The sequence below is a fragment of the Vipera ursinii genome, assembly GCF_947247035.1.
Source record: "Vipera ursinii genome assembly, chromosome: 2".
Taxonomy (NCBI): domain Eukaryota; kingdom Metazoa; phylum Chordata; class Lepidosauria; order Squamata; family Viperidae; genus Vipera; species Vipera ursinii.
In genome coordinates, this window is record NC_139513.1 from 187,039,221 (window position 1) to 187,111,309 (window position 72,089).

Here is a 72,089-nt window from a genome sequence, read left to right on the forward strand (position 1 = left end):
GATTTTATTGTGGAGTTACCAGAGAGCGCAGGGAACACAGTTATTTGGGTGGTGACTGACCTGTTCTCCAAACAGGTGCATTTCATTCCATGCATCAAGATTCCCACGGCCAAGACTCTAGCAAAGATGTTTGTGCAACATATGTTTGTGCAACGTATCTACTGATTATATGGGGCTCCACAACACATAATTTTAGACAGAGGAGTGCAATTCACATCAGAGTTCTGGAGAGTGGTTTTGGACCCCCTGGGGACCTCAATCCATGTGACAGATGATCTCACCAACAGCTTCATAACATAATATCTTCATGTAGATCCTTAACAGAATAACAGAGTTGGAAGGGAAACGCACCATTGCCCTTATCCTAGGCCTTCAGCTGGGTTTTATAAAACCTTTTCACTTTAGGCCTCTGCCGCCATGTGCAAAAAAAGAGAAGTTTTCAATCAATCAATCAATTTCAACTTCTTGTGGAAAAAAGAAGATCTTGCAAAGTTGGAATTGATTGATTGAACTTTTTAGTCCCACCCAGTCTGCCGTTACCATTGCAGCCACGCCCACCCAATGGGCTATGCCCATTCGGCACCCGATGATACATAAGTGAGTTTTGGGCTGCAGTTTGGGCACTCGGTCTCCAAAAGGTTCACCACCACTGCCCTATACCATTTCAGACAAGTGGCTCTCCAGTCTCTTTTTCAAAGCCTCCATAACTTCTGAAGGCAAAACATTTCACGAGTTTATTGTTCTGTAAAAAATTTCTCCTTAGTTCTAGGTTGCTTCCCTCTTGAATTAGTTTCTATCCATTGCTTCTTGTCTTGCCTTCTGGTGCTGTACAAAATAGGTTGACCCCCACTTCTTTGTGGCAGCCCTTCAAATATTGGAACATTGCTACATATCGACCCTACTCCTTTTCACTAGACTACACATACCTCATTCCTGCAATCATTCTTCATGTTTTAGCCTCCAGCCCCCTAATCATCTTGGTTACTCTTCTCTGCACTCTTTTCAGTCTCAACATCTTTTTTGTATTATGACCAAAATTGGATGCAGTATTGTGGTCTTACCAAAGCCTTATAAAACGATATTAACACTTCACATGATTTTCATTCTATTCCTGTTACTGCAGCCTAGGATTTTACTGGCTTTTTTGGCTGCTGTAGCACACTACTGGCTTATATTTAGGTGACTGTCCAGTAGGGCTCCCTCACAGTTACTGCTATTGAGGCAAGTTTCACCTAATCTGTACTTGTACATTTGGTTTTTCCTACCTCAGTGTAAAACCTTACTTTTCTCTGCATTGAATTTCATTTTGTTAGATAGGACACAGTGTTCAAGTCTGTTGAGATCCATTTGGATCCTGAGTCTATCATCTAGGGCAGACATGTCAAACTCGCGACATCAAGTGACGTCGCCAGACGTATCAGGACTGTTTTGCCATTTGCCGGCAATGGGGTGGGTGCGGCTTCCAGATGACACATCCTGCCCGTGGGCTGGCAGTTTGACACCCCTGATCCAGGGTGTTGGCTATTTCTGTCAGCTTGTTGTTGTCTGCAAATTTGATAAGTTCCCCCACCTAAATCAATTATGAAGATGTTGAAGAGTACTGGGCCTAAAACGGAACCTTGGGGTACAGTGCATACTTCCCTCCATATAGATGTAGTTCCATGAAGAACTACACATTAAGTATGGTTTGTCAACCAACTATGAATCCATCTGGTGGTGGTCCTGTCTATCCTATCCTACTTTTCTAGATTACCAAGAAGGAGGTTGTGGTCTACTTTGTTAAATGCCTTACTGAAATCCAAGTATATTTATGTCCACAGCATTTCACTGGTCCACTAATTTTATTTGTTAAAGAGGGATAAAATACTGAGTCCTGCGGCACCCAACAAAATAATTGCCTGCTTCTCCCACAGTGGTGATATCTTATCACTAATTGGCACTGAGATGAATGTAGCTGAAGCAGAAACAAGTGCTGTGGAGGGGCTCTTCCACAGCACAAAGCAGTGCTGACTCTTCATTATGTTGGCCTACACTTCTCCATACTGAGAGCCTTAGTAAATATGAGGAGGGCTCATCTCCCTTCTGAATTCAGATATTTGATTCAATCATCTTTGTTGTTGTTGTTAGCTGCGAAGTCATGTCTGACCCATCGCGATCCCATGGATGTTCCTCCAGGCCTTCCTGTCCTCTACCATCTTCTGGAGTCCATTTAAGCTCACGCCTACTGCTTCAGTGACTCCATCCAGCCACCTCATTCTCTGTTGTCCCGTTCTTCTATTGCCCTCAATCTTTTCCAGCATTAGGCTCTTCTCCAGTGAGTCCTTCCTTCTCTTTAGGTGGCCAAAGTATTTGAGTTTCAACTTCAGGATCTGGCCTTCTAAAGAGCAGTCAGGGTTGATCTCCTCTAGGACTGACTGGTTTGATCGCCTTGCAATCCAAAGGACTCGCAGGAGTCTTTTCCAGTACCATAGTTCAAAGGCCTCAATTCTTTGGCGCTCAGCCTTTCTTATGGTCCAACTTTCACTGCCATACATTGCTATTGGGAAGACCATAGCCTTGACTATACACACTTTTGTTGACAGGTTGATGTCTCTGCTTTTTAGTGTGCTATCTAGATTTGCCATGGCTTTCCTTCCCAGGAGCAAGCATCTTTTAATTTCTTGGCTACACTCCCCATCTGCAGCGATCTTGGAGCCCAGGAAAATAAAATCTGTCATTTCTTCCCCATCTATTTGCCAGGAATTGAGAGGGCCGGATGCCATGATCTTGGTTTTCTTAATGTTGAGTTTCAACCCAACTTTTGCACTCTCCTTCTTCACCCGCAACAAGAGGCTCTTTAGTTCCTCTTCACTTTCTGCCATTAGAGTGGTATCATCTGCATATCTTAGGTTGTTAATATTTCTCCTGGCAATCTTAATTCCAACTTTTGATTCATCTAGCCCTGCCTTTCTCATGATGTACTCTGCATATAAGTTAAATAGGCAGGGCGACAGTATACAGCCTTACCGGACTCCTTTCCCAATTTTGAACCAATTAGTGGTTCCGTGTCCAGTTCTCACTGTTGCTTCTTGACCCGCATATAGGTTTCTCAAGAGACAAATAAGATGGTCTGGTACTCCCATCTCTTTAAGAACTTGCCACAGTTTTTTGTGATCCACACAATCAAAGGCTTTGGCATAGTCAATGAAGCAGAAGTAGATGTTTTTCTGGAACTCCCTAGCTTTCTCCATGATCCAGCGTATGTTGGCAATTTGATCTCTAGTTCCTCAGCCTCTTCAAAATCCTGCCTGTACTTCTGGTAGTTCTCCATCCACATACTGCTGGAATCTAGCTTGTAGGATTTTAAGCATAACTTTACTAGCATGTGAAATGAATGCAATGGTGCAATAGTTTGAACATTATTTGGCACTGCCTTTCTTTGGAATTGGAATGTAAACTGATCTTTTCCAATCCTGTGGACACTGTTGAGTTTTCCAAATTTGCTGGCAAATTGAGTGTAGCACTTTTACTGCACTGTCTTTTAAGATTTTGAATAGTTCAGCTGGAATACTGTCACCTCCACTAGCTTTGTTGTTGCTGAGCTTTTCTACGGCCCACTTCACTTCACATTCTAGGATGTCTGGATCAAGGTAAGTGACCACCTCACTGTGGTTTTCAGGGACATTAAGCTCATTCTTGTATAGTTCTTCTGTGTAATTTTGCCACCTCTTCTTAATCTCTTCTGCCTCTGTTAGGTCCCTGCTATTCTGGTCCTTTATCATACCCATTTTTGCATGAAACGTTCCCTTCATCTCTCCAATTGTTTTCTTCTATTTCTTTGCACTGTTCATTTAAGAAGGCATTCTTATCTCTTCTAGCTATTCTCTAGAATTCTGCATTCAATTGGGTGTATCTTTCTTTTTCTCCCTTGCCTTTCGCTTCCCTCCTTTCCTCAGCTATTTGCAAAGCTTCCTCAGACAGCCATTTTGCTTTCTTGCATTACTTTTTATTTGGGATGGTTTTAGTTGCTACCTCTTGTACAATGTTGTGAACCTCTGTCCATAGTTCTTCAGGCACTCTGTCTATCAGATCTAATTCCTTAAATCTATTTGTCACCTCTACTGTATATTCAACAGGGATATGATTTAATTCATACCTGACTGGCCTAGTGCTTTTCCCTACTTTCTTCAGTTTAAGCCTAAACTTTGCAATGAGAAGCTCATGGTCTGAGCCACAGTCAGCTCCTGGTCTTGTTTTTACTGACTTTATAGAGCTTCTCCATCTTTGGCTGCAGAGCACATAGTCAATCTGATTTCTGTGTTGACTGTCTGGTGATGTCCATGTGTAGAGCCATCTCTTGGGTTGTTGAAAAAGTGTTTGCTATGACCATCGTATTCTCTTGACAAAATTCTGTCAGTCTGTGTCCTGCTTCATTTTGTACTCCAAGGCCAAACTTGCCTGTTATTCCGCTTATCTTTTGGCTTCCTACTTTAGCATTCCAATCCCCCATGATGATAAGGACATCATTCTTTGGTGTTAATTCTATAAGGAGCTGTAGGGCTTCATAAAATCGGTCAATTTCATCCTCTTCAGCACTGGTGGTTGGGGCATAGACTTGGACTACTGTGATATTGGTTTGCCTTGGATTCAAACTGAGATCATTCTGTCATTTTGGGGATTGTATCCCAGAATTGCTTTTCCTACTCTTTTATTGACTATGAAAGCTACTCCATTTCTTCTGAAGGATTCTTGCCCGCAGTAGTATACCTAATGGTCATCTGAATTAAATTCACCCATTCCTGTCCATTTTAGTTCGCTGATTCCTAAGACGTTGATGTTCAATCTTGTCATCTCGTTTGACCACATCCAGCTTGCCTTGATTCATGGATCTTACATTCCAGATTCCTATGGAGAATATATCTTTACAGCATCGGACTTTCCTTTCACCACCAGATACATCCACACTGACTGTCCTTTTGGCTTTGGCCCAGTCGCTTCATTCTTTCTGGCGCTACTAGCACTAGCCCTCTGCTCTTCCCCAGTAGCATATTGGACGCCTTCCGACCTGAGGGGCTCATCTTCCAGTGTCATATCGTTTTGCCTTTTGGTACTGTCCATAGGGTTTTCATGGCAAAGATACTGGAGTGGTTTGCCATTTCCTTCTCCAGTGGATCACGTTTTGTCAGAACTCTCTGCTATGACCTTTCCGTCTTGGGTGGCCCTGCACGACATAGCTCATAGCTTCATTGAATTACGCAAACCCCTTCGCCACGACAAGGCAGTAATCCATGATGGGGTCAATCACCTTAACAAGAACTAAATCTGTAAATTGGAATTAAATGCCTGAACTCTTGTCTCCAAATAGTACGAATCTAACAATGGGCTAGTTTGAATGCTACTCCCACATAATGAAGTATGGCTGCATTTATGCAATCACTTTAATTGGGTGGAAGAAACTTGTACAACTGTCAGGAGAGGAATCTGAATTCTTTCTCCGGGCCTCAGTGCCCTGCCTGATTAGCCGTGTTCCACGGTTTCACGGGCCTCTAGGTCGGCTTTATTTGCTTAGTTTTCAAAGCACTTCGCATCCTGAACCTTATTTCTCACAGAAAGAAGGTGCAGTTTTAAGAAGAATCTGAACTTTGGTGTCTAACAGAAGGAGCGGAGACGAGCGACCTCTAACGCCCAAATGCAGCTGCACCTTCGCAAATGAACACCTTACCCGGCAGGACAAGGCGAAGTCTGACATAACCCGGAAATCTCTTACCCAGCTGAATGGTTTTCCGAGAGCGGAAGTCGGAATTCCTTTCTGCGCATGTGTGCTCTCTGCTTCTCGGATGCGGATTCTGTCAACGCTGCTTCGCTTGGCTCCGGAAAAGAGAATTCTGGGGAAGGGGGATGCGCGACCCGAGAGGAGGAGGAAGGCCGCCACCTCGCGTGTCTCGCCATGGAAGTGGAAGAGGCCTTCTCTCTGGTGGGCCAGATGGGCCCCTTCCAGGTGTGGCTTTGCGTCTTGCTGGCCGCGCTGCTCCAGGTGAGAGAGACTCCTGTGGGGAGCATCTCTTGTCGCGAGGAGCGGGGTGCTCGCATGACCCAGGGAAGAGCTGCTTTAGTCCTGGGCAGGTCGCGGTTCTCAGCGCAGCGCGATTTAGGCCGGGAAAGAGGGTTTTGTGATATCCTGGTTGGTGTAAGGTTCCCGCCCTCTTGTGTCGGCTGAACGTATGCAGGGAGTTTTAAGGGGCGATTAAGAGAGCAAGATGGTGGTTAAAAGGTGTGCTGTCTATTTTAAGTGAGATGCCTAGCTAGCCCTGTTATCTATAAACTGCGAGAATACTTCAGGCTACACGAGTTTACAAATTGGGGCGAAATGTAGTTTTTATGTCTAAGGCGTTCAGCATATCTCAGGTGATCAGCTTTTCTATTTTGAAGCAGGCAAATTTGTTGGCAACTGCCAGGCTCATTACAAAGTCCACTTACCTTTTGGATTTTCAGTTCAGAGCTGAGGATGGGAGCCAAGGGTTTTCATTAAGATGGTTCTAGCTATGATTTTAGTTTGGGTTTGGTTTGGCCTCTTGGCCCAAGCAAATGGCATGGGATTCCAGAAGTATATATGTTACTATTTTTTTTTTTAATTTATCAGACCTAATTTGTTAGGGAAGATGTCCTAGGAGGATTGTTTGGTCTGAGTATGAGGTATAGATGTAATAGTCAGAAACATCTGTTTGGACTGCATCTGTCTAATGGCAAAGTACATGTGAGAATATTCATATTCATATTTTGTGTGCAAATCAGTTGAAGTTTGAGATGTAAATGGTTTAAAATATATGAATAATTTATTTGTTAACATAGTGTCTTTCAACTATACATTGCATCTATAATTCACTGTATATTTTTTACAGTTCAAAGTAGATGAGAAGTTTGAATTATCAGATTTTTCTATTTCACTCAAGCTGAGAAGCTATGATTAAAGAGAGGCTTCCTTCTTTGGTCAGATTTTATAACAATTTTATGGACAGGCAAAGACTCAGTCATATCTTAGTGTGGACAAGTTGTAACTGAAGTATCCAAAGAATTCAATTTGCTAGTATTTGAAATCTAGTATAATCCGAAAGGTAAAAAAAAGGTTACCGTTTTGGCTTTTAAGCAATTTGTTATGTGGAATTTATTTATTTATTAAGTTAGTTAGTTAGTATCCTGCCTTTATTAAAACTCACTTTTTACAAACCTGCAATCTCTTAATTTCGGGGAGAGTCAGGATAACTGGATGGAGCTGAGCGTTTACTTGCTGGATGCCCTTTCTGACACCATGTGAAGTTTGTAGCAGATATTTTTTCTTTGCATCCTAAGCAAGAAACATCTGCTGCTACCTAGGCTTGAACTCAACCTTCCAAGTGGGAGATGAGCATCTTTACCACTAGGCCATCATGCTGCTTGTATCCTGCCTTTATTATGTTTACAGATAACTAAAGGTAGTGAACATATCCAGCACACCATACTCCTCCTATTTCCCACAACAACAACCCTGTGAGGTGGGGTTGGGCTGAGAGAGAGTGATTGGCCCAAAGTCACCCAGCTGGCTTTCATAGTCTTCCCCTTTCAAGCGGGGTGCATTAACCACTAGACCAAACTGGGTCTCTAATATATGAATACTTTGAATGTTGTCTGTTTATCTGGCACTGATTTTGATGCTGTTTTTTCTTGTTTCAGCTCTATGTAGCCAGTGAAGCGGTCCTCATTGCACTAGTAGGAGCAGTACCACCTTATCACTGGGATCTTGAAGGAATACTAGCTAATCATAGCCATAGTAATGACACAACTATTGAAGAAAACAACTTTAGAAAGTGGCTTCTAACAGCCAATTGGAGTGACTTTCATAAATATATACATTTTAACAGCAATTTTACTTCAATAGCTTCTGAGGTATGAAGCATAATAATTTCTGTGGAAAGGCTGAATATTATAGCTTTAGTATTAGAACCTGGAAGTCATAAGCAGCAGTGTTAAGCTTTTGGACAAAATAAAAAAAACAATAATATGAACCTTGTTTCAGAGGAAACTAAAATGTCCCAGAGTAGTAACTGAGCTGTTAATAGACAGAAACTTAGTGAAGGATGAAAGAAAGGACCATCTGAAAAAGCCTTTATTTTCCAGTAATCATCATCAGTGAGGAGAGGAAAATCCTTAGCCATACATTGTCTCAGCCAAAAATAACTTTTCCTATTATCTTCACTGTCCCTTCTGGAGAGTTTCAGTTGTGATGTTCAGGAACCTCATGCCTTCCTTGATGCATTTCAGTGTAGCAATTGTTTTCTCAAATCCCTACATTTTCTCCTCCAATAAAAAATAAACATCCATTTGCACCAAATGCTGTTTGCATGTTTCTCAGGCAGGAAGACCAATGTCATACACATTTTGAAGGTCATGATGTTTTCCTAATTCATGTTACTTGGACCCTTCCTTGCTGTCTTCTGTAAGCACGCTTCCATGCAGATCTTTTCTGTTTGCATTCTATAGGTATGAGCTCCCAGAAGTTGCCTCTCTGGGTGAGTAATAGTCTGAGTCAAAAAAAAAATAGGAAAGAAAGAAAATTAAGAAAAGAGATATGAAAAAAATGCCTCCCCCTCGATCTCCAGTGCCAGATTCCAATTCGTTCTTTCTGCTTGATCACTTGCCAACTCTCGTTGGAGGTGTGACTCCAAAGACACTGACTTAGCACTGATGATTTGACCACAGTGGAGCAGCAAGATAAACATTTTTAAAAATTTATTCTGTGCCTCCTCTTTGTTTACAACTCTGCCTGTTCTGCCTATCTAGATGATGCTAATTTCAAATAATTTCCTTCTGCCTTTGTACCCGCCCAACACAAAATGCTCTTAGACACTCCTTATGATAGGATGTTGCTAGGTACTAGATTTTGCCTATCCCTGTAATGCATTTCCAATAAATATATATTGCTTCTGTTATAGTTATAACATCTGTTTCACTAATTATTGTTCAAGCCAAATAACAGCTGTCAGGAACGTTCTCTTGCAAATGTAGAACCTCCAATATATCCTATGTCTGCTGCTAGTGTGAAAATGGGATGCCCCCGGCTACCGCCTCCCCACAGCCTGCTCTGCCCACCACTGCCGTCCTCAGCCTCTGGCCTGGAGCTCAGTGCAGCAGCAGCAGGAGGAGATGTGAAAGTAGGATGCCCCCAACCACCAGTCTGCGCTCTCTTGCTCACTCACCCACCCAGCTCTCCCTCCAGCCATCCACAGCAAGTTGTCTCCATGGCAAGTTAGCTGTGTGGAGTTGTTTTGCGGTGACTTGGCAGCAATCTGGTGGTGAGCTGGTCGCAGTGAGTTGTCCTAGATTCACTCTAAAAGTCAGTCATTAAGTTGGATGTCAGTCTCTTGGTATCAGAGCAGAAATAGTGTTCCCTCCTCATCGATATAAGAATCTTAGTACTCCAAGATTTCTACTGAACAGCTTTGATCAGCAAGGTTGAATTGTTATTTTGCAGAAGTACATAAAAGTAGTTCGATAGCAATTGAGTAGTTTTTGATGAATGAATTTAGCTTAAAAAGGCCTTGACGAATAGAAAGTATAGGAAAGCATAAATAAATGCAGCTGTAAACATTGTTCACTGAAAAACATCAGCTCCTATTCTCTTTTATGGAGAGTTTGTCCATTTAACTTGATGGTTTCCTGGATTATCTGGTTATTTATAGTCAATTCTAGAAAATTGAAAAGACTGCCCTAAAATCTAGGAAAGTTAATCCCCAATCTAAAAGGCTTTTTTGTCAGTCTCTTTCTGGAAAGAATGAAAGAGTTAAGTTATTTCAGTGATTACTTGTCATGGCTGCCTCTCTCCTATCCAAGCTTGATGAGCTGACAACCTGACCTTAGCAAAAGGGGGGAGGGAGAGAGACAGTTTGAGTGGAATGGTTGACATTACTGTTCTTATCAGTCTCCAACTCTACTCAGATCTCTTTGGAAATCAATTTGTGTTAGGTATTGTGTAGCCATATTCTAGATAGCCCTGCCTGCAATTTCAACAATTGTAGTAATGGCAGTGGTTAGTTTATTTTCCAGGGGATCTGATAGCCAATACAGTTCTAAACATGTATTAAGCATTCTTCCTGAAACCTTAAAAAGGACCTTTAGGATTTTTCCCAGCCCTGGAGCTTTATTTGAATCTGACTCTAGAGTTGAAAGTCAGTGTTTAAAAGGATATTTGCTGTCTTAACGGCTCTGTGATTGAGCATAAGAATGCGAGTGAGGATGAAACGATGTGATAAACCAGGGGTCTTCAAACATGACCCTTTTATGACTTGTGGACTTCAACTCCCAGAATTCCTCAGCCAGCTTTGCTGGGAATTGAAGTCCACAAGTCATAAAAGGGCCAAGTTTGAAGACCCCTGTGATAAACAATTCAGATCCTTTTCAGTTTGCATCAGGAATGTCAACCTGCTCTTTTCTATTGTTTTTAGATACTCATCTGCCAAATAGAATATCTGAAAAAGGAAAGATGGAAGATTAGTTTTGAATATGGTTTAGTTTTCCTCTTGTTGAAAGATATAGTACTTCTGATAAGTTCCATTAGATTCTGACTTAACATTCTCTTTTCTGTCCATAGTGGTTTTTAATTGGCAATACTTCATATAAGATCAGTGTTGCCAGTTCATGTTTCTTTGGTGGTGTGTTTGTTGGAGTAATTACTTTTGGACAACTATCAGATCATTTTGGGAGGAAAAAAGTCTTTCTCATAGGTAAGTTGTGTTAGAGTTTAGCAGAAAATGTTAGTCTTCTCTGTTTAATATTTGGAAAATATGACCAAGAAAGCTGAGTAAATCCTCAGGTAGCCAAATTTAATCTACTATTTTCAAAGGAGATCCCCTTGTTGAGGGATTTACTATTCTTTATTCCAGTCCTTAAGGTACCTTCCTGCAGATGGAAGGGAAGGGACTTTTCTCTGATATGTGTGTTTGTGGAAGAAGCAATGTGTAGCAATTGAGAGTTCCTTTGGTTGACTATTCCCTCCAATGGATGATAACTAATTTCTTGAGCCATCACAGAAAAACAGTTGCTGCCTCAGAACTAGAAAGCCACATGGGAATGTCCTACTGAGTAATGTACCTAATAATACCTACACCTAGAAATGAGGTATCCTAATGGACCATACTTTAGTATGAACCAGCAGTGTTCTATGGCTACCAAAAAGCAAATGCAGTCCCAGGCTGCATCAACAGAGGAATAGCATGAAGACCACGAGACATGATAGTATTTCTAGTATAGCCACACATGGAATACTATGTCCAGTTCTGGTCACCATACTATAAAAAAGATGCTGAGACCCTAAAAAGAATGCAGAGAAGAGCAACTATGATAATAGGGGATCTGCAAGATAAATTGTACAAGGAATGGTTAAGACAATTAGGTATGTCCAGTCTAGTGAAGAGAAGAATTAGGGGTGACATGACAGCTATTTTCCTGTACATGAGGGGTGTCACAGAGAAGTGGGGGTCAACTTATTCTCCAAAGTACCTGAGGGCAGAACAAGAAGCAATGGATGGAAGCTTGTTAAAGATCCAGTCTGGGACTAAGGGAAAACATCCTCACAGTGAGAACAATTAACCAGTGGAACATCTTGTCTCCCAGAGTGGTTGTACCATCCCTGGAAGTCCTCAAGAAAAGATTGAACAGCCATTTGTTTAGGATGATATAAGATTTCCTGCAATGGGTTGAAGTTGAAGACCTCCAACATCCCTTCCAGCCCTATGATTCTATAAATATCGTTACTCAAGAGTACCCAGATCAGATCAAATGAGGTGATTTCCAATGCGTAGAAATGGAAATCACTATAGGTAATCCTTGGTTTATGCCCATTCAAAAGTATGGTGACTCTGAACAAAGATTTATGACTGGTCCCTGAAACTATGATTTTGCAGCACACCATTGTTCAGATGATCAACATTCAGCCACTTGGCAGCCTGTCCACACTTATAACCGCAGAAGTGCTACAACTTTGCCCACCTGCTTATCTTCACATCTATACCATTTTGGCCACCTTGCACAGTGGCACTCCTTGGCATCAGTGGTCGGGTTGGGGCTGAGGTTGGGTCCTTTATCAGTCGTGTCTAGCTGCCACTGCCCCCAAACCTCTATTACAATCCCATTGCCACCACTGCCAGAGAAATGCTGCCTCAAGCCCCACACTGTAAGCCATCTCAAATCCACCAGCTTGGTTCTGCAGCTGTTGTTATCCTGCAAAGCAGGGTGCAGAGCATCCAAAAGGACAGAGATGGGGGGAACAGACAGTTGGAGAGTGTTGAAGGGGAATCAGTCTCTTACCTTAGAAAAACCAAGGTTTTTGTCTGGGAGTAACCTAGCCCTAGATGGCTTTGATTGGGCTGGGTCCTCGCCTAATAACTAGTAGAATTTGTTTAACAGCAACAAAGAGTGCTGGGATTGCTGTTGCTATGTGGTGTGGTCATGTGATTTCACATTTTACAACTGCATTAGCAACAGATATTACGATCCCAATTGTGGTAAATCAAGGATTACCTCTGTAAGACAGGCGATAAATATTGATTGTATAATTATATTTGGCTTCATAGTTCAGTCAAAAGGTACTTAAAGGGCATCCAAACATCAAACATTTTTAATCAAATGTGGTCTTTTTCCACAAAATGTGTCTTGTGAATTTTCTTAAAAGTTAATCTGAAACTATGCTTTCATTCAGAACTGAGATTAGTACATAGTGCCTACTATTTTTGAGTAACTCAATACATTTTAATGAAATACCAAAGAATTTTGTTTTATAACTGTGCTTGATTTTGGGGGGGGGGAACCCAATAAAGCCAGCATTAAACATTATCAAATAATTCTAAAGGATTTTTTTTCTTTCTCTTCTAGGTTTTGGCCTTGACATTCTATTTGCTGTTGCTAATGGATTTTCTCCTACGTATGAGTTTTTTGCAGTCTCTCGTTTCTTGGTGGGAATAATGAATGGTGGAATGTCACTGGTTGCTTTTGTCCTGTTGAATGAGTGTTTGGGAACTGCTTTTTGGGCATTGGCAGGTACAGATTTAATGGTTAGATCTTTCAGATTTACTCTTGTAGCAAATATTCAAGATAATTCAGTAGTACTTAAAAGCTACTTCACATATTAAGAAATTAGCAAGTAGTTTGTCTGTGCATGTATAATGTTAATTTCATGATGTTTAATCATGATGTTTGATTCTGTGTTGATGAATATCCTCAGCCAGAACCTTCATATAAATGTCAAATAAGAGCTGGGACAAAGTTTGAGCCTGTGATACTCTCCAAAGCAGAGGCCTATGACTGGAACTTTGTCCTCCTCCTACACTGACTGGAATCCACCTCCAAAAAAAGAGAACCACTGGAGAACCATGATCCCGTGCTCCCAACCCCCTGAATTGATCCGACTACCATGGTCAATGCTATTGAAAGCCACTGAGCTATCAAGATGACCAGAATGGTTACACTGCCCCATTCAGGGTCTTCCAGCAGTTATCTGTGAAGGTGTCCCATGCCATCTTAGTTCTTATCTTGATGTGATATCTGACTGCAGTGATTCCCAATACCCTTTCTCCAGAAACATTAGAGCTGCAAATATACCACTTTCTTGGCAACCTTCCCCAGAAAGGGAATTTGGAAACTGAATGAAATTGTTTGGTATGTATTGCTGGGCCCAGGAATGACCTGAGTGAGACATAATTAGCTTTGGCTTCTCTCGGTCCACAAATAGTTTGTGATTTTTTAAAAAAATCCCTGCAAATATAACATGCATGTAGTTTAGTCGGGTGCCTTCGAGTCAAACTCAGTTCCTGATAACAATACAGATAATGCTTCATATCATCCTATTTTGAGTGATAATCTGCAGCTCATTCATCAGTGATATTTTTGATCCTATCTATCTACCTGAACCACCATTGTCCCTATCTTCTAATTCAAATTTACCAAACATAATCTTTTCTAGTACACCATCTGTTTACATGACATACTCAAAAGTGAGTTTATGCTTGCTAATCATTGCCTTCAGAATAGTATCTTTTCAGAACAGATTAGTTGGGCTCCATATTTGTTGAACTTGAGCAGTTAGCACTTTAATTGCCTTCTTTCTTGCAGTTTTAAACAGTTCAATGGGCATTTAATTCATACCTGGCACTTCCCTTTTTGACAGCTGATTTATCCCCTTACTATCTAGTGGAGTTTGTTTCTGAATATATTTTCTCTTCAGATGGTCCTGTTATTCTTTAATCATGCTTGTAAAAGATTTCAATATAGTCTTTCTATTTTCCTTTGTTATAGATGTGTGATCTTATATTCATACTTTAGTTGTAAGTTTTTTCGTTGATTTTTATGATCTTAAAAATGTATTTCATTTTCCATATTTTACTCTATTTCTTGAATTTCTTGATTGAGAGCTCTTTCCATTTCCTTTCCTGCTAAACACTCTGTGTCTAGAGTCTTGCTGTATTTTTCTTATTGCCCAATACTTTATCCTCTTGCCAATGAGGGTGATCCTTCTACAAGCTTATATTTCTGTCACCATTATTTTCATTAGAGCACTCCTTCACTATGTCAAGGTGGTAATGCCTTCTGAGATGTATATTGTCCACCTAATTGTGCCATTTAGTAACAGCCATTTTGGCAGCTCTGGTTGTGGTCATTAATTGAGGTGCATGTGGGTCATTAAGCAAGGATTTCATGTGACCCCAGCTTCCCTATTGGCTTTGCTTGTGGTAAGCCAGTAGGGAAGATCGCAAATTGCAATCACATAATTGTGGCGTGCTGTGTTTGCCAAAACTTTGAGGGCTATCTCTTATTTAGTGCTGTCATAAATTTGAACAATTGCTGAACCTGTAGTTATTAAACAAGAACCACATGTAACATTTGCATGTAATAAATACGATTCCACCCATCTCTATAGCAGATTTGCCAAAGTGATATTTGGGAATGGCAACTAAATGTAGTAAAGTTCTGTGATTGTGGACCTTTCTGTTTTTATTTTTCTGAATGTGCACATTGCTTCCCATCTCTTGGACTTGTTTCTGCTTCTGTCTTAAGTTGTATCCACTGCTGTTCTTATTGCATTTTTCACACCTGTCTTTATTCTCTTTTTGATCTTAATCTTTAATCTTGGCTTTAAGCTATCTGTGCCAGTTCTTTTCTTAATTGTCTTGCATTTTCTTTCTTCCTCCTGTCTCCTAGTATTTTAATTCTAGGAGCCTGAGCTCTGCTTTTTTGAAGGATCCCATATGAGCTCAGTTCATAATAAATGTTTACGGCAATGTATTTGGAAGAATCAGATAGGGGTTCGCACCTCCGCCCGAACACCCGTTTGGAGACCTGCTGGTGTTCGGGCGGAGGTGCGGTTTGGAGACCTGCTGGTGCCGGTTTAGAAAGCTGCCGCGGCCCGCAGCAGTTTTCTAAACCGGCACCAGCAGGTCTCCAAACCGCTGTTCGGGCGGAGGTGCGCGCGCACCTCTCCAAAGGTTTGGACAGCTGCACACGCACCTCTGCCCAAACGGACAATGGTGCCGCGTTTGGAAAGCTGCCAGATCCCCCGCAACCTCCAGGTGAAAATCCTTCATTTTCCCTCTCACAGCCCTCCCTTAAAAATTCCGTTCCCGGCGAGGCCCCGGGCTTTTAAAAGCCTCCGGGGCCTGGCCGCTGTAGGCGAGGACCAGCTTCCTGGCTCGCTCCCTCTCTTTTCCGCAGGCATTATTTGCTCGAAAGTGTTTAAGTTTATTGCTCAAATGATGTTTCTAATTAGCGCTTCGGACCAGGTCCCTCTATTTTTGAGGGAGGGGAGAGGGAGGAGAAACTTATTGTAAAAAAAAATAGAGGGAAAAGACTCCGCTGGAAGCAATTCCTGCTTTACAAAAGCCACTAGTGCCGAGAACTCCGTTCGGGCGGAGGTGCACGCGCACCTCTCCAAAGGGGAGTCCTGTCGCCGCGCAGGTGCCTCCCATGTTTTTTGCGCATGCGCAAAATGTTTTTTGCACATGCGCATGTGTGGACGCACGCACATGCACTTTTTGCAGCTCCCACTTTTTTGTTTGTGTGATGGAACCAGTTCTGAGTGGCTCTTTTCCTTTTTCCGGTTGCCGACCCCTGACAAGCATTTTGAATGTTGGAATATGCCTATAACAGCCTTTCTGAATGGCATCCACCACTTTTCAGAGTTTTGAATGTTCTTTATCTCTGTATATTTGTTCTGCTTGTGTATTAAATCATCACTTTAGAAGTCTCTACAAAATCGTCAATAACACTTTTTCCCTATCTGCATTATAATAGGATCACTCGGTTGCCTGTTCTTTGCTGTGGGAATTGCACAATATGCTTTGTTAGGATATCTCATTCGCTCCTGGAGATTATTAGCAGTGGTGGTTAACCTGGAGGGATCTCTAGTCTTTCTCCTTTGTCTGTAAGTTATATACCTACATTATTTTGCTAAAATATGGATAGCATTTGTCACTGAATAAAAAAAATGTTGGCTCTTCTCTTGGTATTTATCTTCTAAATTTCTTTGACTTAATAATTCTCCTTTTAAGTAGTTTCCATTGTTATACCTAAAGTGTACTGTCTTGAATCTAGAAGCAAGAGTCAAGAGGTGATTATCTGTACCATTTGCAACACTGCTACTTTTGACACTGACTAGGGTGAGCCTATCTCCACAGCTTCTTGTTTTGAACCTACTCTTTTTTTGGGGGGAGGGTTATATCAAGTCTGGTTCATGCAAGTTAGTTTCTGTCTCCAGATTTCATAAGATATCAGCTGTAGATAACCTGTAGTAGGACTCTGAAGCCTTGAGATACAATGGAGAATGGAGGTCACTTAACTACCATTCAAAGTTACAACAGACTCCCCACAAGCTACATAACCCATTTCAAAGTTGTGGAAGCTGAAGCACCCGCACAGTCATTTGCCCTTATGACCCACCACAGGGTTTCTGCAATGCCTCCTTTCCCCTCTCCCCTCTATCCCCCACAGGCCTCATGCCTGCTTACAACTCATCTCTGCTACTGATCATGCTACCCACCCCCTAGTATCCCTGGGCCACTTGGCATTATCCCAGAAGCAGGTGCCATTTTCTGAGCAACCACAATTAAACAGCAACCTCATCTCCCAGCAAGTGGCTTTCCTACTGTGGCAGTGCTTGTCCCAGCCTTTGCCTGTCCCCCACTCCACTGCCTGGGTCCAGGTCTTATCTATCTGCAGTTGCCTGGAATTTCAAAAGAAAGATAAAAATTCTCCCAAAATCTAAGTGGAGGGATGACTTTAAAGAAAGGGAGGAGAAAGGCTTTCTTTGGAAGCATGTGCGTGCACACAAATACATCTCAAACACTTCTTTCAATAACTGAAGGAAGGCGTGTGTGTTAGTCTCTGTGTGTTGCCTCCCCCCAAAGATTCTAAACAGGTTCAAGCCTGTTTAGTACTTGGATGGGAGACTGGAAATATCTGAATCTAAGACAGCTTTGGAAGTTGAAGGAAAATAACTTCCCAGAAAAAGGCTGTAGTGAACTGCTTGTATATTGCTGCCAAGAAAATTTCATGGATGCGTCAATGAAGTCACCAAAGGCTGAGTTTAGCTTTTTCTCACTGTGCTAAATTACTCTGAAAACCTTAAAGTATTTGTTCTGTTTGTTTGTTTTTCAAAGCTCAGTCCAAAGAAAAACTTATGCTTGCTTGAAAGCATCAGCCCACATCCTTCTTTCATGCTTAAAATAATGAAAGGATAAAATATAAACATTTGAATTAAAACTAGTAGTTTACTTAAGCAATTTGCATTCAGAAGAAAGAAATTAATTTCTTCTTATTCCAAGTTTAAATTTATAAAAGCCCCTGGTATCAGAATGGAAACTTTATTGGGAGAATATTTCAAAAAAAGAAAATTGTATTCCATATACTTGCTGTTTAATCTTTAATCTGACTGAACTTCAAATTGCTTAGATACGGGAATGAAATAAAGAAAAAGGGACAGTTCTGATTAAGAATAGTTAAATTTATGAATGACCATTTCTATATTGTTGAAATATGTTTTTTGAACTGAGCATCAACATTTGTATGCCGCCCTTTCTCACAATTATAGATGGCTTACAGTGAACAAAATATTCATAAAATCAAACTAAAATTTACAAATACTATTATTAGAGCTACTAATAAAACTGATATCCCATCAGGCAGATCTGAATAATCCCCTAAAGATTAATTGTGCTACATCCATGGTTTTGATTATATTAGAGCAAGCTGTGACAATATTCAATGTTTCTGTCTTCTTGCTTTCATACTGCCTGGAATTTTCCAAATTTGGTTCTGCATGTTATATGTTAAAATGTCAAAACTTTTGCATGTTGGAGTTCAAGTGCTACATATTTGCAAATTTGTTCTCATTTATTCATAAGATCATGCTTATTTTTAGCTTAATATATGTGCATTGTCAACTTTGCAACAAACTGAACTAAAGCCATTTTTCCATTTTGTCTTGTTGCCACAATTTAGTTTAGAGATGTTAGATGAAGGGGGAGGGTGTTAAGAGTTAGCCATAACAATACTTCTGTGTGAGAATCAAGATCAATCCTGATAAGAGTTTTGGCAGGCTGAAAAGCTGGGAGGAGAGCCCTGTTTTGAAATAATTGGTGAATGTGATTTATGACAGCAATTTGGGGTGGGAAGTGCAACCTGTTACTTTGTAGCCTGAGGGAGGGGATTTCAGTCTTGGGTTTACCTATGTAAGTGCCAATACTTTGTTTCCTAAATAAAATGTTCTTAAAGGAAGAAATCTTTGCCTTGAAGTTCTTTTAAATGGTTTCATCTATCGGAACCATGACATACATAATATGTGCACCAGCATGAAGTTTTCAGTAGTAAAATATCCCTAATGCTCTCAATGAATGGTTATTTTCTTCTAGATTCATTCCTGAATCACCTCGTTGGTTATATTCACAAGGTCGACTCCATGATGCTGAAGATTCTCTCTACCTCATTGCAAAGAGAAACTACAAGCCCAAGTGCACTTTTTCACTTAAACTTCCAACTGCATGGATCTGTAAGCAGTCTTATAGTATTATGGATCTGTTCCGATATAAGATTCTTTTGGGACGTACTCTGGTCATGCTATTCATCTGGTATATATGCTACTTTTTGAAAATTATCTTGGAAGTACTGCTTTCTGTTATTGAAATATGTCATAAAATAGTCATGTAATGCTGTGGGGGCTGTTGTAATTTATTGGGTTTTTTATTGTCTCTGAAGTTCTTAGTTTGAAATCATTTACTTAAGAAAAGGGTTGTGGCAAAACTGAGTGGATTTGGAATATAATGTAGACAATACTAAAGATGATAATTTATTGTGAACATTTTTTTAGCCATATTGCTATGGAAAACATTGAAGTGTAAGAATGCTAATTAAATTGTAATTCATCTTTATTTGCTATTTCTTGTTACATATAAGATTGGTAAACTTTTCAAACATATCAGTCCTTTTCAATTCTTAATTACAATACCTCCTCCCCTTCCAATCAGCTGGAAATTACTACTAAATTTGATCATTTTTTGTTACTGAATTTCATCAGTATGATTTCGGGGTCATGTTATGCTTTGAGTGGAGATGGAGATGAGGATTTGCCTCCTAAAACCTTTACATTTCTATTCCTAAGCTTAAATCTACCCCGAGACCCAATATATGTTCAAGATATGGTAGGTATATAAAGTCAAATTGATTTGAGTGTGCATAAGATGTAGTTCTAAGTGCCACAACATGGAGCCATTTCATATATTGACAGAGAAGGCTCTGATGAATTGAAAGTGACAAATAGGATGATTTGATATGCTACACACACACACACACTGAAATTCTGAAAAGTTATATAAAATACTGTGAAACAGTTACTTTCTGCCATTTTACCTTGCTATTGCTAACAGGTAACCATAATGCTAGCATTAGTACCTATCCATGATATTATAGTTAGTTAGCCAAACCTTATTTTGTTCAAAGATCAGTATAGAACAAAACAGTTCCAAACTGCTAAAAGCAAAATAGGAGGACCAAACCCAAAACATAACCCAAAAGAATAGTAGAGAATATAATCGTTGCTATTGTTACCACTAACTCTCAAGGACCGAAACCCCCCCCCCCCGGAATATTATTTGTCTAAAACTAAGACATAAAGCCAAAACTCCAACCTAGAAGTATATTAAAAGAAAACAGAATAAAGTGACATTTATCTACCTATACTTGATGATGATGATGAAGATGGTATCCATTTAGTCATGTCGAACTCTTGACAATTCTTATTAGTATTGTTCAAAAGTTAGGCACAAGTCAGATCTTGAGCTTGCTTCCCACCACACCTGGCCCCACACCCTCCTCTTCATCCTGGATCACCCGTAGTGGGTGATCTCGAAGATTTCCAGAACTCCAGACTCATGGAATTGTGGCTGCTCTGAAAATGGCTATCTCAAGATGCAGCTGGATTACTTAGGGATGAAATTAGAGAACATAGAGAACACACTCTATGCCATGCTGCAGAAAGCTCCAGAGTCGGGCAGCTATGCCCCTTGCCTCTCCTGATTATTACATTGTGCATCTATTTAACAATCCCATAATTCATTTGTTAAAACACTCTTATCAAACTTTACCTGATAAATTTAATGACTAGATGATCTATAAATGAAACCAAAATTACTTATTTTGTCTTTACTGTATTATCTGCCAAGTGCACGTCTGAATATAATTCACTCTTAAAATCTGAAACTTTAGTATTCATAGCACATATTTTGGGGCTTGTGATTTTGGAAATAGAATGTGTTTTGAGGGCTGTGAGCTCAAGATTCCTGAGATAATTTGCATGTGATTTTTATTTAAAAGTTGAAGAGTTAGAAACTGAAACAAAAACTAAAATATAAAAAAGCTAAATATATGCTATAATTTGAAGCAATCATCCGAAAATACATCAAAAGAAACCAGGAGCCTAGTTAAAAACAAGTGCCTTAAGCAATTGATAAAAGAAGTCACATTACTGTATAAAGAAAATTGAGAATCTATTCTGTTTTCAGTGAAACAAAATATATGTTTTATTGGAACAAACTTCTCCATAGAAAAAATGCTGTCCAGCTCTCTCAAGCATTAAAAATATCAGATGATGTAAGGAAGTGATAATGTAAGGGAAATAATTTTCTTCTCAAAATCATGCCAAGTGAGGTAAGGTACTGATTCTGGTACCTACCCAGAGAGTACCTTTTTCCAAAGAAGATTTAAAAAATGCCAAAACATTTTTGTTGTACGATTGCAAGAAAAAGTATGTGAACCCTTTGGGATTACGTGGAGTTTTGCATGAATTGGCCATAAAATGCGCTCTAAATGTCATGTAAGTCACAACAATAGAAAAACACAGTCTGCTTAAAATAATACTACACAAACATTAGCTGTTGTCATGTTTTAATTGAACATAAGATCACAGTGCAAGGTGAAAACAGTGCAAGGTGAAAACAGTATGTGAACCTTTGGACTTAATAACTGGTTGGCCCTCCTTTGGCAGCAATAACCTCAACCAAATGTTTCCTGTAGTTGCAGATCAGACCTGCACAACGATCTGGAGTAATTTTGGACCACTCCTCTTCACAAAACTGTTTCAGTGTAGCAATATTCTTGGGATGTCTGGTGTGAATCGCTCTCTTAAGGTCATGCCACAGCATTTCAATCGGGTTGAGGTCAGGACTCTGACTGGGCCACTCCAGAAGGCGTATTCTGTTCTGTTGAAGCCATTGTTTTGTTGAATTGTATGCTTTGGCTCATTGTCCTGTTGCATCACCCATCCTCTGCAGAGCTTCAGTTGGCGGACAGATGGTCGTACGTTTTCCTGCAAAATGTCCTGATAAACTCTGGAATTCATTTTCCCATCAATGACAGCAATCCGTCCAGGCCTGAGGCAGCAAAGCAGCCCCAAGCCATGATGCTCCCTCCGCCATGTTTTACAGTGGGGATGAGGTTTTGATGTTGGTGTGCTGTGCCTTTTTTTCTCCACACATAGTGTTGTGTGTTTTTCCCAAACAACTCAATTTTGGTTTCATCTGTCCACAGTATATTTTGCCAGTAGTGCTGTGGAACATCCAGGTGCTCTTTTGCAAACTTCAAACGTGCTGCAATATTTTTTTTAGACAGCAATGGCTTCCTCCGTGGTGTCCTCCCATGTCCTCCATTCTTGTTTAATGTTTTCCTTATTGTAGATGTGTCAACAAAAATGTTAGCATGTGCAAGAGATTTCTGTAGGTCTTTAGCTGACACTCTAGGATTCTTCTTTACCTCATTAAGCATTATGCGCTGTGCTCTTGCAGTCATTTTTACAGGACGACCACGCCTAGGGAGAGTAGCAACAGTGCTAAACTTTCTCCATTTGTAGACAGTCTGTCTTACCGTGGACACATGAACATCAAGGCTTTTGGAGATACTTTTGTAACCCTTTCCAGCTTCATGCAAGTCAACAATTCTTGATCGTAGGTCTTCTGAGAGCTCTTTTCTGCGAGGCATGATTCACATCAGACAGTGCTTCTTGAGACCAATAAACCCAAAACAGGTGTGTGTTTTTAAAGGACAGAACAGCTGTCAGCAACACATCCAATATCATCACACTGATTGGAGTCAAGGTTGGCTCACTTCTGGCTCCAATTAGCTCTTGGAGAAGTCATTAGGCTAGGGGTTCACATACTTTTTCCACCCTGCACTGTGAATGTTTCCATCTTATGTTCAATTAAAACATGACAATAGCTAATGTTTGTGTAGTATTGTTTTAAGCAGACTGTGTTTTTCTATTGGGATTTACATGACGTTTAGAGCGCATTTTATGGCCAATTCATGCAAAACTCCACGTAATCCCAAAGGGTTCACATACTTTTTCTTGCAACTGTATATAGGTTCTGCATATTTTGCAGGACTGTTAACTTTCCTCAGTCTACTGTTTATGAGGTATCACCCAAGGATCATGACCTGTGAGCATTATAATTGCATCACTTCCCCAAAGACTATGCCTTGAATTAGCATTCCAGAACATAATAACCCTATTATGTTACTTCATGCACTGATTACATTTGTGTAAAATTGGAGAAGTAGTAGTTTTTAAAGCTATATTTCAGTATATGATTTGATGCTAAGTTACTTAAGGACTGCTCCTCTTCATAGAGATGGTACTGTAGGAGATGACCAGTCTGAGCCAGAGAGTGGTGTTAAACACGTCATCAGTCATAAGTCCCTGCGTGCCCATAGGGACTTATGAATTCCTTTCTATTCTTAATGCCCGCGAATTTCCCTTGACCATTAGTAATTCAGTTTCTTGTAGAGAGCTTAAGCTTTCAATAAATCTTTATGTTCATTTGAATTCCTGAATCTCCTGATTTTCGAGTGCTTGACAGGTACCCCCTAAACATATATTGCAGTGCTACCAATATCTTTTAATGGTCCCCTGTGGTAGCAGCTGAGCTAAATAGGACTGGAGTTTACAAGCAATGTTGTAGTAGTAGTAGTAGTAGTAGTAGTAGTAGTAGTAGTTAGTAGTAGTTCCATATGATGGAACATGCTTCCCTTCAAGATTAAATTGGCACCCTTGATTATAGCAATAGCATTTAGACTTATATACTGTCCCACTCTCTGGGCAGTTTACAATGTCAGCATATTGCCCCCAACGATCTGGGTCCTTATTTTACCAACCTCAGAAGGATGGAAGGGTGAGGCAACCTTGAACTGGACAGAGTCAAACTCCTGGCAGTGGGCAGAATCAGCCTGCAATACTGCATTCTACCCACTGCACCACTGTGGCTCCAGTTGTTGGTTCTGGAAATTGTAGAAAATGGTCAACATTATACTTGCTGCTTTATATTAGTGGTTATATGTTAACTAGAAACTACTAGAATTGCTAAATCTGATGGCATGTAAGCCATTACTTACTATATTACAATATGTCTAGTATAAATAGTCCTTTGGCTTGTACCAGGCATAACACACTTCTTTTCTTTCAAGTTTATAGTTATTTTATACAGAAGATACTGAAGTGTGTTGTGATTAAAATGTCTTTTTGTCACCTCTAGGTTTGTATGCAGCTTGGTTTATTATGGTCTTACTCTCAACGTGGGTGATTTGGGTGGCAGTATCTATGTTAATTTGGCTCTTTCTGGTCTAATAGAGATTCCTGCATATCCACTCTGTGTCTATATGATAAGCCAGAAATGGTGAGTTTTGAATAGATGTTACATATATGTCAGATTATGCAGGCATTTTAGGATAGATCAAGAACGTGACTCCATGGGATCATATTTAAGCATCTCTATACATTCAGTTTATGCATTTAGCTTGAAAGACAGATTTTTATTTATAATGAGATGGGCCAAGTACATTCCATTGACTGTACTTCCCCTCTATCCCTTTTTGGAGACCCCCTGAGATTGTACCAACTGAAGATTCTGTCACCAAATAGTGGCATGGCTTTCCTTTTTGAAAAGAAATGAGCAGTTTCCAGTTCAGTACAGGTAGTCCTCAACTTACGACTGTAGTTGAGCCCAGCGTTTCTGTAAGATATTTATTAAATGAGTTTGTTGTTAAATGGCTTCCCCATTGACTTTGCTTGTCAGAAGGTGATGCAACTGTCATAAATATGAGCCAGTTGCCAAGTATCCAAATTTTGATCATTTGACCATGGGGATGCTGTATTGCTTGTAAGTGTGTCATAAGTCACTTTTTCAGTACTGCTGTAATTTTGAACAGTCACTAAATGAATGGTTGTAAGTCAAGGACTTCCTGTATGTGCTTGTGTATGAATATACGCACATGCTTATCAAAAAACTCTTGAATAGTGCAAAATTCTAGACACATATTTTCTAGTAATCTCACTTGATCATTTCATTGTACTTTGTAACTTTTGGCAATGGGAATAAAAGGTCGGGGAAAATTAATGAACTGATATTCCAGTTTTAAAGCCTAATCAATGCAAAAGACTATAAAAGAGTTCCTATCCTATTTTAATGATATTTCTATACACGGTAAAATAGAAAGGTGTGTAAAATACATTTTATTTAACAAGAAAATGAAGCATCATTGTGAGAACTGCAAATGCATTATTATCTGGAACGTTTCTGCAATTCACTGTGGTGATTGGTAGAAATCAGCACAGGTATGCCAAGAGGAATAGGTCCTCAAACTGTCCTCATCTCATGGCACCATGATATAATAGTGCCTTAGCATGGTGTAACGTGTGGCTGAAAAATAGTAAAATATAAACGAACCAGCAGGATTGCAGTCACATGGATGTAAAGTTGGTGTGGAATCTTTCTGATTATATTACCTCATTTTAGAAGAATATCTGAGTTGCTAACTGAAACCTAAGTTAGTAAAATGTACTAATTTATCAACAATTTTATTAGTTTATCAGTATTATTCTGAACTTTGGTTTTTATGAAGAATATTAAAATTTAAATCCAGGGAGACTTCAGTTGTTTTCAGCTATTTTTGAGCTGCATCTCATTCATGTTTTGGGCTTGTTTTGAGAACAGCTGCCATTTGAAAAGCAAGAGAAAGATATTGCATGAATATATACCACTAGACCTTCTTACAGCTATAGCTGCCTATATTTATGAGAGTTACTACTGCGTAGTAGTTAAGATGTTGGAACAGGAGCAAGGCCATCACTCAGCCACAGAAACTTGCCAAGTGGCTTTGGGCCAGTCATTCTCACTGGGTTCTTCTGGGGCAATAGGAGGTGGCAGTACTCTATATACCACTTTAAGTTGTACAAACTAAAGATGGGATAAATAAAGATGGGATAGATGTTAAATAAACATGTACACCATCCAGAGGTCCTTTTACAAAAAAGACAGGATATAAATCAAATACATTTGTTAATTTCTCCTCATGTTGCCTTTTTTCCCCACTTCCTTCTGATTATTAGGTTTGGCCGTAAACGGACACTTGCTGCATTTTTGTTAATAGGGGGACTGGCCTCCCTTCTTGTCATGTTCCTTCCACAACAGAAAGGTAAAATGATTTATTAATTATAGAAATTAGAGATAATCAAATGTGGATCTGGTCCCAACATATACCTCTGTAAGAGTGTTCTGGTTATCCCTGAACCATGAACCTCATAATAGCCTGGAAACATAGGACAGGCAGCATTCATGACTCCTTTTCTCCAAGGAAAATACTTCCTAACCTTGCCAGAGTTGGGGGGCTGTCAGCTTAGACTAATCTAACAAGGTGGACAGGTAGTCCTGGGTTTACAACGTGGATTACCAGGATGGCTGCTGTTATGCAATGGGGTTGTAAAGTTTGATGTCATGTGATTGCATTGCTTAATGATAACAATTCTACACTCTCCATTACTCTCATCACCCCAGAACTGTACAGGTCATTAAGTGGGAAGAGGTGGGAGTACCAGGTAAGGAGTACAGCGGAGGGATGATTGGGGCTGTAGGTGTTGCATGATTGATGCTTCTGGTTGGTGCTGCTAAGGAGACACAAAGGCCAGCAAGGGCAGCACATGGGCTCAGAGAAGTGTGGGGAGGCAAAGGGGTGCACTGGGATATGAGATCTTGTACTCTGTAGTGGAGCTTCTCTGGAGGAAAAGTGATGAAAGCAACTTATGGGAATGATTTGCTGCTTTCCCTGCCAACTTCCACATTGACTTTGCTTTGAAGTAATTCGGAAGGTTGCAAATGGTGATCACGTGGCCATAACCATTGCAGGTGCCCTTTGTTCAGCACTGTCATAAATTTGAATAGTTGCTGATCATAAGTCAAGGAATAGCTAATTAACTTGTTCTGATATTTTATGTTTATGTATATTATGTATATTATAAGCACAGAGCGCAGTTGGAGTGGGCATTTTCACACAAAGAGCAGCAACAGGGCATATGAAAACGGGAAGCCCCGGGTGCCCCCGCCACCCATCCTGGTGCGCTATGCCCACCCACTCGCTCGCCTGCTTGCCTGGCTCTCCCTCCAGCTGCTCACTGCAAGTTGTCCCCACAGCGAGTTAGTCACGTGGAGTTATCTTATGGTGCATTGGCAGTGGTGAGTTGGCAGTGGTGAGCTGGCTGTAGTGAGCTGGCAGAGGTGAGTTGGCCATGGCGAGTTATCCCGTTCCAATTCAAAAATAGCTTAACAAGCATACCATGATTTACATAATGCAGAATATCTGCCTCCTTGTACAATGCCTCCAGAGTTTAAATATTGTTGACAGATGTGTTAGGGGAGGATGTACATTGCAGTGGGAGGGAGATCTTGCTTCATACAGATGGGTAAAGGGTACCACCTGCCTAATTTATTTGCTCTTATTTGCTCTTTAAGCTCCTTCCCTCCTCCTGTCATCTTTCCAACCTGTAAATCAGCTGATGGTGCTCAGAAAAATGGCCAGTTAAGGCTGGGAAGCAACTCTTTCAAAGCATCTAGATCAGGGCTGTCAAACCGCCAGCCTGCAGGCTGGTTGCATCATGCTGAGGCCACGCCCAACCCAGCTCCGGCAATGCAAAAAAAGTCGAGATATGTCACGACATGTCACGTGACACAGCAAGTTTGACACCCGTGATCTAGATACATGTGTCATGTGTCATGGCAGAACTCCTAGGCAAAAGATTTCCTTAAAGAACATCTTTATTTGGCTACATAGTATTGGCACAATCAAAAGTAAAACCAAGACTGCAGTTCCCTCCCAAAGGTTACAGAGTTGCAAAGTTGAACTTCCCACCCCAGTAATATCTCATAAATCACATTTCCCAATTAACTACTTTAGCGGACTGTCTAACGGAAGCTTCAGCCTGCCAAAATGCAAGCAGCAATAAACTTGGTTCCCACAGAACAATTTATTGTTTTGACTAAGCTGAAAAATACTCATCCCCCCTTCCCAACTCTTTGGCAACCAAAAGTCAAGTGGAAATGGCTTCAGCCAAATTTGTTTGCAGTGTTGACAGTCAGATCTCCTAAAGAAAAGAGAAATTCTGTAGACGAAGAAGAATCAAAATTAGGAATCTCCTCGAGGCTTATTAGGATGCTTATCAAAAAAAATTAGGTATCTTTCAGCTTTTACATCAGTACTTTTTACCCAAGTGGCCTCTGATAACGGGTATCCTTTCCACTATACTAAATACTGTAATTTCCCTTTATACAATCTAGAGTCAAGAATTTGTTTTATTTCATAATGTCTCTCTCTCTCTGCCACAAGGGGACCAGGTTCTTGTTTGGGAGGAGGTCTTAAAGACAATTCCCTGAATGGTTTTAACAGACTACAATGGAAAACAGGGTGGATCTTTCCCAAGAGGCAAGGGAGTTTTAACTCTACTGTGACTGGATTTATAATTCAGACTATGGGAAAAGGTCCAAGGAATTTTGGCCCCAATTTTTTACTAGGCAACTTGAGTCTCAAATATTTTGTAGAATGATAAATCTTTCCCCCCACACGGAATGGTTTCTGAGGAGCCCTTTTTATCAGCTTGTTCTTTGTAAATCTTTGAGGCTTTCACTAAAGCCTTTTTGCATTGTCCCAAACAGTTTTCCAGGAGGCCACCCACTGATCTAAAGTTTGAGAAGCAGGAGGGTCCTGTGGGTATTCTGGCATGGGAATGAACTCTCTACCAGTAGCTATTTTAAAAGGAGAAAGTCCAGTGCTGCTATGCACTGTGTTATTGTAAGCCACCTCAGCAAAAGGGAGGAGGTCAGCCCAATTTGTTTGCTGGTAATCCACATAGCATCTAATATATTGTTCCACCATTGCATTTGCTTTTTCAGCTGCTCCATTCATAGATGGATGAAAAGCCGATGATAGTCCTTACATGGATCTGATCAGTTTAAGGAAATCCCTCCAAAATCTAGCAGTAAACTGAACCCCCCTGTTTGAAATAATCAGTTTTGGTGTTCCGTGGAACTAGTAGATATGTTTGAGGAACATTTTGGCTAACTTCTGGGCAGAGAGGAGACCGGAACAGGCTATGAAATGAGCTTGCTTCGAAAAAAGGTCAATAAGAGTCCATATTGCCGTATTACCCCCCCACTTTCTGGTAATTCTCCAATAAAGTTCCTGGCAATCTTCCCAGGGTTGAGAAGGGTCTGCAACTTGTTGCAATAGTCCAGGGGGTTTTCCAGGGTGTATCTTCATTGTTGCACATGTTGCACAGCTTTTCACATTATTTTCAACATCTTTTTTCAAGCCCGGCCACCAAAACTGCCTCTGGACCAAATGTAAAGTTTTTAGATATCCGAAGTGTCCAGCTTGTTTGATATTGTGGCTGCACTGTAGTGCTTGAACTCTAAGTGGTTCTGGCAAATATAGTTTTGACCCCTTCCAGGCTAGCCCATCTTGATAAGTCTTGTATGGTCTTGTTTTCTTTGAACCAGGAATCGGTTTTCAATTCCTCCTTTAGTTTTTTTTCATTAACAATCTATCTGGTTCAGGTGGTTTTGTTTTCTGTTGCCTCCCTGGGGTTATCTGAGAGATTGACTGTGGTTGTGGAATGATAGCGGGCTGTCTAATGGAAGCTTTAGCTCACCAAAATGCAAGTAGCAATGACCTTGGTTCCCACAGAAAAAAATATTTTTTGACTAAGCTGAAAAATACTCATCCCCCCCTCCCAACTCTGTGGCAACCAAAAACGAAGTGGAAATGGCTTCAGCCAAATTTGTTCGCAATGTTAACAACATGATCTTATGGAGCTGAGAGAGTTGAGGATTTGAAAGAACCCCCAGTTTTCCTGGCTCTTCTCCCACCCCAGCTAATACGTATATATAACATCTGATTTACCCTACTGATTTCAGTACTAAACTCAAGAATTTAGATTTAAGGGGCTGATGCTCATAATTGTGACTCTTTTCTTTTAGACAAGTTTTATTGATTTTTTAATATTTATATATACATGTATTTGTGAAACAATATGGTGGTTGGGTAGTTAAAAAAAGAAATAACTAGTTGTAAATAGTTCAGGTTACATCAACAGAGATGCCCTCTCTATTTCGTTTAGTTATTACATGGTCAAAATAGGCAAGTTAGTACATTTCTAGTTGTAACCTAGTCAATCAACAAAACTTAAAATATATTTTCAGTAATACATATCAATATCCTGTTTTTAAATTTTATCTAATTGCAATAGGATATTCTAGAGTGACCTATAGTATATAGGAAAAAGCTTAATTTTTGGGTAACCCACAATTCACTATTTCAATAAAGAATAATTCTTTTGTCTACAAAACTTATATTGTTCATTACAAAGCATTCTTATCTTTTACCATTAAAGTCTAATTTTCATCTTAACAAATCACCAGTTATTATTGCCTTAACCATTCAACAATTATTAAAATACTATCTTTTATATATAAAATTCTAGGTTCTATACTATGATTCAAAAGTAACCACTGAATATTCTATAAGTCATCTTGACCATACATCAATTATTAAAATACTATATTTTGATATGTCATTCCAAGTTCTAAGATATAGTTCGGAGTTATATTCTAAAAGCTTACATTTGTTTACCTTTACAGATCTAAAAGCTAAATGTAAAATCAGTTATACTTTTTAGGGATTCCCCTTAATCCATAAAAAAGATATTTTTATAGTCTATCTTTAGGAACCCCAAAAGAGAAACAAGTTCAGTTTTTTTTAAAAAAATCTAACTCTTGCCTTCCTTTTGTGCCAATCCTGCTTCCCTCTTGGCATCTTTAAAATCTCAGATGTATCTTCCTTTCTTCCTATACCCCTTATTTGAGTCCAGGGAGAGTATTCAAATGTCAGTTTTGCAAGGAAGATGTCCCCTTTGTAACCATTGTATTTTTGCTTTGATAATTCAGTTTTTGATGGTTGATATAATATAGTTGTCATTAAATCAGTCAAATCTTTTTGTTCTTCCAATTCTATTTGGGTTAGGTAGAAAGTAGTAGCTGGTATTATGATTGTCTTTTGATTAATTGAATTCCCAATATATTGTATTTGAAAGCCTTTAGTATCTTCACTCTTGGTGTTGTTTTCTTCAGGTGGTGCTGCTTTTTGGGTTGCAAGTTTTGTAGTTGCCATTAAAGTTTGGACTTTAAGGTCTTCTGTAGATTGCTTTTGATTTACTTTGAAATCTCCTATTTTAGTATTAGTTTCCACTTCTATTTGATTTTGGGTTATCTTTTCCTCATTTAAAATCAAAATTTGATTTGGTAACTTTAAGTTGTCAGATTTTTCTTGCAATTTGGCTTTAATTTGCTCTGTCATTGCCAAAATCGTGTCCAATATCAGTTTATAATCAAGTAGTGGGAAGTATTCATCCATTTCGTTGTTGTTTGCAGTTAAATCTTCCATGGAGGCTGTTTTAATAATAGTAATAGATTTTCTACCTCCTGAACAGTTGTATTCAGTGACAGGTGTTCCCACCCTTATCTTAGTGTCAAGGACAGCTGTTATTCAGTGAGCTCTCACAACAAAAAAAGGAAATTTACTTGCTGTACCAGGTTTTACCACAAGATGTCATCAGTAACATATAACATGCAATGTAGGAATTTTCTTTTCTTTCTCCAAATTAATATAGAACTTTTGTAGGATTAGTCCAAATTTTTTCCTTAATTCACAGCTTAGAGAAAAGATAGGGTAGTGGATTCCCAGCAACAAATAAAAGCTTTTTAGTAAATACAGATGAAATTACTTAATTTCTTTGCTGAATTAATTAAAGTTCTTTTGTAGCTTTGAGGCGTTAAAATTTGTTCCCAGAGTAGATATTCACCATTTTCTCAAAAAATGGGGAAGGAGGTTTTCAGGAAAGTCCCACAGGAAGATGGTTACGGAATAAGAAAGGTAAAAGCTTGCCCAGGTCCTCCACATTGCTTCTTAGTGCTAGGTAGTGCTTTGGCTTTCGGCAGGGAGCAGCTTAATGATCGGCCATCTTTATGGCCGGTCTTTTCTTCTTCGGGCCAAAGGAGATGATTCCGGATTACAGCAGTGGGCTGCCGCCCTTCCGTGATCACAGGAAAGTCCTCTTCTCAGTAATCGCCCCTCCAGGGCGATTTTTGACCCTTTTCAGGGTCCTCCAAAAAAGAAAGAAACGGACAGCAGGAAGCAGTCTGTTCCTGCATGTCCAGAAGTGCCGCATGCGCAAACTGGAAGGACTAATGACCTTGGTTCCCACAGAAAAAAATATTTTTTTGACTAAGCTGAAAAATACTCATCCCCCCTCCCAACTCTGTGGCAACCAAAATGAAGTGGAAATGGCTTCAGCCAAATTCGTTTGCAATGTTGACAACATGATCTTATGGAGCTGAGAGAGTTGAGGATTTGAAAGAACCCCCAGTTCTCCTGCCTCCTCTCCCACCTCAGCTAATACGTCTATATAACACTGATTTACCCTACTGATTTCAGTACTAAACTCAAGAATTTGGATTTAAGGGGCTGATGCTCATAATGGTGACTCTTTTTTTTTTATTGAAAAGTTTTAAGATACAATTTTCCTTTAAAAAACCCCCCTTCCCCCTCCCTCCTCCCCCCCTACCTCCCCCCCTCCCCCCTCCCTCCTCCCCCCCCTACCTCCCCCCCTCCCCCCCCGACTTCCCAGAGCTAAATACAAGGTATATATATAAAAAAAAGCAAACATAAACAACCATATACTAACAACTATAAATTCTAAAATCCATCACTCTCTAGCTTATATAGGATAAAACAAACCTTAGCAATATTAAATATATATAAAAAACTAAAATAAAAAAAGAAACACTCTCTAGCTTATATAGGATAAAACAAACCTTAATAGTATTAAATATATATTAAAAACAAAAAGAAAAAAGAAAAAAAACCCAAGATAGAAAGAGAAAAAGAAAAAGAAAAAAAGGAAAAAAGAGTTATTCAAATACTACATAATACTTCTCAACCCTATACTTATCCTAAATAGACTCCATCCATTTTGTCCATTCCATGATATAACGTTCTTACAGATAATCTTTCAAATTAACCAAAATCTTCGCCACCTCAACCAAATCAGAAAACTTTAAAGTCAACTCTTCTATAATCGGCCGTTCCTCTTCCAGTGCCAGATCTATAATTATTCCAAACAAAAAAAAAGATTGCGAACAAAACTTTAACCTCCATTTGAGAATCTTCTGTATATTCCACCAAACTTTAATCCAAAAAAAGCTCACCCTTTCCACAAAACCACCACATATAAAAATATATTGCGTCTACACCCAAACCTTTTCCCACCTCCCATACTTGACTATAAATACGTCGTAGAAATTCCATAGACTTCTGCAAATCCTGCTATTTTCTCTTCTTAGATCGTTTTGCAGCAGCACGCGTCACCCTCTGTTCTATAGAATCATCCGACGAGGTTATATCTTGATCTCCTCCAACACCGTTGTCTTCTATCTGACCATCTTCGGCCTCTTGATGCACTCCTTCTCCAGATCCCTTTTCAGCTTCCAGAAGTGTTAATGGCGTTGCATTTAAAACATTATTGTAGAAATCACGCGCTTGCATCACAGTAACCAGACGGTACCTTTTACCTTCGTGCGTCACCATCAACCCAACTGGGATCTCCCATCTGAACCTTATATCTCGTTGCTTGAGCTCTTGCACAAGAAATGTAAAATCCTTCCTTCTCCTTAGAATCTTTGGAGGAATTTCCTTTAAGACCAAAACTTCTTGATTAGCAATCACAACTTTAGTATCATAAGCAGCTCGTATAACTTCATCTCTAATTTCCCTTTTTGCAAAATATACCACCACATCTCTAGGCAACTTTCTCTGTCCAGCAATCCATGAATTCAAACGAAACACTTTATCCATGCCTCCTTTTATTTCAGATGCTGGCTGTTTCAATACTACTTCGAAAGCCTCAGAAACCAGCTGCTTTAGATCTTCCTTAATATTCTCCTTTAAGCCTCTAATTCTAATGGCAAACTGCATCTGGTAATATTGAGCAAGACTCAGTTCCTTTTCCATTTTATCTTCATTCTCCAATACTTTTGCTTCTAATATAGCATTCTTTTGAGTCAAATCTTCTAGCTTTTCCTCCAATTCTTCCACACAACGAGCCACTTTACACACTGAAGACAAGATGTCTACCTTCATCACTCTGAACTTCTGTTCCATCCTCTCCTCCATTCTCTCCTCCAATTTCTCCAATTTCTCCTCCATCTGTGCAAATCTATCATTAATTGATTCCAAAATTACCTGGGTGTGTTTTTCAAGAGCATCTTGTAAGTCCTTTGATGTCAATACATCAGGAGGATGCAGCGCCTGCAGTAATGATTGTTGCACCGGAGAAGTTCCAGCACTCCGAAGAGTTTTAGGGGGTGGTTTAGCCGCCATCTTTTACCAATTGTGACGCACTTTCACTTCAGATTTATAATCCAAAAAAAGTCCATCAAGCTGGAGAGTAAAATATAATAATCCTCTTCACCTTTTCCTCTTGTATTGCTCTGCCTGCTCCTTTAATCCATAGTCATTCCTTCAGGCAGGGGTGGTCGCAGACGCCTGGCTCTGCTCCAAGAAATCAGGAGCAGAGGCGCTGGCCAGCTGGGAGCAGCCCAGGCTACGGGGGAGTTCAATCCTTCAGCCGCCCAAGCCATAAGCTCAGGCGGCCCTGGAGAACTCTACCCCTACCTGGGAGCTCACCCCCTCCTCTTCTCCCGAGGAGGGGGCTTCAAATTCGCCCGAACAGCTGATCGGCGCTGTTTCGGGCGAAAATAACTCAGCTGAGCCGCGGGCAGCCCGGAGAGGCTGTCTTCGGCGCCGCGCCGCCACCGGAAGTCCCTCATAATGGTGACTCTTATTTGGCTTCTGGGAGCTTTGTGTGATTCACTGTTTGAATCTCACAAACTTCTGTTTCAGGAATGCTTCTCTGCTTTCTATAAGCTTGGCAGAATATAGTGAACCAGTTTTCTTAGGTTTCATTTACTTTGAATAATTTAGTGCATAACCAAAACTTTTATTTTGTCTTTTGCTTTTGAATGGATATAAGGCTGTGATCTAAAATGGCTGCCATTTTCACGTAGAAATAACAAAGGGGGAGGCAGATGGCTGACTTTGTAATAATGCTGCTGAAAGCCCTAATAAGCAGGCATATACATAGAATGAAGGCTATTGCTAAGCACATTGATTTGTGCTTCTTAGATTGTAAGCCGCCCTGAGTCTTCGGAGAAGGGCGGGATATAAATGGGATTAAAAAAATAAAAAAAATACTATAACCAGATAAGCTTGTAAATGAAAACATGTTCTAATGATATCCAAATCTGAGTTTGTTTCTCAGAGTGAAAAACATTTGCTATTCTTATAATAGAGAAAGACAATTCCCCCTTCTGATTACTGAAATTTGATCCTGCTATATGGGACCTTCATTGTTCCCATGCAGCATTTATTTTAAAAACATGCTGTTATAAAAAAGTGGATTATTACAAAGTTTGAATATTATAAAACATTTTTCTTGATAAACAATTTTAATAAGGTCATATGATTTTATTTAGTTCTGTCTGTCAGTGGTAGCCTACCACATAAATGCTTTCTCAGCAGAGAGAGGGGACCTGCGGTGGGAGTACTTTGCATAGAAACTGCCTGGAGAGATGAGGCAGTACCTAAGTTCGATAGATAAATAAACCAATTCTGGGATAAAGAGAATTCTAAAAGTTATCCTTCTTTGCTCCAATAGCTTCAGGAGTATTTGCGATTGTGAACATCCGTTCTTTGTCTTTACTTGGAAAACTGACCATCAGTTCTGCCTTTAACATTGTATATATCTACACATCGGAACTCTATCCTACCGTTATCAGGTAAGACAAATTCAGTTTGTAGTGACTTAATGCAACTCTATGTCATTGCTTATCCATTCTGTTTTTGTTGACGTAGAACACCATTCTTAGATTCTCTCATTTAGCAGAGGGGCAGCAAATCAGCAAGCTCAGAGTTCTTGCTTATTAGAATTTGAGCTCTGTCTAAAATATAATGTTTAACTGATTGGACTACTAGACATTAGAGGCAAGGAGAGCCAGGTTTGAATCTGCCCCTAGTGAGAAAAGCTCATTGGCATTTTGTCAGTCATTCTTTCCTAAGCCTACCTATCTAGCAGGATTCTTGTTGTGGAGAAAAATAGGAGGAAGTGGAATGCATGCTGCCTTGAGCTCCTGAATAAAAAGAGGTGTATACATCTAAATAATTTTTTAAATATGCAAAACCTAAACTAAAAGCCTTGTTTAGATAAAGCATGTAGATCATATAGAAAATGTTATCTTTAAAAACTGGATGTATAGCTTTTGGATTAATGTAGGGTTTTTAGAGTTGATATAAAAACATTTCAGTAGCTGTTTCACACTTGGTCCAAATGCAGGCAGAATGAAAATATTGAAACATAGTCAACATAATAAAGAATGTCATTGTTATGCTGCTATACATTTAGCAGACAAAATAAGAGATTAGGGCTTTGCATGTTTCAGAAATGATTTGGAAGAAATGTTTTGGAACTTGCTTGAGTGCAAGCCTAAAAGAAAATATGTGCCTGTTTTAACAAGGTTATCAATATATGCTATAATTAATGGCGGAATATTGTTACATACTCATGGGAGTTCAGAAGCATTTCTTTTGAACAAGGTCTATTTTCAAAATATTCATAGCCCTACTGTATAATAAATATTTCAGCTAGTAGAAATATTAGTATTAGAGCATTTCCAGTTTGTGGGATGAGCCCATCTAGAATTAAAAGGCTTTGAAATATGCTACTGTATGGTTGGGCTCATTTATTTTGTTTTAAACATTTATTGTGCTTTGGTGTTGTTGTTTTTTTGGTTCTTTTTTAATATAACCATTTTTAACCATGTTGAGAATTGGGCAGCTCTATAAATCAAATAAAAAAGACTGTGTTGGTTTTCAAGGGACTTGAATTTAGAGTTGGATTGAATATCTCTTAAAAAAAATAATGTGGAAATAAAAGTTATTGTCAAATATCAAAATAGTGGAAAGAAAACAAGTGGAGAGAAAACAAAAAAGACTGTGAAATAGGTATGTATAAAACAAAAAAATCTTTATCATGTGCTGATGAGACCTTTCTTAGATTAGATTTAGATTTAGATTTATTAAATTTATATGCCGCCCTTCTCCCCAAGGACTCAGGGTGGCTCACAACAATAAAAAATTAAAAAACATAAAGTACAAAATTTAAAAAAGAATTAAACAATGGATGTAATAAATAAATGACAATTTAACCCAATAAAAGGAGAACCACCATAAAACAGTGCCTCCCACTCCCAGCCCCTCAAGCTGTCGCAGCAGGATACCATGGTCGATGGTATCAAAAGCCACTGAGAGGTCAAGTAGGACCAGGACAGAGGAGCAACCCCTGTCCCGGGCCCACCAGAGATCATTTACCAGTGCGACCAATGCCGTTTCCGTGCTGTAACCGGGCCTGAAACTGGAGTGGTACGGGTCCAGATAGTCTGCTTCATCCAGGAATTGCGGGAGCTGACGTGCCACAACACTTTCAACAACCTTCGCTACAAAGCGAAGGTTGGAGACAGGACGATAATTATTCAACGAGGCCGGGTCCAGGGCAGGCTTCTTGAGAAGGGGCCTCACCACCACCTCTTTTAAGGCGGAGGGGAAGACACCCTCTATCAATGAAGCGTTGACAACTGCCTGGAGCCAGCCCCCTGTCACCTCCTCGGCAGCCGAAACTAGCCAGGAGGGACATGGGTCCAATCAACGAGTTGTAGCGCTCAGTTTACACATAATCCTGTCCACATCATCCAAAGAAACAGGGTCAAACTCACCCCAAATGGTATAACCAAGACCTGCCCTCTCCACTCCGCCAGATTCCACCCAGTCAGAGTCCAAGCCAGTACGGATCTGAGTGATTTTATCCTGCAGATACTGTACAATTTCCTCAGCCCTACCCTGCAAAGGGTTTTCCCTCGGTCGCTTGTTAAGCAGTGAGCGGGTAACTCTAAACAGGACGGCTGAGCGGTTATCTGCGGACGCAAGGAGAGTGGAAAAGTAAACACGCTTTGCCGCTTCCATCGCCACTAGGTAAGACTTAAGATAAGTTCTTAGCTGTGTTCAGTCAGATTCAGATCTGCTGGACCTCCAACAGCTCACTTGGCGTCTTTTCCGGCACTTCATCTCTCAGAGTCCCTCGGTAAACCAGGGGGCCACCTGGGATCTGCGCGGGGTCAGAGGCCGCAAAGGCACAATTCGATCCAAGGCCCCAGCAGCCGCCCTCTCCCAGGCTGCTACTATAGCCTCGGCAGAGTCGTGGGCAAGGGAAGCAGGAAATGTCCCAAGCTCCGTCTGGAACCTCTCAGGGTCCATCAGGTGCCTGGGGCAGAACCACCTGGTCGGTTCCGCCTTCCAGCGGCAGGGGGTGGTGTACTGAAAGTCTAGCCAGAGGAGAAAATGATCAGACCATGACAGGGCTTGGATGGTTAAATCCCCCCTACCTAGATCATTAATCCACTGCCCAGAGATAAAAACCAGGTCGAGTGTGTGCCCTCCATTATTTATTTATTTAATTAGTTTTATATACCGCCCTATTCCTGAAAGACTCAGGGCGGTTTACAGGGCAAAATTTAAAAGTCTATGGGTCGGGTCTTGAATTATTTGAGTCAGGTCCATGGCTGTCATGGAAGCCATGAACTCCCAGGCCAAGGCCAGAATGATCTTGCTTAGAATTAAACGTAAATAAAATTAAATAGGCCCAGTAATCTTCAATAACTTCATAAATTACTTATATGAAGGAATAGAAGGGTAACTCATCCAATTTGCAGGTGACACTAAACTGGCCCAGAAGACAAACTCATGATCCAAAAAGATCTTAACAGAGTTGAACAATGGGCCCTATCCAACAACATGAAATTTAATATGGAAAAAAGCAAGATTGTATACTTAGGCAGGAAAAACCAAAGGTACAAGTACAGATTAGGTGAAACCTGGCTCAAAAACAGTCCTAGTGGAAGATCACTTAAATATGAGTTAGTAATGTGCGACGGCAGCCAAAAAAAGCTAATACAATCCTTGTTTGTATAAACAGAGGCATAGAATCAAAATCACATGATGTATTAGTATCACTTTATAAAACCTTAGTGAGACCACACCTGGAATACTGCATCCAGTCGTGGTCACCATATTACAAAAAAAGATGTTGAGACTTTGGAAAAAGAGCAACTAAGATGAATAAAGGCCTGGAGACTAAAACATTGAGAACGGTTGCAGGATTTGGGTTTGGCTAGTCTATAGAAAATAAGGACTAGGGGTGGCATGATAGCAGCATTCCAGTATTTGAGGGGCTACCAGAAAGAAGAGGGGGTCAACTTATTCTCCAAAGCACCAGAGGGCAGGACAAGAAACAATGAATGGAAACAAATCAAGGAGAGAAGCAACCTGGAACTAAGGTGAAACTTCCTAACAGTGAGGACAATTAACCAGTGGAACAACTTGCCTTCAGAAGTCAGGGTGGGTTCATTACAGGAGGTTTTTAAGAAGAGACTGGGCAGCCACTTGTGTGATACTTGCTAGCCTTGCCCTGTTCTTGCGTGGCACAGCGCCCCATTTCTGCACCCTGCAGTGCAGCGGTATCCCATTTTTGTACCCTAAGGCATGGCAACATCACATTTTCGCACCCCACGGTGCGGCGGTGTCCCATTTTTGCATCCCATGGTGTGGCTTCTTGTTTTTGGCCCCTCGGCCATGGCGCTAACACAACTGGGTGGGTGTGTGCGCACATGTGCATGCACTGGCCAGCCTGTCCCGTGGCCCGGTAGCCAGCAGGCCACAGGCCACTACCAGGCAATGACCCACAGGTTGGGGACCCCTGGTGTAGATCTCCTCCTTGAGCAGGGGGTTGGACTAGAAGACCTCCAAGGTCCCTTCCAGTTCTGTTCTGAATTGAATTGAAATGTTGTTGACATTATTGCTGGTTGAATATTTTTTTCCCTTTCTCTCAATGGCTTTCAAAGCTTTGTGCAGCTCTGGGATTTCCAGTGGTACAATTATCATAAATGTTTAAAATAAGTATTTTAATTATAATTAAAATATATAATTTTAAAATATAAAAATATAATTATTTTAAAGTTCTAAGAATTCTTAGATCTCTTGGTATTTAGAAGTATAACTCCAATCCTAAATTGGAAGAGACTTTCACATGAATATCATTGTGTTTTACTTCCCTAAGGAATGTTGGAATGGGAACCTGTTCTATGTTTTCTCGAGTTGGTGGAATTATTGCTCCTTTTGTCCCATCTCTGGTATGACTGAACTATTTTCTATTCCCTTCATGCTCATTGTACCTCCAAATGGGATTAGCAAAAATGTGTAGATTTATTTAAATTGTTTCTTTGCAACAGAAACAGTGCTGCTATGGTATTGTTTTTAGAGACAGATTTTGTGATAAGGACTACATCCACACAATCACCTTGTCCTGCCTCAGAGAGGTAGCCCCACTTGCTTAGAACATGCCTTCTAAATGGACTCTCATTGCCAGCCCACTGCTGAGACAGTTAAAGACAATCCAAGGTGATGTTGCAGGAAAGAGGTGTTTTCCATGGGAAAATGGAAGACAACCTACATTGTCTACTGGAGGCTTCGGTCTACTGGAACTTTTGGACTCCAATTTGCCCATTGCAAGTCTGCCTCCTACCATCTGGTTGCTGGTCTCTGTTTTCATTGCATTAGTACTGCAGAGTTTCAGAAAGGACCCCCCCCCCTTCCACAGAGTTTGGAAGTAGTGTTTCTTTCTTAATTCTTCTGACCCAGGAGGGAGCCAGTAGCTAGAATATAAAAGCAACATCTAATGAAGCAGTAGGTTGCAGTATTATCCTTCAGGACAAAGTTCTTGCCTTTTCCCACAGAGGGATCAACATGGTTATTTCCAGTGTATTCATTTTTCAGGGTAACTTGTCGGACATATTAAGATGCTCTAAGCTCTGATTGCTTGAATGATGTAGGTGAAGATCATTCTTGGCATGATTGCTGCATCAATTTGGACATACAGGATCTGGTTATAAACACAGGTTGTAACTGGGACACTCTTGCACAATGGGTCGGCACTCCCCTTGAGTTGGACTCACTTAGGCCTTCACCACAATTCCCCCTATGTTCTCCTGCATGCCTAAGGAAAGCCTATTCATTATGCTGCACCATCTACTTTATTCCAGCGAAAAATCTCTCTCTGGAGTATTTACTCAAATAGAAAGTAGCAAACTTCCTATATTCTTTTAGTGGTCTAAACACATACCTGGGTAAATGATAGAAGCAAATTCTCTGTCAGAATGAAAGCACTGATTTTATTAAAAAGTCAAGGCTTTTATTATGTTTATCACCATTACTTAAACAGATGGGATCTGAAAAACAAGAGAGCTGTGACTTCTACAGTTTATCTCAGCTGATGCTTTTCCAGCCAGAAATACACACAGAGAGAGAGACAAGCACGATAGAATAAAATAAGGATAGGAAGGTTACCAAAGGACTTAGATGATTTCCTAGAGTCAAAATGCTAGTTTCAATCTAGTTTTCATCAGCCACTATATATTTCCACTTCTTCTCTGCCTAGTATAGCTTTGTATATTTATCTGTGCTTTCATAATTTTCACAGAATCACAAGGCTAGACGGAATCTTAGAAATCTTTTAGTCCAACCCCCTGCCCAAGGCAGGTGACCTTATCATCCTGTTGTCCAATCTTTTGTTGAAAAACTCCAGTGATTGAATACCCACAACTCCAGGAGGCAAGCTGTTCCACTGGTTAATTGTTCTCACTATCAGGAAGATTCTCCTTGGTTCTAGTTTAGATCTCTCTTTAATGAGCTTCCATGCCTTGCTTCTTGTCCTGCCTTCAGGTATTGTGGAGAATAAATTGACCCCTTCTTTTCTGTGACACCCCCCCCCTCTAGTACAGGAAGATCTGTACTATCATGTCTATCATGTCACCCTTCTCTTCATTAGAGATACCTAGTTCCCTTAACCATTCATGATATGGACTAGCCTCCAGACCCCTTATAATATCTGTTGCTCTTTTCTGCATTCTTTCTTAGGGTCTCAGCATTGTTTAAGGATTACCCAGATCCCTCTCACAGGTACTATTATTGAGCCAAGTACTCCCTATTCTGTACCTGTGTATCTGGTTTTTCTTGCCTAAGTGCAAGACCTTACTTTTCTCACCATTGAACTGCATCTTGTTGCATCTGCTAAAGTGTCGGCAGTTCCCCCCACCTTGGTGTCATCTGCAAATTTGATAAACGCCCCTTCTAGACCTGTATCTAGATCATTTATGAAAATGTTGAAGAACACTGGGCCTAAGACAGAACTTTGAGGCACCTCACTGCATGCTTCCTCCATGTACAGTAGTTATAGTTCCTTTGAGGCCTTCAGACAGCTTGCCTTCAGACATTGTGGGTGCTTCATCACTCGAGGTGTCAAGCAATAAGGTTTTTAAGAAGAGTCACATTATAAAAAAAAAAGACAGTAAGGTTTGTTTGGCATGATAACCTTTTAACAAACTCATGCTTCTACTGATTGTCTTGTTCATTTTGTAGGTGCTTACAAATCTGTTGCTTATCTCTTTCAGTATTTTTCCAGGTATTGATGTCAAGCTGATTGGTCTTATCATTTCCTAAATTCACTTTTTTCCCCTTCTTGAAGATTGGAATCAGTTTCAGCTCTTTTCCAGGCTTGTTAGTTCCACAGTGCTCTGGGATCTTTGAAAGATTTGGTTCAGTGGTTCCAAGATCCCACTTGCCAGCTCCTTCAAAACTCTGGGATATAAACCATCTGGTCCTGGTGATTTGGACTTCTTTAGTGTACATAGGTGTTCTCTTATCAATTTCTTACATATTTTGACCTGCATTTCTGTTCTGTCTCTTACTCTGTTGTTGATCGATTGGGCTGTTTTTCCATAAAAGTAAAGAAGGAATTAAGCAGTTGTGCTTTTTCCTTGCTGCCCATTACCTTTTTGCCATCTTCTTCCATTAGAAGACCTATCATTTCTTAATTTTCTTCTAGTTCCTTACATACTAAAATTATTGAATATAATATATATTGAATAAACATACATATTGAAAATACATAATTTTGGGTCAGTTAAGGTGTACTGAAGATACACAGTTCGGAGCATCTAAAAATTATTTAATTGTGCCAAAGGATTGTGGGATTAACATGAAAAGTATAATTGCCACCCCAAATAATCCTCTTTTTTTAACAGAAAGTTATATATTGGTGTCTGCCATACATTGTGTTTGGAGTGGCAAGTGTATTATCTGGTCTTCTGAGTCTCTTACTTCCAGAAACCCTAAATAGCCCACTGTTGGAGACATTATCTGATATACCGGTTTGCTCATATCGAAGGCTTGAGGGTGAAGCCATGTCACTGAAGATCTTAGAAGATTCACAGGTATTTTATTTTATGTTAACTATCAAGTTGGTTAGGAAAACCTTTCTAAATTATTGTCATGTTAGCTTGTCATGATGGCTTTCAAGAAATAAAAACAAGGACTTATAGAGTACTCTACTTCTAGAGTTCATTATATGTTCATTGACATACAGGGAGTGCAGAATTATTAGGCAAATGAGTATTTTGACCACATCATCCTCTTTATGCATGTTGTCTTACTCCAAGCTGTATAGGCTCGAAAGCCTACTACCAATTAAGCATATTAGGTGATGTGCCTCTCTGTAATGAGAAGGGGTGTGGTCTAATGACATCAACACCCTGTATCAGGTGTGCATAATTATTAGGCAACTTCCTTTCCTTTGGCAAAATGGGTCAAAAGAAGGACTTGACAGGCTCAGAAAAGTCAAAAATAGTGAGATATCTTGCAGAGGGATGCAGCACTCTTAAAATTGCAAAGCTTCTGAAGCGTGATCATCGAACAATCAAGCGTTTCATTCAAAATAGTCAACAGGGTCGCAAGAAGCGTGTGGAGAAACCAAGGCGCAAAATAACTGCCCATGAACTGAAAAAAGTCAAGCGTGCAGCTGCCAAGATGCCACTTGCCACCAGTTTGGCCATATTTCAGAGCTGCAACATCACTGGAGTGCCCAAAAGCACAAGGTGTGCAATACTCAGAGACATGGCCAAGGTAAGAAAGGCTGAAAGACGACCACCACTGAACAAGACACACAAGCTGAAACGTCAAGACTGGGCCAAGAAATATCTCAAGACTGATTTTTCTAAGGTTTTATGGACTGATGAAATGAGAGTGAGTCTTGATGGGCCAGATGGATGGGCCCGTGGCTGGATTGGTAAAGGGCAGAGAGCTCCAGTCCGACTCAGACGCCAGCAAGGTGGAGGTGGAGTACTGGTTTGGGCTGGTATCATCAAAGATGAGCTTGTGGGGCCTTTTCGGGTTGAGGATGGAGTCAAGCTCAACTCCCAGTCCTACTGCCAGTTTCTGGAAGACACCTTCTTCAAGCAGTGGTACAGGAAGAAGTCTGCATCCTTCAAGAAAAACATGATTTTCATGCAGGACAATGCTCCATCACACGCGTCCAAGTACTCCACAGCGTGGCTGGCAAGAAAGGGTATAAAAGAAGGAAATCTAATGACATGGCCTCCTTGTTCACCTGATCTGAACCCCATTGAGAACCTGTGGTCCATCATCAAATGTGAGATTTACAAGGAGGGAAAACAGTACACCTCTCTGAACAGTGTCTGGGAGGCTGTGGTTGCTGCTGCACGCAATGTTGATGGTGAACAGATCAAAACACTGACAGAATCCATGGATGGCAGGCTTTTGAGTGTCCTTGCGAAGAAAGGTGGCTATATTGGTCACTGATTTGTTTTTGTTATGTTTTTGAATGTCAGAAATGTATATTTGTGAATGTTGAGATGTTATATTGGTTTCACTGGTAAAAATAAATAATTGAAATGGGTATATATTTGTTTTTTGTTAAGTTGCCTAATAATTATGCACAGTAATAGTCACCTGCACACACAGATATCCCCCTAAAATAGCTATAACTAAAAACAAACTAAAAACTACTTCCAAAAATATTCAGCTTTGATATTAATGAGTTTTTTGGGTTCATTGAGAACATGGTTGTTGTTCAATAATAAAATTAATCCTCAAAAATACAACTTGCCTAATAATTCTGCACTCCCTGTATAATAGGGCAAGATTGAAAGAAAAGGAGAAAAGGGGAGGAAAGTGGATAAGGTAGGCGAACTAGATCACCAAATTCACAAAAATGGCCTTGAAAGAGCTTTGGATAAGTAAAGTTTGGGCCTTAACTTTATTGGTAAATGAATCTAATTTGCTTTCAACCCTTTCTTCTTTAGGAAAATCTTAATTAGAAAGCAACAATTTAATAGGGGAATAGTATCTGCTATTCCCAAATACCTATTAAATTTCAGATAATGCCATTCAAGGCAGTAGTATACATAATTATACATATAAAATATATTAACACAAATGATTAACGTAGAATTTAATTGCAAATTTTAACTGCCTCCACCAAACTATTTTTACATGGAACTGACTTGTGTGTTATTTCAGTTTAGTCTCTTGCATGCAAAATCTGTTAAATATTGATTTCATTAAATTGAGGTTTTATTGTATGTATTACATTTCCACAGGCAAATATAGGAAAACTTTCTTAATATTCAGAAAAGCTTCCCATTCATCAGAAAGATGAGCCTCTGATTAAATTTCAAGAGTTGGACATAATCAGTTGCTAAATCTATTTATAATTCTGTCAACTGATGGCATTTTCCAGTCTCTGTTTTACATAATTGCTTTTTTTCTCTTAGAAATGTGGTGAACATTCTTCTTTAACTCCACCACCCCACCCCCAACTAAATTCACATAAAGAAATACATAAGAAGATCCCCAACAGTGTTATTATTTAAATCATTTTACGATACATAGTTCTTTGGCCAAAGAGATAACGTCTTACACATTTTAGTAGTTAGTACCTTTACCCTATCTTCTGACTGACAATTGAAAATACATGTAACAGAACAACAAAAATAGAACTACTGTCTTGTAGAGTGTTGAAAACTGAATGATCCAAGTTCTATTACTTAGCATGGAAATTTCTAGTCGATTTTCAGTCAATCCCCAAATTCATTCTTTGTGCTAAACCATGTTTTGAATGGCTTCTGAATAAGCCATAGTTGGTAGGTTTCATATAGCATACTAATTGGGTTGAAGTTGAAATATTCATGAATTATATCTCCCAATATCCAGTGTTTTTGGTTATGTTAGCTAGGGAACTATTGTTCTTCTATATCTCAAAGCCATAGTTTCCATCTTCTGGCATAAACTATAAAATGTGATTTACTATCTATAGAGGTTGCTTCATATGGTATTTTAAATCACAGTCAAACAGGCATAATTAGTGTCTGATGAGAATTGTGAAGATGGAAGAAGGGGCACCACAACAGAATCTGTTCTATTAGCCTTGGCTTTGCAACTTCCTGCTGGCTGCCCCACTCATTTTCATACTGGAAATGGGGAAGCTGGCAGGCATTTGAGGGGGAGGGGAGGCAAGGAAGGAAGGAAAGAAGGAGGAAGGAAGGAAGATTTCTGATGCTCCCTGCCAGCTTCCCACAAGGAAACCGAATGGGGAAGTCTGCAGGAAGTTGAAAGTCATGCCTGCTCCCACTGCTTTTTTGCCTGCTCATGGTGATTTTGTTTTTTCTGTCTAGGTAAGGAAATACAGTATCTCTGAAACTATGACTCGCTGGGGCACAAATTGCATTTTTGTTGTTCATTCGCTAAGTCACATCTGACTCTTTGCAACCCAATGGACCACAGCATGCCAGACTGCCCCACCCCCGTCCTCCACTGTGTCCCTGAGTCTGCCCAAACTCATGCCCACTGGGTCAATGAGACTATCTCATTGTCTGCCAGACTCTTCTCCTTTTGCCTTCAATCTTTCCCAACATCAGGGTCTTTTCCTATGAGTCCTCTCTTCTCAATTGGTGGCCAAAGCATTGAAGCTTCCGCTTCAATATCTGTCTTTCCAAGGAACAATCAAGATTGATTTCCTTTAGGATTGGCTGATTTGATCTTCTTGCAGTCCAAGGGACTCTCAAGAGTCTTCTCCAACACAATTTGGAAGCATCAATTCTTCGGCACTCAGCTTTCTTTATGAGTACAAATTGTATAGTATTTCTAATAAAATTAAAAAATACATGTTTATTGGAATACACCAGTATAATTTCCACTAGTAGTTACTGTATTTTCATATATGCTATTTCAATACTTTTTAAATCCTTAAAACCTTTGTAAATTATTCTTAATATGTCCATTGCAGTTGGAAAGCTAAAAACAGTAAGAGAAGGTAAACCTGCTAAAGACTTCTGTCTTCCACCCATACATTGGTAAAATGTTATTGCAGTCTCAAGATTGATCCTATTAATATTTTATCCAAAGCATGCTGAAGAAATATTCCTGAGATCAAACTCTTACTTTTGTTTTAGTCTGACCAAGATTCATCCAGGACCGAAAGTGACAATGAAGAATTCTATGATGCCAGTGAAGAGACTCAGATGATCAAGTGAGGGATCCCTGTCTAATATTAAGCCCTCTTTATGGAGAAAAAGCTGGGTAAAGCTTTCTTAAATGCCAGGTGCAATTGTGACAGTAGCAATATGATACTGTGCTTTTTTTAAAAAAAATGATTCAGTTATCATATTGTAATAGAAGACTACGGCCCCTAGGAGGCTCCCTTGACACATGGAGCTGACTGATTTAGGACAGTAAGAAATATGCAAGTGAACTGTTAGTTTTGAATTATGACAGTCCATCTGTTGTGTAGCCAAATCTTCAGCATATATTATAATTTTTTTTGCACTTTGTTTTTGTTAAGTGAATTTCATGTTTGTTGCACTTTGGTTTTATTTTACTCTACTGAAAATTTGACTATGGAAAGCTATTATTAGCTATTGAATAGGAAAAAAATGGTTTCAGATATTGCAAGATGTTACATTTATACTGTAAAATCTAATGCTGTATATAATATAGAATTGGTAAATGTTCAGGTTTTATAGTGTGTGATAATGTTGCAAAGAAGAGAAGTTCATAAGTTGAAATGACTGATGTTAAAAGGGAACTAATCATGATCTATGACATTTTTCAGATATACTTTTAATTATTGCCAAAGATCCTCCTTGATTTTTTTCAATCTATTGTATTTCCACATCTGGCAAAAAATAGCTTCTATGTCCACTTTCACTTTTCTGTTTGTGTAACATCAGGGGACTACAGAAATCTTTATGAGAATATAGTGGAATATATCCTTGAAATCAATGATTTATGTAGAAACTATCTACCTCAGTTTACGTAATTTATGAAATATGCTTGATGGTACCATTAACTTCATAAATGGGCTGAGCAATATAGTGTATTCCTTTGGGGAGGCTGAATAAGGGTGAAGGTGAAATAAGAACTACACTTGAGTAGGGCCTATGAGGAACAAATGACAAAATGTGTGGTATGATAATGCAACACAAACTCTCTTTGCAAGTACATAATGGGTGAAGTTTGCATCATGACATCAAGGCACACATATCGCTATTTTGACAAATTCTTGGCTTGCGGTGGCTATGTCTGGTAGAGCCAGCCTCATCAGTACAGAACACTATGTGAATTCAGGTTCAGAGGAATAAAACTATAACTTCTGCTATCTCACTTTTACTGAACTCCACCCCCTTAAATCCTGTTTTTAGCTATCCCAACTCTGTGCAGTTACTTCTGTTTTTACCCCTTGCTCTGATTGGCCAAAGCTTTAATCAAAAGCATTAAGTTAACCCAATTCACATCAGCATTCATTTTGCAGATTTGATATATTTTCTGCTGCTTCTAGGGTTGTTAAAACAATTTGCAAAGTTGCCCAATGAGAGGTAATCAGTGCTGTTATATTAACTGGCCCTCTTCATCTGTCACTTTCTTAAACTTTCTCCCCCTTAGACCTGCTCTGAGATGGACTTCATTCATTTTGTCACCTCCCAGTTTCCTGAGCACCTAGTTACAAGCTTAATTTTATACTCTGATATGCTAATGCATTATTACATTTCTGTTCTCGTTCTGGAAACACCACTGGGTGTCCAGCACAAGCAAGGCAAATCAGTCAGGAATTGACTCTTGATTCAAATCTCCCTTTAAAATTCTGTATGAACAAAGTTTAAGTTTCATCAGTAAGTGAAATGGTGACAAGTTGATACAAAGAGGTAACAGCCTAAATGGAGTTTACTGTATTTATGAATAGAAAATGAGAAGTCTATATATAATGCCAGCTTCCTTCTCTGTGACCACTTACTCTATAACCTCTCTTTGTCATCAAAGCCCAATCAAGTCCTGCCATTACTGAGGGCTTCTCCCTAGGTTTGCTATACCAACTAATCAGCTCTACCAACTTTCTTAGGGCTCCAGAAATCCAGTGATCAAAGGCAGAATATCTATCATTATCTTTATCAGTTGTCATCCATTATTTCAATGTAATTTAGTCTCTTTGCTGGACTATTTGGCAAAGATAATCCTGCCCTATGTTGTCCTCATCCCATTATTTTTGCTTTAAAAGAGATATAGAAAGGAATACTTCAAAAATGTAGTATGGAAACCACTGAATTCAACTGAAATGGGAAACTTCCAAAATTGAAGCAGCTGCAGGCATTTTGATGTTTCCCCCTTATATGCTAAGAATGAACATTTTTTAATCAAACCTAAAGTTGTTGTAATTGAATTGGACTGATTTGCTCAAATCTAAATTTTATTAGATTTCTGGTTACAGAAATCTGGCCTTAAATGTAGAGGATTCCATGTTCAAAAATATTTAATCACTAGTGATAGGCAAGTTACTCCTGATTTGTATTTGTTTTGCTTAAAAATAAATAAATCCAATGTATCCCATGTTGTATAAAAAACAAAGAGAGGATGTTTCCAATTTCCAAGCCAATCTGAGTTTGAACCCTCACCCTTATTCAAACTGATTTGTAATTATATAATTTTTAAAAGTTTTACATTATTTTAAAAAATGAAGTTTTATGGGTGGTTTACAATATGACATGCTTTAAAATGTGCCTGGAAACATACACAACAAAATCAAATAAAATATAAAATTGTGCTACTGTGAGCACCAGTTGGGATGAGCATTGCATAAATGGGATGCCCGCAGAGAAAAAACACTCTGGCTTGTAGTCGCCTCCTTTGGTGGAAGGCTTCATTAGAAGATCTTAAGGTGCAGGTAAGTACATATGGGGAAAAGTACTCTTTTAGGTTATAATCTGAGAGGTATCATGTACAGCATTTGGGAGAAAGATGGCATATCAAGCTAATAGACTGAAACCAAAGCACAGATACTGTGCCCTCAGCTATGCCTGTTATGCCCAGACAGTTTCTTATGGCATCAATGGCAGTCAGAATCCTGCTAATAGCGTATAATAATTGTGGCCTTGCAAATATGAAGTGTCTCTTTATGTTCCTGTCATCACGAGGCAACATTTTGCAAATCACCCTCTTAACTGATAAAGGGGCCAATCAATTGCCTCCCTTTTCTATATAATTTGGATGTTTGTATGCTTCTTTGGGGCGGCAATTAGCAATTAACAAGAGACAGTTCAGTTTTATATTTACCATCAAGAAAGAAAAGCAAGTGACAGACAAGGCTGAAATGTTGTGGCATTTACTGTCAATATAACAAGAGACAGAAATGAGAGATAAGGAACAAAGGCCATGGACTGTAATTTGAAAGTGGGTAAAAATAGGCACACAGGTGCAGAGGCAAAGGGCTGTATAGAAACAGAATATTTTACCAATGATATGGGGAAGATTGGATTGAACAAGGGAATGCCTGGCAATCAGAAAGCCTGTATCTAAGAAAATGTTCTGATGTTTGATATCTCTGAAGTTTTTTCCCTATAGTTTTGGGGTCAAAATTTTTATGATTTGTAACAGGAAATCTGTTACATGTAAAAAATGTTGTGAAGCGAGGGGGTCAGATTTCAGCTAAAATTGCTAGGTGCACACACAGAATGTTCTTATGAATAAATGAGTTACAGAGTCATGTGAAAAAAGCATATTGACAACATCAGGCTTGAGGATCCAACTAAATCACCAGGCTCATTCGATTTCCAAAAATCGTACTCAGCATAGTACTGTCAAAGCAAAATTAACTCTGAGGTTCCCAGACACCATGTCATAGAATTAAACAACAATCTCTCTGGCCAAATCTTCACCTTCTCAAGTATTCTCTGTGAACAATTTCACTTTGTTGTGGGAACCATCTGTTCTCCTCCACATCTGCTGCAGTGTCCTTGGAAATGTTTCAGGCTCTCGGGTTCTTCAGAGGAATCATAAAGGTTTCATTTTTCCATCTAAACACTCCCCTAACTCTAGTGGCAAGTTGAAACAAAGAGGCCCATAGCTGCCAATGTTTCATACTTGACACATTTCCAAATACATTCCCCAATTTATGAAATAAATTAACGTAATAAAAGAGTTGGAAAGGACTTTGGAGGCCTTGTAGTCCAGCCCCCTGCTCAAGAAGGAAACCCTATACCCTTTCAGACAAATGACCATCGGGTCTTGTCTTAAAAGCCTTCAGTGATGGAGCATCCACAACTTCTGAAGGCAAGCTGTTCCACTGACAAATGGACTTTTCTCCTCAGTTCTAGGTTGGTTCTCTCCTTGATTAGTTTCCATCCATTGCTTCTTGTCCTGCCTTCAGGGGCTTTGGAGATAATTAGATGCCATCAAATTAAATTTGACTGCTGTGACTGAATAGACAAATGCATCCAATTTGACCTGCCCCTGGTGATAGTAGCTCTTTCTAAAATGTTCATATGATCACCATGATTTCATCCTTTTACCATCTTGATAGGTCGAAAAGGCTCAGTAGCTTTAATGGTGCTGATAGATGCTAATGAAAGCTTGAGCTCCTAGTAGCATTATCTTCTGGTAAGTCTGAAAGGGGAATAAGGGAAGAAAAATAAGACTAATCCACAGAGGTGATGAGAACTGGGAGACTGGGAGACTCTATTGCTCCTTGAGGAAAACCAACTCACCTTGGAGGTAGCATTCCAAAATCAAATCTGGAAGAAGACACTGGTAAACCACATCAATATGGTTGTCAGCAAAATTCTATGTAGTGTATACATATTTTCAAAAACAGATCTTCCAGTGTCACTGCTAATTTGGTTTGGGTTTGTTTTTCAGTACTTCTTTTTTCAGGACTATCCAAATTTTCAAACACTTTAAAAGGCTTTCAAATTTGTAATGGAATTATACACTTTATAGAAGCTAGAAAATAAATCTTCTGATACCAAAAAAGGTAGTTTGGCAATAATAATTTTTATGGGCCAGGCCCAATTTTCAAATATATGTAATTAGTTTCCATACATTGCTTCTTGTCCTACCTTCAGATGCTTTGGAGAATAGCTTGATTCCCTCCTCTTTGTGGCAGCCCCTGAGATATTGGAACACTGCTATCATGTCCCCCCTCATCCTTTTCTTCATTAAACTAGACCAGACATGTCAAACACAAGGCCCGGGGGCTGGATCTGGCCCGCAAAGTGGTTTCATGTGGCCTGTGAAGCAATCCTGAAAACAGTGGGGGAATGGCCCCCCTGCCTGTGCCCTGACCCAGAGACCCTCAGATCTGTCCCACTCCTGCCCAGGCCCCCATAGGCACCCTTGATGCCAACGATGTAGAGCTGGCCACGCCCACCCAGTAGGCCATACGCACTCTAGCCACGCCCACCCAGTAGGCCACGCCCACCCTGGCCATACCCACCTGGCCCCCTGAGGGCAACCGCAATGCTGATGCGGCCCTCAATGAAATTGAGTTTGACACCCCTGAACTAGACATACCCAATTCCAGCAACCGTTCCTTATATGTTTTAGCATCCAGTCCCATAATCATCTTTGTTGCTCTTCTCTGTACTCTTTCTAGAGTCTCAACATCTTTTTTACATTGTGGTGACCAAAACTGGATGCAGTATTCCAAGTGTGGCCTTACCAAGGCATTGTAAAGTTTGTATTAATACTTCATGTGATCTTGATTCTATCCCTCTGTTAATGCAGCCCAGCACTGTGTTGGTTTTTTTGGTAGCTGCAGCACACTGCTGGCTCATATTTAAGTGATTGTCCACTAGGACTCCAAGATCCCTCTCACAGTTACTACTTTTGAGCAATGTACCCCCTATACTATACCTGTACATTTGGTTTTTCTTGCCTATATGTAGAACCTTACTTTTTTCACCATTGAATTTCATATAGCGCCCAGTGTTCAAGTCTGTCCAGATCCTCCTGCATCTTAAGCCTGTCTTCTGGAGTGTTGGCTATTCCTGCCAGCTTGGTGTCGTCTGCAAATTTGATGAGTTCCCCAACTGTCCCCTTGTTCAAATCATTGATGAAGATGTTGAAGAGCATAGGGCCCAGAACAGAGCCCTGGGGCACACCACTACACACTTCCTTCCATGTAGATGCGGTTCCATTGAGGACCACACACTGAGTACGGCCGGTCAGCCAGTTACGGATCCATCTGGTGGTGATACTGTCTAACCCACATTTTCTATCTTAGTAGGTTGTGATCTACTTTATCAAATGCCTTACTGAAGTCCAAGTAAATTATATCCACAACTTTACTCTGATCCACTAATGTTGTCACTTGGTCAAAGAATGCAATAAGATTTGTCAATTACAAAACACCTAACCAGTGGTTAGAAAAGCCTTAGATGAAGCTAGACAGGCACACAAAACACAAGTGGATAAAAAAAGTCGAACATAAACCATTCACTGTAGGAGAAATGGTATATTTGTCTACAAAATACCTAAAATCCCTACAGCACTGTAAAAAAACCTGGTCCAAAATATATAGGACCTTTTCCAATTAAAAGAATCATAAACCCAGTAACAGTAGAATTAGAACTACCCAAGAACCTCAGGCAATACACCCAGTCTTTCACTGCACCTTAATGAAACAAGAACAATCGCCTTTATGGCCAAAAATCCACCACCACCACCTCCAATCATGGTTGAAGGAGAACAACACTTCGAAATAAAAGAAATCCTAGATTTTAGGAAATACCATGGGGCAACCCAATACCTAGTAGTGTGGAAACACCTTCCCTCTCCCGGTCCACAAATGACATGTTAGTGCACCCAAACTGCTAAAAACGTTTCATACAGAAATTCATACAGAATTTCCCAACAAACCCAACTAACCTATATATAACCACCTGTTCTCTCTACAGGTGGATCTCTCCTATTTTTAAGGGGGGGCAGAATGCCAGAACATATTCCTATTTCATTTCTATCTATCCCCTCTAACCCAAAAGTAAACATCACCTTCCCGTGTTCTGCCATAGTACCAAGGGGGAGGGGAGACGTGCCCGTGGGTTTATTGCCTCTGCTTCTTCTATCCACTAATGTAAACTTTTGCTTTCGTTTATTGCCTCTGCTTTATCCACTACAATGTAATATTTTGCTTTCCTGTGTTATATCTCTCTCTGAACCTTATCTCCCTCAACTGTCAGATCCTGTCTATTATGCCTGTCTATTAATGTCTGCTATCAACCAAGGGGGAGGGGGGACATGCCCATGGGTTTATTGCCTCTGCTTCCTCTATCTGCTACAATGTAACATCTTGTTCCCCTGCGCTATATCTCTCTCTGAACTTATCTCCCTAAACTGTCAGCTAGAACAAGGGAAGGAATAAAGAATGCAACCTCCAGGCCTGGTTTGTTTCTACGATCCCAGAGGAAGGTATGAAGAGCTGTCAACCATTGCTGTGTGATCTGGACATGGGCTGTCTAGTATGCCTGCTATCAACTACTCTTAATAAAAGTTCCTGTTGGAAGAATTCATTTACAAGAGTTCTGCTTTCTTAAGATGTGTGATTTCATATATATCTATACTATATCTATACCCATCAACCAATCAACATGTAACAACACAGCCAACCAACCCGCTTACAGCAACAAAGCCAGCACCCCACACACACCCCACCAATATTTATAGAGAGATGGCAGGTCTGATCACACTTTGCTTGCACAAGCACGAAGCCGAAGACACAAACCTGAAGATGACAAGTGGGACCTCGTCAAAATGTCGCCAAGACACTCTCAAGACCTACATACCTGCTTGTAAGCCGCCCTGAGTCTTTGGAGAAGGGCGGGATATAAATGGAATTAAAAATTTATATTTATATATTTATATATATATATATATATATATATATATATATATATATATATATATATATATATATATATATATATATATATATATATATATATATATATATATGTGTGTGTGTGTGTGTGTGTGTGTGTGTGTGTGTGTGTGTGTGTGTATGTATGTATGTATATATATATATATATGTATGTATGTGTATATATATATATATATATATATATATATATATATATATATATATATATACACACATATACACACACACACACGTGTGTGTGTATACATGTGTATACACATATATATACATATATATATACATATACACACACACACACGTGCGTGCGTGCGTGCATGCAAACCTGACTGGAAGCTCAAAGTGACATCCAATATTTAAAAAGAATTGGCACAGAATATTGGAAACTATAAATTTCTTTTCCACCTAACAGAACTTTTGCCCTGGCGTTTGGACCTTTATGGGTTGGAAGCTCCCCTTTTGGGAGCCACTGCAGGGATCTTTTTCTGTTTGCATCTATTAGTGTCTTCTTCTTTTTGTGTGTTTTTGTGTGACTTAACAGTTTAAAGCTTGTTTACCAAGTCTCCCTGACCAGATCAACTTTAATTTTGTGCCATTAAGTGTGTCATTTACACACTTATGGCACAAAGGGGGGATTTGTGGGAAGTCAATTCCCCCAGAGAAGGAAATATTAAACAGGCAGAATATATTTCCCTAAAGGATTTTAATAGCAGAAACCAACCCTACCCGCAAGTCTCTCTGTCCCAAGCAGAAACCAAGTCTGCAGAAATGCAGATAATCTTGTCAGAAAGACTGGAATCAGGAAGCTGGGATTAGGAAGAAAGATCCCTAGAGTCAACACAAAAAATCTAAGAGTCATCAGCTACAGCCCAAGGGAAGCAGGATATGACCCTTGGGACATAATAGGATTAACCCACCACCATCAGAATACCAGAAAGGCACACCCAGACTCAGGTCAGAATATGTGACACAGGAAATACAAAGCCTGAAACAGGAACAGGAAACAACTCCAAACAAAAGGCTGCAGAGGGTATAAAAACCTACTTCCTACATGTGCTCACTCTCTTTCTTTCAGAGCCATCTTCCTGTCTGGCTGTCTTCTTCAATAAACTGCAACCTTCTTCCTAAAACAGTCACCATGTTGTTTATTCCCAGCTTGGATGAATCATGATGAAGACTTTTCCTTCGACAGCTGCCTGAGGAATTTTGGGAGTTGAAGTCCATAAGTCATAAAAGGGCCAGGTTTTAAGACCCCTGGTATAGGGTTTCCTGTCTCAGCCGGGGGTTGGACTAGAAGACCTCCAAGGTCCCTTACAATTCTTTTGTCAGGACCCACCCCCATCCACATCTTAGGCAATAAGAACTCTTGGATCCAAGTTTGTCCAAAAGGAAAAGTTTACTAGGATGAGATCGGTTGTGGCAATACAAGACGGGATCTGACATTGAGTTACATTTCAATACTATATGAAGCATTCCCGGTTCAACACCCCCCCCTCAAATCCATTTGGTCAGGCTCACATCATTTACTTAGGTGTCAGGCCCTTTCGTGGGAAAGGGAAATCTCCTTGTGTTTATTGTTATTGCTTTCTTCCTTTCAGTTCCAAATGGAGATGCAACCCAGATCTCTCTCTTTCCCCGTTCCCCCCAGATCAAAAGCTTTCCTGGTCTTTGAAGACAGCCTACTGCAATCTAAATAACCATCCTCTCCCCCCCCCTCGGAGAGATGGCAGAATCCTGAGAATAAGCACAATATTCTAACCATACATTTATGAAATGTGATATAAATGGATTCTGACATCTTTATTCTGAGGAGGAGAGAAGTTCAGTGCTGCACTGTGAACAATAGAGTTCAGCTCTTTTGGTGGGCAATGGCAGGCAGGGAGAGAGTTCCTGCATGAGGCCATTAGGGGCTAGATTCAATCTACAATTATGGGTTATTCAGCTGCACCACTGACAAATAGTATGTTTGTTTGTTTGTTTTATCCTGCTTTTATTATTTTTATAAATAACTCAAGGTGGCATGCATGCATAAAACTCCTTACTCCTCCTACTTTTTCCACAACAACAGCCCTGTGAGGTGGGGTGGTCTGAGAGAGTGATTGGCCCAAAGTCACTCATCTGTTTTTCATGCTTAAGGCAAGACAAAAACTCATAGTTGAGTGGTCAGGAAGGACAAAGAGGTAAAATAGTTTTTAAATGTTAGAGTTCATTGTATATAAGGCCTACATTTGATTCATAGCTAGATTCTTTAGTTGTAGCCCGTAGTTTTTCTACAATAAGCCTTCTTATTTGAGCTTTTCTGTCCTTGGAAATCTATTTTTGAAGCTTTCTTCCTTGCTAGTTAAGGAGCATGCTACTTTGGAGCCATTCGTCCTGAGAAGAATCTGTCCCCTGATACCTGCCTGCTGTAGCTGCCAGCTCTCTCCCCCTCACCTTCATGTTAAAAGGAACAGCAGCTCAGAGCAGGCCTTCTCAGTTGCAACTTCTCAGCTCAGGAATGATCCCCCACCTATCCCGCATCAAGGTAGGTGGTTCCCTTCTCTGTCCTGATTTCGGAAGGCTGCTAGAAGCAAGTTTTCCCAAAAAGCCCTTGGGGCAAGCAATGCCTCTTAATTGGTGTTAGCCAAAAAAATGGGTGGAGATATGATCACGTAATGCTCTAGAGCTGCATAGTTCTACTATTTAATTATTGATCTGACTTAACAATTGGTAGGTAAATAAAGATCAGTACATATAACCAGTACTTTTTTTGTAAAAGAAAAAGGTGCCGGAACTCACACATGTCATACAACCCACCTTGCCTACCCTACAAAGTCCCATCCAAAAAGGTGCCGGAACTCCGTTCTGAGTGTTCTATGAGAAAAAAAGCCCTGCATATAACTGTCTTTTTATTTTAGATCTTGTCATTTCACTGGGAAACATGTTTGCAAGATTTTGATCTTGCATCTCTTTATTACAACTATATACAACATTTATATGAAAATGGATATTTTAATTTTATTTTTCCCAATTTATCATTTATTACATAGAACTAGAGAACTATTATCTTGCAATACAAAAAAGATGCTGAGACCCTAGAAAGACAGCAGAGAAGAGCCACAAAGATGATAAGGCTTGTAGGCTAAACCATATGACAAACAATTGAGGAAAATAGGTATGTCTAGTCTAATGAAGAGACAGGATAGCCATCTTGTGGTGACAGGATAGCCATCTTCCACTATTTTAGAGTCTGTCACAGAGAAGAGGGGATTGACCTATTCTCCAAATCATTTAAAAGTGATTGTACCCTGTGGATTCACAAAGTATTGTTTCTCAGTTCTACCAGAAGGTGGCAGGCTTTCCATTATTGAAATATTTCTGGTTTCAATCATGTGTAATAGCCTCTTTATTCCACTTGTGCAGCAAACACAGGTGAAACTCGAAAAATTAGAATATCATGCAAAAGTTCATTTATTTCAGTAATGCAACTTAAAAGGGGAAACTAATATATGAGATAGACTCATTACATGCAAAGCAAGATAGTTCAAGCCGTGATTTGTCGTAATTCTGATGATTATGGCGTACAGCTCATGAAAAACCCAAATCTACAATCTCAGAAAATTAGAATATGGTGAAAAGGTGTAATATTCTAGGCTCAAAGTGTCCCATTCTAATCAGCTAATTAAGCCATAACACCTGCAAAGGGTTCCTGAGCCTTTAAATGGTCTCTCAGTCTGGTTCAGTAGGAATCACAATCATGGGGAAGACTGCTGACCTGACAGTTGTGCAGAAAACCATCATTGACACCCTCCATAAGGAGGGAAAGCTTCAAAACGTAATTGCAAAAGAGGTTGGATGTTCCCAAAGTGCTGTATCAAAGCACATTAATAGAAAGTTATGTGGAAGGGAAAAGCGTGGAAGAAAAAGCAGCAGGGATGACCGCAGCAGAAGAGTTGAAGGCCGCTATTGAAGCATCCTGGTCTTCCATAACACCTCAGCAGTGCCACAGGCTGATTGCTTCCATGCCACGCCGCATTGAGGCAGTAATTGCTGCAAAAGGGGCCCAAAGCAAGTACTGAGTACATATGCATGCTTATAGTTTTCAGAGGTCCGATATTGTTCTATGTACACTCCTTGTTTTATTGATTGCATATAATATTCTAATTTTCTGAGATTGTGGATTTGGGGTTTTCATGAGCTGTATGCCATAATCATCACAATTATGACAAATCACGGCTTGAACTATCTTGCTTTGCATGTAATGAGTCTGTTTCACCTGTAATACAGGCAAAGCCCCAAGTGGTCATTTGCAGCTGCATAGGGAACTCAAATCACTGGGGAAGATTGATCTTAGACAAAAACAGAGCAAACAAATAATTCACTGTTATTTCTGATACAGATAATGTTCTATGGATGACCCCAAATAAACTAAAAATAACAATACAGTATGCCATCCCCTTTTTGTTTCTTCCTGCTGCCCCCAGAATCTGTTCTCTTTAGCAGTACATTTGAACCTGTTAACCCAATGCACCAGCTACTAAGTTACAATTAAATATCACATCTGCTAATATTTGGATATCATAGTAGTAGCGGTTTTTAAGAATGCTTGTTTCTTTCCTATGTCTTCTATCCAGTTTGTTGAGCAGTTTTCAATCATAGAACCCGAATCTTTAGATATAATCCTTCCCTTGTTAGCGTGACTCTTGCCTTTCTTCTGAGGTGGCAGCTACCTGTTAGGAAGGTTTGTATTTTCTCCCAACAATCTTTGTCCTGTGCCTTATCGTATATATTGTTCCTGATGTGTCCACAGTCTGTTTCCATATCACATCTACTTAATCAATGTTCAGCCTTCCTTTTCAAATGTTAATGAATCCTCATGTATATTTTGTGCATCTTTCACTGGCCATTGCTAGGCATCCAGGCACAATTCTCAGTGCAGGTTAGTCTCTTGAGCTTCCTCCTGCTGCACCAGTAAGAGAGAAGTTCTCTGGGTTCCAGTTGGGAATGAGCTGATTTATTTAGCTCAAGTATTATCATCACATCTTCCAATCATATTTTAGAATAGTTTATGAAAAAGAATTAAGCAATTAATACATAAATAAAAAAGAAAATAAGACAACCCAGAAAAGCAAAAAGACCCAAAATTATATAGACAAGCAAAAACTATCCGCAGAATTAAACTTGACATCTTGGTGTGGCACCCACAGCCCAGTGAATACGACTGCCTGGTTTTCCTCCAGCTGCTTCCTGCCCTGCCACTGCCTTGTTGACTTCAGGTCCTGACTTGTGCAGATGCAGAGAGCACCTGTGTGGAAGCTCTTTCTTGAGCTGCAGCTCGTTTGAGCTTTCTGCAGCTCCTAGTACTGCTGTCAGATGGCCAGGAGAGGTCCGGAAAACTGGAAGGGTTTTTAGCTTTGTGGGAATCTATATAAATAGGAAGCAGGCCCCAAACTGCCAAAGGCCCAGCAAAGTTGGGCAATCAGCTAGATTTTGAAGTACAGACCCTCCCAATGATTTAGGATAGACCTAATGAGGGCACCAGGATTTCCACGTGTGTCTTCAAATAACTATGATAATGAGAATTGTGGCCATCCTTGGCTAACTAAGGGCCTCCCTAAGTCACATCATAGGAAGACAAGAACCATATCTATTGCATGCACGCACGGGCGCACACACGCACACACACTCTTTGTTCAGAATTAGGGTCCTGCAGCTTGCCATCTTTTCTCATATTGCCAAAAAAAAAAACCAGCTAAGACTCTACTTTCCTTTTCTGTATTGATTGGTTGTACACTGCAGAGTGGAGCAAAGCTTCAGGAACCTCCAGAAGAAATGACTATGGCTATGGGTTATTCCAGAGCCCAGATGTGTGGATTCTCATTTCAAAAGTCATAGTTTATCTCTTTTCACAGGAGGGAAAAGGAAACCGTGCCTTCATTACACCCTTATAAGAAGGAACCCCACCACACACAATTTTCCACTCAGCTCTTCTTTCAGCTTTGTAGCCATGGGCACTTTACTATACAGGCAGTCCTCTAACTTATGAAAAAAAATTGAGACTGAAATTTCCATCACTAAGTGATGCAGTCATAAAATATGACTGCATCGCTTAGCAATGGTAATCCCTGCAATCCCAATGTCCATGTCAAGCTTAACTTGATGAGGGAACTTCCTGACAGTTTCCCACAATCAAGTCAGTGAGGAAGCCAGCAGGAAGTTGCAAGCCCCAGATGGCTTACAAACAGGCCACAGGAAGATAAGTGGCTGCTGCCAGGTGGGAGAGGGTGCATGGGCAAGGGTACAAGGCATGTATGGAGAGGGTTGAGGAGAATATCCAAGGGTGCAAGGAAGGTGCAACAAAGGTCAGGAAGAATGTGCAAGGGTGCATGGTGATGTACTAATGGCCAGTGCAACATGCGCACAGAGGGACTAGTGTAGTCTGTGTGTCATGGTTCTGATCGATAGAGACAAATAAAGCAGAACATGTATTGGTACAGAGTATTGGTACTTCAAAAGTGAAACCAAGTCTAAAGAGATGCATAGCAATTCCCCAATACAAAGTTAAGAAATCCCACCCCTAAAACTATGCAAGCAAATACATTTCCCCATTCAGCTTGTTGTTGGGCTTTTCATGAAATGCCCAGCCTGCAATCTTGGGAGCAGCCGATGACCTTGGTTCCCATGAGAGAAGCAACAGCGAGAAAGTCTGTTTTGTCTAGTGCAACACCTGGCAACGCCCCCTCCCTCCATGCTCTGTGGCAACTAGGAATGAGAAGGAAAAAAATGACTGCAGCCATGCTCATTCTAAAGTTGACAGTCCGCTCCTCTTCAGAAAAAAAGAGTCTCCTGCAGGGGAAACAGAAACTAGGTTAGCCATCCCCTCGGGGCTTGTGAGGGTACTCATTGTTATGTACTGGGCTCATTAGTAATACCATGTGGGTTGCTGGAGCAGCTAACGGCTCTCCAGCAACCCAGACTACAAGTCTCCAGTGCTATAATTGGCTATCCCTAGGTGGCAATGGTTGTTTCAAACCTATTGGCTGCCGCCTAGGGGCTAGACTATATATTGTGGCTAGTTGCAGCCATTTTCCAGTACAGTTTCTACATGAAATAAACTATGAGTTTCCCTGTACTCAGTTACCTCGTCTTCATTCCTGCGCCAAAGAACCCGTGATTTAACACTGTCGACAAGGGTGGGATCCTGCTTCATTGAAAAAAAGAGTTGAAGTCTACGAGGGGAAGGCAGTGCATGCTGGAGGGAAAAGGCATTCCCCCCCCCTCAAGGTCAGCTAGCAAGCTATGCTAGCGACCTCATGCTCAGTGGACTCATTCCCTGAGCCTGGAAGCAGGATTCGGAAGGAAATGCAGGAACCAGCAAAGGAAGAATGCCGAAGGTCGGGAAACTTCGAGAATTCGACATGAAGCACCTGGAGGAATGGACATCATATTTGTCCCAGGTAGAGAACTACCTCAGGGCAAATCAGATCATGGAAGAAGGACTGAAGGCCGCAATGCTACTCTGCATGTGCGGCCCAGCAACCTTTGACTTGGCTGAGAACCTTTTCGTGCCAACACCGATTGAAGCGGTCTCCTACACAGACCTCAAAAATAAGCTAACCGGACATTTCCAGCCCAAGATGTCTGAAATGGCTTGGCAGTTCAAGTTCGACCAGAGAGTGCAGCAACCCGGGGAATCAGCTTCCGAATTCATAGTGGGCCTGAGGCAGGCTGCACGCCTTTGCAAATTTTCAAATTTAGAAGAGCGACTATGAGACCGGCTCATCTGCAGCCTATGGGACCAAACGCCTCAGCAGAGATTCTTTGACAGATCAAACTTAATGTTTTCTGAGGCACAAGACAAAGTGATGGTCGACTAAGCCGCCAGGGGCACAGTTCATGCAGTACAGCCTGCCAAAATGACAAAGTTCGAAGAAACGGTCCATTTTGAGGATGCCAAACGCACCGATGAATCTTCCGAGTAAGAAGAGCCTAAAATCAACAGACTCCAAAAGCAACCCAACACGCAATACCACAACAGCCAGCAGCGAGAGAACACTTACAAGGCAGTTCTCTTACCTAGATGTAAGGGGTGCAGTGGCAACCATTTTTGCGTCGATTGCAGATTCCGATCAGCCACGTGCAGAGCTTGAGGAAGGACAGGCCACATCGCAGTGGTTTGCAGAGCCTGCCAGAGAGACTGGCCACCCAAACACCAGTCGGAAGAACCGACTAGGAGAGGTACTGGGGCCCAGGGTCCAGTTAGTGTGGGGTTTTTCAGAAGCCGTAGAAGTGTGTGCCACACCAGGGCTTGACACCCCCTCAAACCTAAACTCTAGCTCTTGGTAGAGCTACAAGGAGTTCCATGTAAGATGGAATTGGACTCTGGCTCTGCAGTCTCAATTATTTCTCAAGACACTTTTAACTTCGTGTGTAGGCGCAGTAACATTTGGGCCAAACTAAGGCCCTCAGATATAATCCTAACTGACTTTCAAAATGCTCAAGTTAAAGTTAAGGGAGAAGCCACTTTGATGGTAAAATTTAAGGGGTTTTTTGGGCACCTGGATGTCATTGTAGTTGGGGGCCAGAGAACGAGTCTCATTGGACTCGATTGTTTTGATGCCTTAGGTATTCAGATTGCTGGAATAAAAAGAATCCATGACTATTTATATGGCAGGGATTTCATGGTCTTTACAGACCACAAACCTCTGTTGGGACTTTTCACAACAGACAAACAAACCCCCCACATACTTTCTCCAAGAATGTTGAGATGGTCTATTTTTCTATCTGCATACACTTTTAAATTGATTCACAAACTGGGCAAAGAAATGGGCCACGCTGATGGCCTCAGCAGACTACCACTGCCACTAATGGAACCAGATCCGGCTCCAGCTGCTAGAATACTGTCCATACAGGACGTACCTGAATTTCCCCTCCATGTGGGGGACATTGCTGCTGAAACTGCCACAGATAAAATACTTAGTAGAGTATTGTCGTGGGTATACACGGGCTGGTTGGATAAAAGCCCAGGTTCTGAATTTCAGAACTATTTTGTCAGAAGGCATGAGTTATCTGCCCACAAGGGGTGTATTGGGGAAACAGAGTCATAATTCCCCTAAGAGACAGGGTTTTACAGTCATTACATGACGGCCATCCAGGCATTGTCAGAATGAAAGCTTTAGCTAGAAGCTACCTTTGGTGGCCTGGCCTTAATAAGGACATTGAGTCACAAGTCCATGGCTGTTACACATGCCAGCAATCTAGGCCTGAAATGCCACAGGCTCCAATTCACAGGTAGGAGGAAACACACACTCTATGGTCTAGGATTCACATAGACTATGCTGGGCCCTTTCAGGGACAGCTCTTCGTTATAGTAGTAGATAGCCACTCCAAATGGCTGGAAGTAATTCCAGTTCCTAACATGACTACTGTTAGGACCATCCAGGTGCTGAGAAAACTCTTTGCCACACATGGGTTGCCAGATGTCTTAGTTTCAGACAATGGGGCCCAATTCACTGCTGCTGAATTTCAGGCCTTCCTTAGAGCTAATCTCATCAGACATGCAATGTCTGCACCTTTTCATCCATCTTCTAATGGTCAAGCAGAACTCATGGTAAGGACAATGAAGGAATCACTCAAGCACATTGTCACAGGTGACTGGCATCACAGATTGGCAGATTTTCTACTCTGCCAGCATTCTACGCCCTGCACTGCTACAGGCAAAAGTCCTGCAGAACTACATTGGGGGAGGCGATTGATCACTAAACTGGACATGTTGCATCCAGATAGAGTGGCAGCAGAAGCCTCTCAACCAAAACCCCCGAGGGGGCTGCACATGGGCGATTGGGTTTGGGCCAGGAACTATGGTCATGGGAATCTGTGGGTTCCTGGTCAAATTACCAAGGCATCCAGCCCCCTGTCTTATGAAGTGAGGTTGGAGGGAGGGTGAGTTGTCAGACAACACATTGATCAGCTCAGGAAACGGTTTCCAGAACGGCCACTGAGGACTGCATCATAAGTCCCTCCCAATGTCCTCAAACTTGCGGCCAAGCCAGCCCTCACATGGACTCTCTGGACTTTTCCTTCATAACTGAGGTGGAACCAGAGGGAGAAGTGGGGAGTCCTGGAATGTAACATGGATCCCCTGAAGCAGCAAGCCATCCGAACTTCAGCAACTGCTGCACCTACTCTGCTGATCAGTCTGACTCTCCAGCAACCCAGACTACAAGTCTCCAGCACTAAAATTGGCTATCCCTAGGCGGCAATGGTTGTTTCAAATTGGCTGCCGCCTAGGGGCTAGACTATATATTGTGGCTAGTTGCAGCCATTTGCCAGTACAGTTTTTACACAAAATAAACTATGAGTTTCCCTGTACTCAGTTACCTCATCTTCATTCCTGCACCAAAGAACTAGCGATTTAGCACTTATCATAAAAAAATATTATCCACCTTCACATTTGTACATTTCACCCATGTGGCCTCTGAAAGTGGGTAACCTTTCCACTGGACAAAGTATTGTAGTTTTCTCTTGTGCAACCTAGAATCTAGAATATGTTTGATCTCATAATGTGTCTCTCCCTCTACCACTATTGGACCAGTTGGCCTTTTTGGAATAGGTCTTAAGGTGGATTATGACATAGGTTTAAAAGACTGCAATGAAACACAGGATGAACTTTCCCCAACAATCGTGGAAGTTTTAACTCCACCATGACAGGGTTTATGATCCTGACAATGGGAAAAGGACCAAGGAACTTCAGACCCAATTTCTTGCTGGGCAATTTTAAAGGTAGATATTTCATTGAAAGATAAACTAATTGTCCAACATAAAAAGGTTTTTGAGGGGAACATCATTTGTCTGCTTGCTCCTTGTAAACCTTTGTAGCTTTGCTCAATGCTTTCTTCATGTTCACCAAAACCCCCTGGAAAGATGTCACCCATAGGTCCAAGGCTTGGGAAGTAGGTGGCTCCTGTGGGAACTCAGGCACGGGCACAAAATCCCTACCCATCACTATTTTGAATGGGGTGAGACCAGGAGTACTGTGCACAGTATTATTGTAGGCTACCTCTGCAAAAGGTAAGAGGTCAGCCCAATTCAACTGCTGGTAATTCACGTAACATCTGAGATACTATTCCACCATTGTGTTAGCTTTTTCAGTGGCCCCATTAGTATTCGGATAAAAAGCAGATGAAAACCCCTGGGAGGACCCAATCAGTTTAACAAACTCCCTCCAGAATTTTGCAGTAAACTGTACCCCTCTGTCAGAAATAATCTGCTTTGTGGCTCCAGTTTTGTTAGTTTCTGGACAGAAGGAAGCCCCGAGCAAGCAATGAAATGTGATCAATCACTGTCCATATCACAGTGTTTTCCTTGCTCTCAGGTAATTCTACTATACAATCTATAGCTATCTCCTCCAAAGGCTGAGAGGGGTCAGCCACTTGCTGCAATAAACCTGGTGGTTTCCCAGGATGTTTCTTCATGGAAGCACAAGTGGCACAACTTTTTACATAACTTTCAATGTCTTTTTTTCATTTTTGGCCACGAGAATTGCCTCCACACTAGATGCAATGTTTTTAGAAATCCAAAGTAACCCGCTTGCTTAGTCTCATGACTCCGTTGCAATACCTGGAGTCTGAGGCTTTCTGGGAGGTGTAACTTAAAGCTTTTCCAAGCTAATTTCCCTCTTAAAGTCAATATAGACCTGTTAACTTTGAACTAGGCATCAGTCTCTAACTTCTCCTTTAGCTCTAACAATTGATCATCAGGGCCAGCAGGGGGTCTCTCTGTGTGTGATCTGGTTGTTATTTGGGATGCAGACTGTGGCAAAGGAATAATGGAGTTAATCACTTCCTCTCTGTTGCTTTTGAACTGGGGCATTCTGGACAAGGCATCCGCCAGAAGGTTCTTGTCCCCGGGAATATATTTTAAGGTGAAATTAAAATAGTCAAAGTATTGAGCCCATTGAACTTGCCTGGGGGACAATTTATGAAAGGTTTTGAGAGCCTCCACATTTTTGTGATCAGTCCACACCTCAAAAGATATTTCCCCCCTTCCAAGAAATGACGCCATGTCAGCAATGCCTAACAATGGCAAATGCCTCTTTCTCCCAAACCACCCACCTCCTCTCGGTCTCAGTTAATTTACAGGAAGGGTAAGCATAAGGTTGTAATTCTCCTCTGTGGTTTTTTTTGTAAAAGAACAGCACCCACAGCCATGTTGCTTGCATCAGCTTGAATGATGAATTGTTCCCTGGGGTCAGGGTGTTTAAGGACTGGTTCAGCTGCAAAGAGTCTCTTTAGGTTTTCAAATGCCACCTGGCATTCTAATGACCATTGCAATGGCTGACCAGTTGGGGTTCCCCACCTTTGACTGTTTTGAGTACGTCAGTGATTGGCATGGCCACGGGTTGGCAACCCACGGCTCTGTAGCCACATGCAGCTCTTTCAGCTGTCTCCTGCGGCTCCCAGTCCTCCCCCATGTGCTGTCCCCCCCACAAAAAAAGTGGGACTAAAAAAGTTCGACCAATCAATTGAAGCTTCTCATGAAAAAAAAACTTGTGAAGTTTGAATTGATTGGTTGAACTTCTTTGGTTTGCGGGACTGCCCACAATCCGTTTGTGGGACTGCCCACAAACCTCTTTGCTTCTTTGGCCTGCACATGGTGGCAGCTGAGGAAGAGACGCGAGGACTGGAAAGGTGAATGGGTCCTTTTTCTTCCCTGCCCAGCGGGTCTCCCCTCACCCTGCTCTGCTGTCATCTCTGCTAGCCTGGGGGGGGGCACTGGGGTTCTCAGAAGCTTCTCCTTTTAGCCCCCGCCTTTTGGCCATCCTGCAAGAGGCAGACCTCCGGGGCCTCTTTCAAGAGATTCCCTGAGAGATTGCTCCAAGGCCAACCGAGCACAGGGGGAGAAGGGTTTATTTTGCCCGGACACACTGCTGCTTCTACTGCTACAGCCACCAAAGATGGCAAGCGTGGTGGCTCACCACTGGGGGGGTTCCTGTATTCCGTGATCCCTTGGCAGTTGAACATAATAGCATGCAAGCACAGCCCTACCAGTCCCACCTGCCATCTCCTTGCAAAGTAAACCAGACAGGGAGGCGAGAAGTGCCCGCCCACTGCCACCGAGGGCATGGTGCACAGAGCTGGGCTGCCTCCGGGAGGCTGCGCCTGCCATTGGCTTCTCCTGCAGCAGACACTGAACTAGGCAAGCTGGGAGGGATGGAAGGTGGGGCAGGGAAAGTTGCTGGCTGTGCCATGCAGTTCCCACTCAACCCAGGAGTTTGCATGAGACTGACGGAGCCAGGAGCCCAGGCATGGGAGACAGGTAAGTTGATGCCGGCTGGGCTGGGGAAGTGCAGCACGCAGTCTGGGACGGGCTCTTCTTGCATCCACGCCTTTCCTTGGCTAAGCTTTGCAGGCTGAAGCCTCTCCTCAGTGTACTCACCCTCCTGGCCCAGAAGGCAGAGTGATGAGGAACTAAAGATCAAATTGCCAACATACGCTGGATCATGGAGAAAGCTAGACAGTTCCAGAAAAACATCTACTTCTGCTTCATTGACTATGCTAAAGCCTTTAATTGTGTGGATCATAACAAACTGTGGCAAGTCCTTAAAGAGATGGGCGTACCAGACCATCTTATTTGTCTCTTGAGAAACCTATATGTGGACCAAGAAGCAACAGTGAGAACTGGACACGGAACCACTGATTGGTTCAAAATTGGGAAATACTGTATTGCTGTATACTGCCGCCTTGCCTATTTAACTTATATGCAGAGCACATCATGAGAAAGGCAGGGCTAGATGAATCAAAAGTTGGAATTAAGATTGCCGGAAGAAATATCAATAACCTAAGATATGCAGATGATACTACTCTAATGGCAGAAAGTGAAGAAGAACTAAAGAGCCTCTTGTTGCAAGTGAAGAAGGAGAGTGCAAAACCCGGGTTGAAACTAAACATTAAAAAAACCAAGATCATGGCATCCGGCCCTCCCAATTCCTGGCAAATAGATGGGGAAGAAATGGAGGTAGTGACAGATTTTATTTTCCTGGGCTCCACTGCAGATGAGGACTGTAGTCAAGAAATTAAAAGACGCTTGCTCCTGGGGAGGAAAGCCATGGCAAATCTAGACAGCACACTAAAAAGCAGAGACATCACCCTGTCAACAAAAGTGCATATAGTCAAGGCTATGGTCTTCCCAGTTGCAATGTATGGCAGTGAAAGCTGGACCATAAAAAAGGCTGAGCGCCAAAGAATTGAGGCCTTTGAACTATGGTGCTGGAGAAGACTCCTGCGAGTCCCTTGGACTGCAAGGCAATCAAACCGGTCAGTCCTAGAGGAGATCAACCCTGACTGCTCTCTAGAAGGCCATATCCTGAAGCTAAAACTCAAATACTTTGGCCACCTAATGAGAAGGAAGGACTCACTGGAGAAGAGCCTAATGCTGGGTAAGATTGAGGGCAATAGAAGAAGGGGACGACAGAGAATGAGGTGACTGGATGGAGTCACTGAAGCAGTAGGCGTGAGCTTAAATGGACTCCAGAAGATGGTAGAGGACAGGAAGGCCTGGAGGAACATTGTCCATAGGGTTGTGATGGGTCGGACACGACTTCGCAACTAACAACAACAAATGGACAAGTTGAATTCCTGGCAATTTTTCAGCTAGTTTTTAGGATTTCACGGGGCTTCCCATGAGCTTCACAGATGGCCAGTGTCTTTGCTTTATCATCAGTCTCAGGTGGGGACGGTCCTGTCCCTAGTCTTTAACTTGCACATTCCCTCCTCCCACCGGATGTGAGGGCGCCATTTGTCAAGCCATGCTAGTCCCAAAATTACTGCTTCAGTCATCTTTGGGACCACCACAAAATGGATGATTTCGCAATCCCGACCCATTTCTAACTGTACAGGTTTGGTCAGATGTGTGGCAGGAGCACCTCTGATGAGAGACCCATTGGCCTGCTCAAACCCCATGGAACAAGGCAATAGCTTGGCTCGGATGCCCAGTTTCAGTACAGTGGGTAGATTTATTAAGCATCAAGAGCATCCCGAGTCTATCAGAATGCTCAAATTCATGTGAGCTCCTGTTTTGGGCACTACTATTCTGCTGGGAATGGCAAAAGGGGGAATGGGGTGACTCACCATGGGATCTTCCTCACCTTCCTAATCACTATCATACAGTTCCGGTGTCTGTTGCACCTCAGTTTGGGGGTTGGCTTCGAGTTCAGCGGGAGAGTTTTTGATGTCCGGACCTTGGCATGCCCAGTTGGTTCTTTCTCTCCCCTTGCGGCAGCAACTGGCACGCTCCTGGGTTGAGGATGAGGAGTGGGGCATTCCACAGGTCGATGACCCATCTGACAGCACCAGTAGCACTTGATGGGAGCCCTGGCTGGCAGTTGGGAGATGTTGGTGGCTGCAGAGGCTTGGGGATGTCAGCCATAGAGGCATTTCTCTTGGCTGCACAGTGGCTTGACGTCATTGATGTTTGACTTTTTGGAACAATCCAATTCGATGTCTAGAGCCACTGCCATATGGCACACTCACATAATAGATTAGGGAAACCTTGAATGATGCAGGTTTGAAGTAAGTCACAATCTAGCCCTTGTTTGAAGTAATTGACTAGTGATCGTTCAGGCCACTGCCCCAACCGATTAGCAATTTTCCTGAATTCACAGATGTACTCCTTGTGGGGTGTCCTCTCTGCCTCAGGCAGTGGATTTCTTTCTCAGTTATCTTCAAACTGACCCCTCAGTTGCTCCATAAATAGATTAATGTCATTCAGTTCAGGAGCCCCCCATCATGGAGGCTGGTCCCCTAGTCAGCAGCTTTCCCCTCCAAATTTGCCGCCACAGCATTCACCATCATAGCCGCATCCAGGTAGGCATAAGCATAGCAGATCCAAATGAGCCCACACCTGATTTAGGAAGAAGGTCAGCTTTTCAGGGTCCCGATCGAAAGTGGGCTTGATGGGAGGTGGCTGAAATCTTGGCCGGGCCGCCTGCACCTGCTGCTGATCTTGGGCCACTTGCTGGTTCCGGGGAACATGGCTGAATCATCCTCCGGACTTCTCTTGGCTGGGCTTTGGGGCTGGCATCCTGAGGCTGTGGCAGTGGGTTTGACTGGGGTACAGATCTTGCAGCAGGCCCATTTCCAAACTGATGCAAAACTGAGTTGACCTGATTTTATTCTAGGGTTAAAAAAAATCTATCTGAATTAATACTGATTTGCCTCTGGAATTGGAGTTCATGAAACCTAATGCAATTCCCATATGACTGAAGCTGAGCAGTTTGTACAATAAAATTTCCTTTGTATACTGTACAGTGTTTGATGGCACTAAAATTATGGCAGTGATCTGGCAATACCAGCAACATAGGCCCCTGAAGCAGCTGTGACAGTCACTTAGAGCTATAGTTCATTTATAAATAATGTTGAGAACTAATGGCTGAAAGTGATATCACTAAGAGGCCTTATGTTCTATTAAGTCTTTTCATCATGCCAGACTCTGCCCAGAATACATAGCTTTCTTGGTAGATTCACCGCCCAAATAATTTTCCTTCAGATAGAGAACTGGACATGACTGAATGATGGGAAAAAAGCACCCTTGTTGAAAATCAAGCCAACCCTGGGGGAAAAAAAATCACTTTGAAGCTTCAGTGCACTGTCCTTAAGCAGGAGAGTGAGCCCCCTGAACCCAGTGGCTAAAGTCTTTGATTCAAATCTGCAAAATCCAACACCAATTTTCTAGGTATTAGGCTGTTGGCCTAAATGCACACCATGTTCTGCTTATCAGGCGTGACATTCCTTAAATCAGGATAAAGAATAGTTGAAGTGAAAGTAGGAAGAACATTAAATCACAAGGGGGCAGTAGGGTGTAAGTGAGCCTGAATTCCTCTACTTTTTCTTTGGTCTAAGAGGTTGAAAATCAGAGCATTTTTGTACCCCGAAGGGCCTGATAGACAATTCCCAGCATCTTGAATTGCATTAAAAATATA

General features: G+C 41.0%; 1 protein-coding gene across 3 annotated transcripts; it reads left to right on the forward strand.

Moving 5' to 3' along the window:
- Positions 1-5,756: 5,756 nt before the first annotated feature.
- SLC22A15 (solute carrier family 22 member 15) lies at positions 5,757-50,041 on the forward strand. Of its 3 annotated transcripts, XM_083356783.1 has the most exons (12): positions 5,757-6,013; positions 7,687-7,899; positions 10,601-10,733; positions 12,880-13,044; positions 16,291-16,420; positions 18,906-19,121; positions 24,072-24,212; positions 25,925-26,010; positions 35,633-35,753; positions 40,139-40,211; positions 43,161-43,349; positions 47,385-50,041. In XM_083356783.1, exons 1-12 carry the CDS (start codon positions 5,795-5,797, stop codon positions 47,463-47,465), a joined length of 1,767 nt encoding a protein of 588 aa, XP_083212909.1. In that variant the 5' UTR covers positions 5,757-5,794; the 3' UTR covers positions 47,466-50,041. The 3 variants fall into 3 exon arrangements, 2 of the variants coding, with proteins under 2 accessions (XP_083212909.1, XP_083212910.1); XR_014491772.1 differs by lacking the exon at positions 40,139-40,211; XM_083356784.1 differs by lacking the exons at positions 24,072-24,212; positions 25,925-26,010 and having other exon boundaries at positions 18,906-19,042.
- Positions 50,042-72,089: the final 22,048 nt, after the last annotated feature.

What these genes read in the sequence shown, in the direction of transcription:
- SLC22A15 (XM_083356783.1), top strand. Translation starts at nt 5,795, where the DNA reads ATGTGTGCTCTCTGCTTCTCGGATGCGGATTCTGTCAACGCTGCTTCG. An exon ending in TGCTGGCCGCGCTGCTCCAG is followed by an intron (nt 6,014 to 7,686) that starts GTGAGAGAGACT and finishes TTCTTGTTTCAG; the next exon opens with CTCTATGTAGCCAGTGAAGC. An exon ending in CTGGTCATGCTATTCATCTG is followed by an intron (nt 19,122 to 24,071) that starts GTATATATGCTA and finishes TGTCACCTCTAG; the next exon opens with GTTTGTATGCAGCTTGGTTT.